Source organism: Talpa occidentalis, unplaced genomic scaffold (assembly GCF_014898055.3).
Source record: "Talpa occidentalis isolate TD23 unplaced genomic scaffold, MPIMG_talOcc4v2.1 talOcc4.12, whole genome shotgun sequence".
Lineage (NCBI taxonomy): Eukaryota > Metazoa > Chordata > Mammalia > Eulipotyphla > Talpidae > Talpa > Talpa occidentalis.
The window spans coordinates 71,042,327-71,099,246 of NW_023601212.1; the positions used below are offsets into that span (position 1 = coordinate 71,042,327).

Sequence of the window (56,920 nt, forward strand, 5' to 3'; positions counted from 1 at the left end):
AAGGAGCATCGCAGCAGAGCCGGCACCTCTCCCCAGGCTTGCCAGACACAACTCTCAGCACTGAGCTGGACTGGTTGCTAGCGCCCCGGCTCCTGCTTCTCTGTCGTGTTCACACTGTTTCTTCACGGAAGCCGCTCCTTTGTCTTGCTGGAAGGTTTTCCTGAATCCCCCAGCTCTGCCCAGCCCCTGTCTGAGAATAGCGGGACTGGGAAACAGCTACAGTGGGAGTGGGGTGCAGTGGAGACTGGCTCTGCTGTCTGCTGAATTAGCATGAGAATGAGCCTGTGCATCCTCCCCTAGGGATGGAGAGCAGAGGAGAGCAATGTCCTGTCCTGCTCCATCGGAGCCTCAGGGGCTGGGAGGAAGGTCCCTGTCTCCCTCCTCCAACCTCTGGGTCCCGGGGACCCCAGGAACAGTGCTGAGGAGCTCGATGGAGCCGGCTGTGGATCTCCACTCCAGATTTTCCAGCCGCCCGTCCCCCACCGCTCGCGGGAGAGCAGGATGCTGAGATGGCTCGGTGATGCAGAAGGTACGTGCTTTTTCAGTTCTGGTGCTGATGCTGTGTGTGTGGTGAGGTCTCTGTGGCGCAATGGACGAGCGCGCTGGACTTCTAATCCAGAGGTTCCGGGTTCGAGTCCCGGCAGAGATGGTCACCAGGCAGGTGCCTCTTTTATTTTGTATGCTGTCATCCTAGGCTCTCCATTATGTCTATCCCTCCCTGGGGAAGTAAGGATGCTCCGTTCCCGAGGAATCCTGCCTCTGCTTTCCTTTCCTTCCCTTCCTCTCTTTCTTCTTCCATTCCTCCCTCGCTGGTTTTCCTTGTCTAGCAGAGATTCAGATGTCTGCTGCTTCTCCTAGCTGCGCTCGACCGCACAGATGATGAGTCCTGTGCTTCATAGGAGACTCTCTGGCACATGGTGACCTGGAGGTCAGGCCACAGGCTCTGGGACTATAGGGGTCCCTCTTTTTACCTGAGAACATAAGGCAGGTTGTCCCAAAGCAGTGGGAATTGTGCACTGTCCTCTAAGGCAGCACCCACCTTAACTAAGGTGATCAGGTGATGGACAGGTCATCGGGGGTAATGCCCGCCCACTCTATCTGGTCAGCTATACTTTTGCAATCCCAAGGCTCTTTGTGCTAAAGCTCATTACTCATTCCCTCATCTGTGAGTTGAGGTGTCATCACTGCTCTCTGTCTCTGGAATGAAGTGCACAGCAGGACACAAATTACCAGCTGTACGTTGGACGCACTTGTGCCCAGGAACTCTTAAGTCTTACACTCACACACTCTTTCCTAAGAGATGTTTGTAGCCTTTCCAGTTTGCAGGGTGAGCTGGGAGGGCTGTCTCTGTGATTTTCATAATTTCTGTTTCCCAACAAGTCACCGTCTCACCACCTCTCTTCTGCCTGCACGTCTGCTCTTGCCCGTCTCATCCGTCGGGCCCCATTCAGTCAGAGTGGACCTTGCGTGGGTTTCTATTTTGGGCTTATGAGGCTCAAGAGCCCTTGCCTGCTTGCTGCAGGAAGCAGCCCTGCCAGGAGCTGACCTTCACCTCAGCTGAACCCAGGACACCTGAGCAGACACCTCTCCTCCCACTGCGGGTGTCAGCCTCTCCCCACGTGGGGCTGGGGATGGGCAGTCAGAGGACAGCCAGCGAGTGCTCTGAGGAAGCTGGGGCGGGTGGGGGGGGGGTGAGCAGACTGGCCAGAAGAGGTGGGACACACCGGGGCTGGAGCCCTGGAGGGGAAGCCGTTTCTAGTGTCTAGGGCTTGTGTGTGTTTGTACAGAGTGAGACTCCTGAAACTCTTCTGAGCAGTGCTTTAAAGGGACTTGCATTCTTGCATTCAGGCCTACACAGCTTTCACTTTCTGAGTTACCTTGGGAGACACCAGTTCCCATAGTACCTCTCTCCCACCAGTCCCCTGGATATGCCCTCTGCCTGACACTGGTTACATGAGAAATTTCTGACAGACCCCTCCTTTTTGCATGTTGTTAGCTCAGCTTATTTTAGATATTTTTGCTTTAACCTCTGATCTGTGTGTGTGTTGGGAAGGCAGAGGAGAAGGCAGGTTAGGAAAGGGCCATGCCCACTTTTCAGCCATAATCCAGAGTTCTCTCCCTTTCTAGGCACCTGTATCATTCAGTTGTGATGAAATTACTCAGAGGAAGTTTTGCCTTTCAACACCTGCAGAGGTTAGGCCAAGGGTATAGGTTGTAACAGCCCCTTTGGGATGTTTGCTCAATTCTAGAAGTTTTCTAGAAATAAAAGCTTCACAAAATTGTGGGGACCAGGAACTGGGGGTAGGAACTGGAGGTGTCATTGTGGGTAGAGGTTTGGTCAAATGTCTGATGAGGTACGAGGAAGCCAGCTCATAACACAGATGAAGATCTGTGTCTGGGAGAATAAAATCCCAAAACTGATCTTAGTCAGTCATTTCCATTTCTAACTTGGAATCAGGAGATCTTGGTTTAAGCTGCAGCTTGACAAAGTGGCAATACTACTTTGAACTTTAATTAGCTCACTTAGAAAAGCGAGGTTACATTATATAGCTTCTAAAAGCAGAAACAGATGAGAAGGCCATCATGAGACTCTGGACAAATTTATAGGCTATTGTGAGTGTCTGAGTTGCTTTCATCTCTCTCTTTAGTATTCGGGAAAGGTGTCTGGCCACAAAGCAGGGAAACAAGAGTCTGAATGGTCAGCCCCGCCTGAGACGTCCAGGTGGCTATGTGCCTAAAGCTGGGCCGCTGCTGACTCCTGCTGCCCCAAGAGAGAGGCCAGATTGGGTTTCTCCAGCTGGTGGAGTCTCCATGGACTTCTTCTCAGCCAGGTAAGTAGAGGTCCCTGATGGCCACTCCACCTCAGGGAAGCTAGAAGCTTCTATTTACTCAAATATCACCCAGCCATCACTCCCTCAGTCTGAAGTGCTGCTGTTTTGGGGACTTGAAGGTGGCCCCCAGGACAGGGCAAGATTTTCCACATTGATAAACATTCCTCTATATGTGATAAAAGCATTCTTCTTAATACACAACAGGTAACTCCTCATTTATGAATATCTCCACTACTGTATCTTAAAGACACGCAGAATAGAAGATAGAAATGGGTGGTTTTTAAAGTTACTTCACCTTAGGACTTAAATGCTGCAGAGGTGCTGAAAGTGATCATTAATTACAAAGTTTGCAGGCTGCTACGTATTATTTATTATTGTCTTCTCAGCACCTGAAACATGGTCTGTGGTTGGCATTTGATGGATATATTTGAAAAGATTAATGGTGACTTAGATTGGCTATAAATTATGTAGATAGGAAAGAGAAAGAGCCATAGCTCCAAGGGATAAGGAATACAGGCAATCTTTTTATGCATTAATTCATTCACCTCACAAATATTTCACTTTCCATGTTGCAGGCCCTGGGATCTAAAATAGCAATGCCCACCTGTCAAGAAGCAGAGACAAAGAGAGATAGCTGAATGTATTCTGCAGAATCTCAGGTAGGGGACCCATGGCGGAACTTGGGGCTGGAGAGAGAGCCCCAGGTGGGAAGCATGGGGGTCCTAGAGACCTCTCCAGGAGAAAGATCAAATAGATCTTGAGGGTGGACAATCCAGATGCAGAAAGAGCAAAGCAAGCACAGGGACCCTGAGGTGGCCGCAAACTTGAAGACTTTGAGGGAAAGCTCCAAGGTCAGTGTGGCCTGCAGGGGCCATATTGGGGACAGTTAGGCACAGAGATTGACATGGGGCATGTCATGGAAGGTGGTGGGCTCAGCCCTACATACCTGCCCCGTGATGCTTTGCTGGTGATATCAGCCCAGTCTTTCTCGCCTTTTTACCATCCTGCTGTGAACTTCACAGGTGATGTAGTCTCCTTAGGCACATGATTAAAATAAATCAATGTAATATCCTAGTTGTGATATGATGGAGAAATAAAAGGAAATAATTTTGCCATGAGTGTGAGTTCCCATGCTGATGACAGACTCTGTCCTATGCCAAGGTGAAGGACCACCTCCATGTCACAACTGCACCTGCAGACCAGGCAGGAGTGTCTCATGGCTGCCTTAATACCACAAGGGACGTTGTCCACTGCAGTGTTGTTTTTTCAGAACTGGTGAAGCACTTCTTGATACATTTATGATCAAACAAATTAAATCTCCTTGCAAAATACATAGTTTTATGCATTCCTGGGCATTTTAGGAAGTTTTAAAACCTACAGAGAATTCTATTAGTAGATAAAAATGAGATAGACTCAAGGCTCAGATACAACAGGTATGCAGTAGGTCCTTCCAAAAACCTCTCTGCCAGGGTGGTTCTTTGTGTGAGGCACACCTACCTGCACTAGGTTGATGCTTCCTTCCTCTCTCCAGCCAGAAGTAGCTTTTAGTCATCATAACAACAAAAACCACTCCAGATCTTCAAACCACTTCCTGGGGGCAAGCCGAGGCCATTGGCAAGCACTGAGGTAAGGATCGTAGGGCAGGCTTTCCTTCCTATTAATGAAAACCATTGATGGGTGTGAGCAGAAGGGGGAAGGAAGACCATTTGCATGTTACAAGGCTCAGTTTTGGCCGTTGGTAGGGAAGAGACTGGACTGGGAGGTGGGGCACAGTGCGATGGGCACGGGCAGTGGACTGAGTAGGCAGTGGCCTGGGAGGGGGCAGGTTTGAGGTGCACTGGACCCAGAGCCTTTTTGAAGCAGCAGAGTGTGGACTGTGGTTCCCGGTGGTGTTGGTCCCAACAGAAGTGGGTTTCATAATAATGTCCCTGTCTGAAAGGGATTTGTCATCTCTGGATACTGACCTGGCATGGGTTCCTTATATTTTATCCAGGGAACTAGTTATTTTTATTTATCATCACTAAAGCTTTGTGTTGCCTACTAGTGAAATGTTAATTTCATGTTGTTTGTGTTTAAAAACTACAGTGAGGGCCTCCCTGGGGGCGCAAGCAGTTAAGCACACCACAGTGAAGCTGTCCGCAGCCACTGTAGCACAAGTTAGATCCCCAGCCAGGGAGCTACCCATAAGGTGCAGCAGACCTCTCCTGACTCACCCGCTGCTCCCCTCAGCAGTGTATTTCAGTCAGTCTGCCTGTTCTGTTCCCCGCTCGGTCTCTGCTGAATCCTCTCACCCCCCGCACCTCTGGCCTTTACCCCAGCTCTTGTATGCATAAATAAATAAATCTTTAAAAAAAAAATAAAAGCCACAGGGAATGGCACTCACTCTCCAAACACCCTTGCATGCCTGTGTCCTTAGCAGTTCCTATAAATTATGGCGGGACAGACAGAGCTCCATTCTCCCTGTGTGCTTCTTGGAAGGTGAATCTATTTGCTTCTGTGCTGGGGTGTTGTCTGTGAAGGCTGCACCAAAAGAAGTGTGCTGAGATGTGGGGCATGGTAAGAAGCTGGAGACAAGAGAGGAGGGTAGGAACACTGCCTCTGGGGCTGGAGTCTTGCTCTCTGTTTATGTGACCTTGACCCTATGGGTCTCATGAGCCTTGAACAGGAGCCAGATAATACTTAGCATTAAATCAAGTCAAAGTGAAGTGTCTGTGTAACTAGCTACTCAGTAGGTGCAAAAGCAAATGCCAGCGCCCTTTTCTGTTTGTGGGTGTCCCTCCTCCCCATTGTTTTCAGGTTGCAGCATCAGACTAGTCCTGGGGATCCTGAGTGAACATTCTGGGGGCATAGCCAAGGACATGTTTGTGTCCCTTGAAATGCTCAGGCAGAGTGGCATCAGGGGGATGTAAGAAATGCATCCTTTCTCTGAGATGGTAGCTGCTCCCCAAGAGTGCTTCCTTCCCTGCGATCACAGTGGAAGCCCCAGGTTTCTCTTTGGGGCTGTGAGCGCAGCAACCCCACAACAAGTCTTGTTCAGCTCTGGGAATAAGGCTTCGCAGGCCCAAGGCTAGGTCCTGGGAGCCTTTCTGCTGGGGACAACGCAGGGCTTTTACTCAGGCAAGGAAGTCCAGCGTGTCTATCCAGGGAAGGCAGATGGGGCTGAAGACCAGCTCCTGGGGAGCTGGAAGGAGGAGGAACCCAAGCCAGTGGCTATGTCCTGCAGGGCCCCAGCTCAGTCCTGCACCTCCCAGCAGCACCTCTGGGAATCACTGGCATCCCCAATAATCTTGTCCTCCATTGGCTATACCTCTATGCCACTTTTGAGGAGAGAAATGGTACCTTGCAAAATAACAGATAATTTAAAGCCAATTGTATTTATTTGGAAGGAATATGAAACTTTTTTTCTTTTCAAATTATGTATAATCGCCTAATAGTATGTTCTCATTTTTGTGGGTGAGTGTCACCCTAGCAGTGGGGAAGAGGATGGGTTACCCCCCGGTGCTGGGAACCGGAATCTAAAGTGGCCTTTGTCAAGTGCAGCATTTCTTTGAAGTCTTATAACTTGTGCTACATGCTAGTCAAATTTGGGGTTCTATTTCATTATACATGCATTTTTCAAAATAATGACCTGACTCCAAATCTTACAGTAAAAGTAATGCCTGGCATACCCTAGTTATACAAGCACAGAATATCAATATTTATTTTTGTTTATTTTATTGAGGTAATATTGTCTTACAATACTAAATATGAGCCAGAGGTATATAGGATGCGACTCCTCTGATGTGGGTACCTAGACACTTCCACCACTAATGTCTGATAGTCCACCATAGTCCACTGTACCCACTCTGCACTTAGCTCCTCACCCTTCTCCATCCATTCTGGTAGCCTTGATTTTCTAGAGTTTGCTACTAGTTTGGTTTTGACTGACCCTTTGTCTTGTTCCTCTATAGTTTACAGAGAACTGAAACCGTATGGTATTTGTCATTCTCCTCCTAACTTATTTCACTTGGCATGATCCCAGCTGTGTTGTTGCAAATGGCAAGAGTTCACCTTATTTATAGCTGAATAGTATTCCATTACATATATATATATATATATATATATATATATATATATAAACATCTTTATCCACTCAATTATCCGTGGGCACTTAGGTTGTTTCTATAACTTAGCTATTGTAAATAGTACTGTAGTGAACACAGGAGTACAAATATCCGTTTGAATTAGCATTTTTGTGTTCTTTGAATAGATGCCTATGAGCAGAATTGCTGGATTGTATGGCAGATCTAGATCTATTTTTAATATCTTGAGAAAACTCTATATTGTTTTCCAGAGAGGCTGGCCGAGTCTACACTCCCACACACAGTGAATGATGAGAGTTCCTTTTTCTCCACATCCTCACTGATATTTGTTTCTGGACTTTTAAATATGGGCCATTCTCACAGGTATGAAGTGGTATCTCATTGTGGTTTGATTTGCAAGGAATATATCAATATTAGTGAGTTTGTGATCCCCTCATATCCAATAGCAATAAAAGGGAGATGTCTTAGAGACCAGTTAAGTAGATGGAAACTGGAGAGAGAATAAGTATTCATTCATTTATTCAGTCACCAAATATTTATTCAGCACCTACTATGTGCTAAGTGTTGTATTAGGTAGTGGGATACAATGGTGAACAAAAAGAGACAGATGTTCTCACAGTACATGTAATACTGGTGTGAACAAAAGAGAAATCTATGGAGGAAAGGTTTGTGGAGGGAGCTGACCTCCTAGGAGACCACATGTGGGCATCTCACTTTAAGCGCATTTGATACAGAGAATCTGTAATTTTGAAAGGAATGGTTCTTGACTTGATAAAATGATTCCCTGTGATGTTTCTTAGAGATTAAGTACTGAAAATAGGATTGGGTTTACAAAGACCTGAAACACATACAAATTTGGGGGGCGGGGGGAGGTGGGGGCAGAATGACTCTCTTTCAAAAAGATATGGATGTCTCTACACAGATTAGTAGAATATAGAACCAGAAGGAATCTGCAGGGCCTGGCTAGGCCCCACTACCCGCCTCAGGCAAGACAACCCAATGAACTCTTACTAACCTCAGAGAGCACACTGCAGCAGGTCCAGGAAGCGTTGCCAGACTTGAGTCTAAAGGATGGGTGGGAAATAACGAGGCAAAGAATGCAAGAAAGAGCCCTCCAGAAAAACAGAGGAATGGGGTCCAGAGTGGAGAAAGGACGGTAATGAAGGCGCTTTGCCTGAAGAGAACAGGACAGAAGGTGGCATGAAATGAGTTTGGGGAGAGAGGCAGGAGGCTGACCCCAAAGGGCCTTGTAGAAAATGCAGGGAGTTTGTTCTTGTCACAAAAACAAGGGGAAACCACCGAAGGGTTTTAAGCCAGAGAATAACCTGATTAGATTTCTATTCTGGATGGATTTCTGCAGCTGCTGTTCAAAAAGAGTGGAGCAGAGCTGTGCAGGTGATGGTCGTGAGGGAGAGGTGTGGGTGGGACAGCGACATGGGCTTGGATTAGGAAGTGACAGAGGTGACGGTAATGGTGGAAAGAAAGTGGGTTTTGGAGATATCTGTAAGCAAAGATGGTCAGGATTGGTGATGGACTGGGCCTGGGACACAGGGGAGGTGGTGAGGAGGCTGGAGGACCTCTGACCTACACCCCACTGACCAAGATGGAAACATGGGAAGAAGATCAGATTCAGGAGAAATGGCCAGTCCAGCATTGAGCTTTAATGTTGAGATATTTCACTATATATTTGAGAATTCCAAGAGGAGGGAGGTCATGTACAGATGAAGTTGAGAGCTGGGTCGGGGTCTGAATGATGATTTGATTTGGGATTCACCTGGGCAGGTGGAATTCAAAGCCAAAAGTATGAATGAGCTCCCTGAGGAGACAGAGAAGATGGGCCTAGGAATGAGCTGGGAAAGCCCTAACGTCTGGGCAAGGGAGAGGCACAGCAGCAACAGAGGCAAGAGGGAAACCGCGAGGTTATCTTTCCTGAAGCCAAGGCCAGAAACGTTCCAGAAGGGACTGTATGAGCAGCACGGGCTACTGAGAAATCAAGAATGATTAGGCTTAAAAATCAGCTGTTAGCAACATGGATGGAGCTAGAAGGAATTATGCTCAGTGAAATAAGCCAGAAGGAAAAAGAAAAATATCGGATGGTTTCACTTATAACAGGAATATAGAGGAACCCAATAAGACATCAGTGTAAAAATAATAACAACAGCACAAAGCACAACAAAGCAAAAACAGACAATTATAAACCAGAGACTACTGCAGGGGAAGAGGCGGGAGAGGGATCAGAGGGAGGGAGGGAGGAGCACTGGGGATTGTGGTGATGGTGCACGGGTGCCTTGGGGAAGGAGATTCTATGGGGACTCAATCTGAGGGGGTGGGGGGAAGCAAATATTGCCTAAAAATGTAAAAAATGATAAATGTTAAAATAAAAAAATCTAAAAAAAAAATCAACTGTTAGATCAGTGGTGAGAGCTGTTTCAGGGTCTAAATGGCACAAGGGCAAGAGCTCTGGAGTGTGGGAGGAAGATGAGACAGGGAGGCGAAGGGTGGAGGAGAGGGCAGGACTTAAGGCAGGAGCTTTTCCTATTTTAAAACTCTATTTTATTTATTTATTTATTTTTTTAAATAGAGGCATGTTTTATTTATTTATTTGTTTGTTTGTTTTTTGTTTATACAAGCACTGGGTACAGTCAGAAGCGCGGGAGGGTGAGAGAATTCACCAGAGCCAGAGCGGGGAGCAGAGCAGGCAGAAGGACCGAAGTACACTGCTGAGGGGAGCAGCGGGCGGCAGGAGAGGTCTGCGCGCCATGCGGGACCCTCCTCCGCGGGGAGCAGCCAGGGATCGAACGGGTGCCGCAGCACCCAGCGCTCAACCACTGCGCCACCAGGGAGGCCCTATTTTAAAACTTTAAATTATGGAGGGTCTCCCCGGTAGCACAGCGGTTGAGCGCTGGGTTGTGAAGCTGCCCGCAGCCTCTGCAGCGCCGGTTCAATCCCCGGCTGCTCCCCGGCCACTGGAGGAGGGTCCCACATGGCGCGCAGACCTCTCCTGCCGCCCGCTGCTCCCCTCAGCAGTGTACTTCGGTCCTTCTGCCTGCTCTGCTCCCCCGCTCTGGCTCTGGTGAATTCTCTCACCCTCCCGCGCTTCTGACTGTACCCAGTGCTTGTGTAAATAAATAAATAAATCTTTCTTTAAATTATGGAAAATCTAAGCATAAACACGACCACAGCAGTATCATGAACCCTCACGACCCAAATCCGTTGAGCAACTGTACTTATTTTTAATAAGAGAGGTGCGAGTTTATTTGAAAACCCTTAGGAATGAAGGTATGGGGAAGGGGAGCTGGGATATGCGTGTGGGGCTGGGCAGAGGAGGCAAGGTTTCCAAGGTGGAGGGAAGTAGGCTACAGAGTCCTGGTGAAGAGATCACATTTATCACCCCCCTCCTCTCTGCACGCCTCCTCCTTTCCTTTCCTCCCTCCTTCCCCCTTTGAAAGTAAGCAGCCATGTCATCTTCAGGGAACAACTGTGGGAAAGAGGATGTTGAATATTTAAAGAGAGCTTTGAAGGTTGGATTAGTTATTGTGAAGAAAGAATGATAGTATAGCAGAGGTAATATAGTGAAATATCTGCTAGGCAGTGTTAAAGACCCACTTGGAAGTGATGAATTGTCTATGAGAAGGATATTCAATTTGCAAACATAAATACATATATATTTATATGACCAGCTCATTAATGCTTGTCTTCATAATATGCTGTTGTTGACTCCGATCCCTAGTGGAGAAATGTGTCTATGTTCACGTGTATGTGTGTTTTATAGAGTACATGGATTCCACAATCTCTTTAGTGTGTAAATATATATTTCACAGAGGCAATTTTAATTCTTAAAATACAGGTGAGCCTGCCCTCCAGAGTTCTCATTTATTGGTGCAGGGCGCCACCTGCTGGACCATGTGTCCAACATCACCAGTTTATTTTTTTTTTAAAGGCTATTTATTTTATTTTTATTTTATATATTTTTTACATCATTTTTCATTTTTGCACCATGTATGCATTTTCATCTTGGTTATAGTCCCCATACAATTCCCACCCCCCTTATTTTGATCGTAATCCCTCCTTCCCCACCCCCACCCCCCGTAGTGTGTCTCTGGTTTATAGTTGCTTGTTGATTTTGATTTTTACTTTCCTATGCAAAATCTAAAATCTTTATTCTCTAGAAAGCCAGTGATCTTGTATGAAGTGTTTCATTTTTCAGATAATATTTTACTTTGTTCTTCAAATCAGGAGACAACGTGTTCTTTTCTGATTTGATTTTGGTTAATTACTGCATTTTCCCATTTCAATGTATTGTCTGTGAACTTCATCCATGATCAGTATATGAAATAAGAGAAATAAAATGACATGCAATGACATGAATAGGAGATAGATTATTAGCTATAGTGCAGAAAGTATAGATTACATAGAGACCAAAACTGTTCACATGAAGAGAAGTCTGATTTAACAATCCCTTACATTTGTCTATTGTCTCTTTACCCCAACTTCTTCTCTTGTAGCTTATTTCATTAAAGTATGTGTTTCTTCATACTTTCCAAGCTGACTCCTCAGAAGTCTTGTCTGCTACACATGAACTTTTTAATAGTCTACTTTCACCTGATTTATAGTTTGTGTGTTTTCAGCTGTGATCAGCAACCCTGTTCAAATGTGGAAAAAGCTGACAACTGAGTAATTGGGGAGGGTTGTGGACTTGAAGAAAAGATGAGGTTCAGGCCAGGGCTGGTGTTTTGGGGTGAGAAACATGGAGGCTCAGGGTGGAGACCAGAGCAGTGAAGCTGCATGAGCAAGGAATGAAGTCAGGAGGGGCTAGTAGATGAATCAAGAAGCTGTCCAAACAAGGTTATTGATGAACTTGCTGCAGTGGCACAAGGCTGTTGGCAGAGCGTGAAGTGTTTGTATTGTTTCACATGGAGAAAAGAAAGTGGTTGCAGTGGAGGCAACCAAGTTAATGGAGGTGGAAGGTTAATGGAGGTCAAGAAAAGAGAAACAGGATTCTAGACAGGCCCCGTCTCCTCTCCCAGGGTGGGTGCAGTCATGTAGGAACATGGCAGAGCAGAATGGGGGGCTGCTCAGTGTCTGACCTGCACCCCTGTACTCTTAGCAGTTGGAGGAAGTGGGGGTGAGGGTTCCCTGGGGATATCATTAGTTACGGTTCTCCAGAGAGATAGAAGTTGTAATGTGTGTGTATGTGCATGTGCATGTGTGTGCTTGTGTATGTATTTGTGTGTGCTTCTTCAGGGAGAGAGAATAAGGAATCAGCTCATGTGATTTTGTAGGCTGAAAAGTGCAGACCCAGGAGAGCTACCAGAAGGGGTCCAGTCCAAGTCTGAAGGCCTGAGAACCAGGAGAGCACCAGGAAAGCGAGATAGATCCAGACTTGGGAGCAGGGTAGGTGGTCAGTAGACACACAGGAAGCAAGGCAGACAGGGAGAATTCACCCTTACTCAGTCTTGTATCTCATGGTGCACGAGTTTTCTCATCACATACAGTAAATCTTCTCTTAACATTGTCAAGGACACCCTTGGAAACTGACTTTAAGGCAAGCGATGGAGGAGAGCTGTTCCTCTGATAAGGTGGCTTCATTCTAGCTGGATTGTGTTTTTCTAATCAACCTCATAATGAGACCTTGTTATTTGAGGGCTTGTACTTGGGAATAAGATTGCTGATCTACCCTAGTTGACTTCACCAGGCTGTATCTTATTGCTTTCCAAAGCGATTCTCCCAATTTTAGATTGTGTTTCCCCTTGGATAACACCAGAGACTGTGCCAACCTCCAGGCAGAATACTTGCCCCCCTGTAGAGACGACCTCACTGCAGGCCCAGCAAGATATCTTTATACTTAAGATCTTGGTGGTTAATAAAGAACATTCTGCAAGTTCCTGTGGGCTGAGACTAACTTCCATGGAGAGAGCTATAAAAACCCCCACACTGTGTGCCCCCACAAAGTCCTGGGCTCTGGCAGGTCAATGCAGGCTCAGCAACCTAGTGAACGCACCATGGGGTGATGTGATGTGTCCCCCAACAGAGTCATCTTCACCATAGGAGACAAGGTGTCCACTGTCTTCTATGGTGAGTTGCTAAGAATAAATGGAATGTTTTGGGGTCTGGGGGCTCTAGTGGGAGACCACACACCATTGACACATCGTTGTCCTTTGTCTAATTTTCTCAACACCAACTTTTCCTGAAACTTGGCCACAGTGTCAACTTTAACTTTTTTCTGGAAATTTTTCTTGCCTGGAGCTTTGCTGTCCCAGGGGGCACACCTGGGGCAGGTGGCCCTAACCTAGGCATTACTCATTCACTCACCCCTGGATTTTACAGGAGACCCCACCGTGTAGTCTGAGGGTCCTCCACTGCTGCCAGTGGGAGGTGCCCGTGCTGCTGCCCTTCTCGAAGCCACCATCACAACCCTGTCTTCTTGGCAAAAGAATCTCTTGGCTTTCAATTTCCCTATACTGAAAATATCTTTGAGATCTCACCGCAGAGGAGAATTGTTCGGATCTGTATGAAGAAGGAAACAGAAAGCAAAAAACTGTTATTGGGGTGGAGCCAAAAAAACCCGTGGTAATTGTGCTTCTCTTCTGCACAGCAGGGCAGCAGAAGCCAGGCAGCAGAAGCCAGCCAGCAGCACTTCTTCTGGTTACCTGTCAGGCTCCTTCCTATCATGGCTCTCTGTCAGTAAGCAGGAGCCTTTCCTGTCCTTTCTTCTCTCCATTCCGTGAAGCCTATCTCAGACCTAGTCTGCTGTGGAGGGAAATCCTATGAGGTAAGTAAGACTTGTGGAAAGTTCTCCAGTGGGCCTCCCCTGGTTGAGCGGTTGAGCGCTGGGCTGCGGGGCTGCCTGCAGCTTCTGCAGCGCCGGTTCCATCCCTGGCCTCTGACGAGGGTCCCACATGGCACGACAGACCTCTCCTGCCGCGCCCGCTGCTCCCCTCAGCAGTGTATTTCTTTGTCAGTCTGCCCGTTCTATTCCCCGCTCTGGCTCTGGTGAGTTCTCTCACCCTCCCGCGCTTCTGACTGTACCCAGTGCTTGTATAAATAAATAAATAAGTCTTTAAAAAAAAGAAAGAAAGTTCTCCAGTAACAGCCCAGGGAAACCAGCTGCTAATGAGAAAATAAGGAGGAAGTTATGGATTTTCACAGTGGGTAAAGCCCTGTGATGACTTTCAAGAGGGGAAGTCTCCGGAAATCCAGGGATAGAAGTTGCCTCTGATTTTACCACAAGCGACACCTTAGCCAAAGGAAATGCCTTTAGCTGCGCAGGAATAGAAAACAGTATGTAGGGTGTGGCGCAGGCTGAGTGTGCAAGAAATTCTGGTTTTCTGGGTGTGTTGATCTGCTAGTGTCTCACTGACATGTGTTTATGTTTAGAGGTTTTTGATGTCTGGCTGAAGGAGGAGAAACTCAAGGGCTGGGCAGCACTTCAATGCCAAAAAAAATTTACTGTAAAAAAAATGACAAAACAAAACTCCAGAGTACGAAACTACAGTAGACATTATTCTTGCAATTCAAAAAATGCTTAGCAGATAAACTCACTGTGCAAACTCAGAGAGGAGAGATGGAGGCTTTAAAAAATTTTTTCTCTTATATATTTTCATTTTTGCTTCTTATTGGCCATTGCATGGCAGAAAGTTTCTTTAAGACTGGACCATACTTTTCCATAATCACAGCTAAATTACTGGAGTTTGGGGAACCAATTAGATCCATGTGCCAACTTTCCCTTAAGTCAACACATCTTTTGTAGTCCTATTGAGTATATTATAAATATTTCCCCATGTCTATCAAATGAAAGTTTTAACTGTGATATCCTACTCTTTTATATTTTGCTGAATTAGCTACTTGAACTTATGGATCGGTGTGCTTTCACCCCAGCTCCATGGTCAGTTTAGTCCTGCGGGACTATCAATCTGTGTGTCTATTTAATAATGTCGATTATGAGAATGGTTGAGAATGGTTCTATTGTTTTGGTGACTTCCACCTTTCATCATGTGCGGAGACTGTCTTGAATGATGCTCTTTGTCTTAAAGACCCTCTGCTATAAATACAGCTTCAGTGGCATTCTTTGGCTCGTATTTGGCTGAGCTATCTCTCCCTCTTCCCTTCCCAGCCGTTCACGATTTAGGTGTGTTCTCCACTGATAGCACAGGAGTTGAACTGTGTCACTGCAACCTGACATTCTCTTTGAGCTGACACATTTAATCCTATATTGGGACTATTGATAAATTCACATCTGGTGTTATTTATTTTCATATTATACTTTCCCTGTGTTTTGCTTTCTCCCTTTTAAAAATATTTAGGATCAATATTTACATTTTTCCCTTGATTCTGGGCTCATAAGTCCTCTGTTCTGAATTCTGTAGGGACGAGTCATTTTCTTAAAGTCCAAGTAAATTGCTTCCAGATGGAATTTTTGTCTAAATATTTAGCAGCAAGTTCTCTTTCTGTCTTTACTGAGGTGAAATGCACACTACATAAAATTTGCCCTTTTAAGGTGAACAATTTTGCAGCATTTGGTACATTCATAACATCCCACCACCACCTCTCTCCAGTTCCATTCTAACGAGGCTTGCACTATATTCTATAACGTATTTGACTAGGCCCCACGCCATTTGGTTTTGATTTTGCTGAGAAGGGAGAGCTCTCTTCCGAGGAGAGCTGGGTGGGGTCTGGGTACACATCCCTGGGGACCCCATGAGTCCCGTCTAAAGTCCCCGAAGGTGGTTCTAGTACTGCCCAATCAATTGTGCTGTCTGTTAGCTCAGTCACGGATGTGGCTTCACTAATGAAATGAGTCATGTCCGTTAACTTTTGTTTGTTTTTTTTTAAAAATTGAAATGTAATTGACAGATGAAACCCCATGAGTCTTGGGTATTCTGGCTGTTTATGTAGATGCTGAGCCTTAGGTTACAGGACAACCACAATCCCCCATAAGATTGGTCCCTCCTGACTGTACCTGTGCCAAGTGAGTAAGAATAATGGTGTGTAATTATCTGCACCACAAGTGATGTGATATCACCAGGACCCTCACCCCAAAGTCTTCCCTGATGCTTTCTAGACATTGTAATTCTGAATGTTTGTGGTGGGAAGGGGAGTGTGAAGGGGCGAAGTGCTGGCCTCTAAAATATGCATGAGATATGCAATATGCATAAGATAAGGGATCATTTCAGTTTTCTTATTGAGGACAAGACCAGTAGTCTTGCCTCCCCTGGTGGCACAGCGGTTGAGCACTGGGCTGCAAAGCTGCCTGCGGTCTCTGCAGCACCAGTTCAATCCCTGGTCGCCAGTGAGGGTCCCACATGGTGCAACAGACCTCTCCTGCCACTTCCGCTGCTCCCCTCAGCAGTGTATTTTGTCATCTACCTGTTCTACTCCCCACTCTGGCTCTGGTGAATTCTCTCACCTTCCCGCACTTCTGACTGTGCCCAGTGCTTGTATAAATAAATAAATAAATAAAATCTAAAAAAAAAAAAAAAAAAGCAGCTTGAAGAATAGAAGAGGAACATTTAAAAAAAAAAAAAAAGAGAAAAGCTAGTCCTGCCACTGTGACTCTAAAAGTGAAAAAGAATTGCCATTGTCACAGCCCTGTAGCTCTCAGGCCCTCAGCCCCACTGTCTTATTTAAGCCTCACGACAGCACTTTTCATTGTCCCTGTTTCATTTATGAAGACTCGGAGCCCAGAGGGATGAGTGACTTTCTGGAAGATGCATGGCTTGGTGGGTAGCAGGTGGTTCCAGGGCAAAGCGCCTCTAGACTCCTGGCTCAGGGTAGGAATATGTTACTTCAAGCCACTGTTCATTAGCTGTGCCTGGGGGGCCTCGGGGAAGGTGTCCGAGAGACGGTGAAAGTCTGGACTCAAAAAAGTTGAGAGGACGTCATCAGTTTCTGCACCATAGTGATATAACGTGATATTTAATATTGTATGACACAATAACCTGTCCACACGGACAGATTATACAGGCTTTCATAAGGGAGAGAAGACTGTCTGTATGACATTTCACAGTCCTGGCTTCTTTCTGCTCTCGAAACCACGACAACTACCAGCCAACATAATTTAATATAATATAATAATGTAACATTGATATAATTGATACAACATTGATATAACAATAGTATTGTAATATAATAGTATTATATATAATATCATAGTATATAAAATAAAATAGTATAATATAACTATAATAATATGACACAAGCACTAAGCACACTATTATCAACTATTCTAAGTGTCTGACATGGGTTAACTGGGTTAACTAAATGGACTAATTCACCTCTCACATCAACTCTGTGTAGTAGATTTTATTACTAGTCCATTTTCATAAAAAATCCTGGATGAGTCTATTTTTGAGCTGGAAAGTTATAGAAATGGAATTTGAGCCCTTGCTGTCCACTCTCCAGACAAGCACTGTCCAATGGAAACATAACATGAATGGCACATGTGATTTCAAGTTTTCTAGTCATTTCATTAAACAAGTAAGAAGAAGCAAAACTAGTCCATTTTAATGTGTTTGATTTAACCCAATGTATCCACAAAATTAACACTTTAATGTGCAATCACTATAAACATTACAAATACAATATTTTACTTTTTTGGTACTGAATCTACTTAAACATGGTTTGCACTTAACTCTTACAGCTTACCTCAACTTGGATGCTAAATTTTAATTAGAGATATTACCTCTGTATTTAGATTTCATAAAGTTCAGAGTTAAAAAGGTAGATTTATATATTCAAGCCATCCCAGTCATGGTTAAGTCTCCCATCATAAAATTGAGTATGAGTTTTTAAACTTAAATTAAGCACAATGTAAGATCCAGCGCCCATGTGGGACATATCGAGTGTTTCTTCGTCATGTGTGGCGTGGGGCTGCTGTCCTGGGCAGCGTGGTACAGAGCCCAGCCCAGGAACCACTGCGCTCCCATTGCCAGGGAGAAGCCTTCTGCCTCACCCACCCCACTCCACCCCCAAGAGTCTCTTCCTTCTCCTCCCAGCGAACTTTCCTGATCTTCTAACATTGAGCACATAATCTTCATCTCCATATTCAGCATTAACATTTTAACACTCACATGCCCCGAGTTACACAGAGCCTACATCTTACTTAGGGAAAGGTGAATGACTTTATTAAGCAAAAAGAACATGTAGGTTATCCCTGTTAGCTCTGCTTAACATATCAGAAAATTCAGGATGATAGAGTATCTGTTACCATTCCTGGGGAAATTGCTTTCAGAATAGCTTTCATGCCTGTTGCTTCTGAAGTTCCAAAAAAGCCCCTTGTTTTAATTGGATCCCATGGCCCAGCTTCAGTTGGGTGTAGTTGGATTGGGGACAAATGGCAGACATTGACAAGAAAAGCTTCACCTACGATGTCCTCCCAGGTTTCAGATTCGGTCTTCAAGGGGAAGCTCTCCCTTCTCTGCACTCAAGAGTGTGCTAGAGGAAAACAAGAAGAGAGGAAGACCTGTAACCCCAGGGCACGAGGTACACTATGAGCTCCTCCTCATGAGTCCTAGTCAGGCACAGGCCTGACCTGGAGGTGCAGACAGTGGTTAGCCTTCCCCTTTCCTTGTGCTGGGTGCAAACCCCATAGTAATGAGCTGGGGAGGAAAGCATGCTCCATTCACCCCCAAGGGGGTGTGGATATGAGACCACATGGAAGCAGATTCAGTGACAATAATCTCCACTCATGTCAGTGCCCTGTGGGCCTTACAAAGATTCCCACCACCGTGTCTCACTTGATTCCCCCAAAGGCCACACAGCAGACTTCACTGCCTCTGGGGCCATATCGGGGCACAGTGACCTCAGCCCCCTCTCTTGAAGCCCCACCACCTCCTGTAGGTGAAATGTCGAGGGTGGAAGCACCCCATTCACCGTCAGGAGGAACATGCCAGGTTCTCCAGGTCTTGGAGAGACACAAGTGTCAGGAAGGACTAGGGGGTCTTGTGTGCACCCCCTCATCACAGAACACCTGGGATCTCACCAGTCATCTCCAGCCTGACCCTGGGTATCATCTCTTCCTTCCCACCTGTGTCTTTGTTCCCTCCCTCAGACGTTCTATATAATAGGCTTTTACCCCGAGCATCAGGAAAGAAAGACCAACACAATACTATTCTTTGCTTCAAGAAGCACATAGTCTATAAGGAAAACAGGCTAAAAAAAAATGGAAATGCAGTGGCAACAGCAAAATGCCCAGGGGGAAGCATTTTAGGGAGAAGGTGGGGGAAGCTTCATTACAGGGAGTGAGGAGACAGTGGGGTGTGGAGGGTGGGAGGGAGAACCCCCAGGCCTCACGGGAGGACAGCCGGCATACTGTGGTGTTTGCCTGTGGTGATTCACATGGATCTTTGCTAGGTGTTATTATCCAATCCCCTTTTACCTCAGTAGGCACTAAGAGTCTTGGGGAGATGCAGCCGCTGGTGCCTGGCAGAGTACCAGTGGTTTCCACAGCAGAAGCCAACATGAATGGTTCAGCCCGTGAGCCAGAATCACATCCAGCTTTTGTTTTTTAAGCACTAAGGAAGCTTTATTAGGGCCAAGTTCATGTGTGACATTGGGGTTACTTGTGCTGGGACCGGACCTCACCTGAATGGCCTCCCTCACCTTGTTTCTAGGGTCTCTCTTCCCTGCTGCCAGGTTAGCATCCTGCTCCAGCACAAGTCACAGTTGGAGGTCAGGGCTTCCCTGGCTTCTGTGGGAAACATGAGAGGAATCTGAAAGTCTGTCCAAATTTCTGGGGAAGAAACATGAGTATGTGGGTGCTGAGCTGAGCAGATGCCAACCTGGTGTAGGTGTGGGCTCACCTGTCTTCGCTCTGGCAGGTGATTTAAAAAAAACAAAAAAGACAAGTGTTTCCGAGACACAGACACGTGGTCACTCTCACCATGTTGGGAAGGCACAGTAAGGTGGGTCTGTGACACTCCCTGCTTACCTTCCTGCGTCCTGTGCCCAACTGTCCCACGGTGTGAACTTCGTGCCCTTAATAACATTTAAGCGGTTTCTCCTCAGAGCACACACATCGTCCGTCTCTGGCTACCCTTCCGGTTTTGTCACCCTGCTGTCCTGGTCTCCTGTCTCCTCCAGATCTGCAGCCTTGACTTGTTTTTCTTGCTTCCTATTAGCCCTACCTGCCTTCTCTATTGCTATTTTTTTCTATTTAACATGATTCCCCACTCCAGAATGCCAATAACTCATCCCAGCTTCTAAATTCTATTGTTCCACCATCCTTCTGTTGCAAGACCCCGACTGTCTGCCTTTATTGAGCCTCCTCTGGGGTTGCTGAGCAGATGGAAATCACAGGCCTATGAAGCCGGTGTCACTGTGGATTTCAGGTCCCCAGCTCAGCGGGGTCCTGGCTTCTGAGCCAACCTAGCAGCCTCTCCTCGGCACCCCGTGGTTTTTCCTCCACAGCAATTTGTCACAAACAGAATTATCTTGGGTGTGTGTTTGTTTATCCATCAGGAGTGTTCTGTTTACTGGTTTTGTATCCCCAGCACGTGGTACCTGGTGGGTGTTTGTTGAGCAAACCAGTGCTTGGCTGGGATGTCACTGTGTCTGGGAAGTGTTCTGGGATCAGTAGGGGGAGGGAGGTTTCCTTCAGCATCCTGTTTCTCCATCACAGCATTTTCACACCACATTCTCATTGCCTTTCACCTGCCTTTATCTCTTCTCTAGAGCTTCTCACAAGTGCCCCCTGTCCGAGCTGCCCAAGCAGGAGACACGAGCCTTGATCATTGATAAGCATGTGCCATGTGGCTGGTGTGACTTGGAAAATCCATGTTACTTGTACTTGATTTTACTTTACATTTCAGTAGCCACATTTGGTGAGTGGGAACCCTCCTGCCTCAGATTTCAAGCTCTGGGAGGTGACAGTCTGTGTGTGTGTCTAGTTTCTTCGTATTTCTCAGGGCAGAGCGGTGCCTGGTGTGCGAGTGGGTCTGATAAAAAGAGGCTGGTGTGTAATTCGCCTGTGTGTCTCACAGAGGTTGGTCCCTGCTGTGCTGGGATGGAGGCTGAATGTGAGAAAATTGCTTCAAAAGGAGTTGGTATTGCACTGATGAATTTAAGAGGCTAAAATTATTATTACTGTGGTGTGTATAGTCTCCAAATAAGAGCAAGCATCACTGCTGTCCTGAAGAAGCCAGATTAGTGATAGAAAATTCTTTTCCTGCTATTGCTCTGAACTATACCATGGCCATGTCTATAAATGTGTTTCCATAAATTGTCTGAAGACCTTGAAGATAAGAAAATGAGGGTGCTCTCTCCTGGGAAAGAAACACTTCCCTGCATGCAGAAGCCACCTGTTTTGTTTGTCTCATCTGGCTGGTACATGGTCCTAATGCCTGCGGTTCTTGCATTAGAAAATGGATTTCTGATTCAACGACATGAGCTAGTGGCATTCCTGCCATCTAACAAGCACCCAGCTCCTGTCATATGTGTTAATGGATGTGATCCTTGGGTACCACCCTCTTTCCCATTGTACAGACAAGAAAACTGAAACAGGCTGAGTGACTTCCCCAGGTGACTTTACCAAAGGGGCAAGAGGATTGGAACCCTGCATTGGAGCTCACTTGCATTGCCCAGGGTGTAGTAAATCACTCCTACTGTGTCTACATATGTCCCATGTCTAATTGGGTTTGCCATGACTAACAGGTGTGTGTACATGCATGTGTGCGTGGAATGTGGGACTTGTCAAGATGTGGGTCCCTGCTGCAGCCTGGCAGCTGAGGGGGCTGCAGAGAACCAGTGTGTGTGTGTGTGTGTGTGTGTGTGTGTGTGTGTGTGTGTGTGTGTGTGTGTAAGTGTAAAATGGGAGGGTGGAAAAGAATTCCCCTTGGAATGAACAGCCTTTGCTTTCTTTGTATGAAGTTTTGGGAAATATCACTTACCTCAATTTGGTTATTAAAATTACATAAAATGGGCTTGTGAAATGCTTTATCAAGCAGCGAAGACATCATAGGATAGGTGTATCCTTAGAGGGGTAGACGTAAGAATGCTGGGCCTAGTTATCACTGTTAGAAGACTCAGTGATGTGGCTAAGATTGGGGCTTAACGCTTACTCTCCCATACCCTACACTTTAAAGATTCATCCTTAGAAGAGGGAAGTGAGGTGGGAGGCTTTCCCCAAATTCCTGCCTTTCTGTCTCCTAGAGCTGTCTCAATCCCAGGGTAGCCCAGTGTCTAGGGATTTACCCAGATAACAAGCAGGGATGAGATTTAGGGACAAAGAGATATCTTTTTGTTCCCAAAGGCCACTGAAAACCCCTCCAGGAGAGGGAAGCCACACAGGCCTTGGAGTACCCCAGTTCCACGTTGGCCCTCACATACTCACCTAGGGTGTCACCTGTGCTCTTGGCGGCTGCTCAGCCCTGAATGTTCATGAGCGACACCGTCCCCACAGCATGTGGGCCTGAGAGGACACTCATGTGCCAGTGGTCACTCCCCATGGAGCGCTAAGTGGGCCACAGAAGTGATGAGAAGCTGGCAAGGCAGTCACTTAAAATGTTTCTTCACACTGGGAAAGGAGGCTGTGGATAAATAGCATCCAAATCCATTAAAAAGTTTGAAGTAAAAATAAATGGTGATTTATCGATTAAGTCCTTTTTATTATTCTGCCGGAATACATGGCACAACACCATTTATTAAGCTCATTCCCTGAGCCAGCCATTGTGCTGGGCAGTTTTCACACTTAACCTACTTCTTTTCTCAGCTCCCTGCAAGGTAGATGTTACACCTTTATTTTACAGTTAAGAGTCAGGTTTGCAGCAGGTACAAGGTCAAGAGAGGAAGTTCCAGGATGGCAGGTGTAAACACACTCTGTGATGCCCTCTCCATTAAGCCTAAGAGGCTCCCCTGAAGCTCAACTGTGAGGGCTGGGCTGTTAGCAGGGCACTGGGTGCAAGAAAAAGCTCAGGTTGTACCGGGAACCAGTGCCCTCTTTTGACTGCCAAGACCCTTTCCACCAAGAGTAATGGAAAACTGGTTTATGACAGTCAGGGATTTTATATAAAATGGACAGTGTGATGTGATGGCCCACATTTCTTTGCGATTTAATATAGCAGACCCTAGTTCAATTCCCTATTCTGCATTTTCTTCTCCACTGATCCTTCCTATCACCGTCCAGGCCCTGACGTAGGCATCTAGGTAAAAGCATCAATATAAGGGATGAGTAGAGACTGTGACATCTCCTTTTCTATGTTCTTACTTTGTTCCTTGGGAATTTTTGATCATATATAGTGTCACTGCTGGTTAGGTTATTAAAATTTTAAATGCTTGTGGCCATTGCCGACTTCAGGCATTTATTATGATTTTTTAAAAGATTTATTTAATTTATGCATGTGAGAATAAATTTAATAAATTAAATTTATTTAATTTATGCAGGCCAGAGGTATGGGGGTAAGAGGATTCACCAAAGACAGGGTGGGGAGCAGAACAGGAAGACTGACTGAAATACACTGCTGAGGGGAGCAGCGGCGAGTCAGGAGAGGTCTGCCGCACCTGGCTGGCCAGGGATTGAACTCATGCTCAGTGGCTATGGATAGCTTCATAGTGCTGAGGCTTAACCCCTTGCACCACCAGGGAAGCCCCTATTCTGATATTTTAATGTAACATGCTGTCTTTGAGATATCAAGTTACCAACACTTTCCATGTCAGTCAACCAGGTACTTTTCAAGACAAGCTGTACAGAAGAAAGAGGGAGAAGGTGCAGAATTTGGTAGAGAACGTTCTAGAACTCCTAGTTGGGGAAAGAGACAGCAGAGGGTTCTCAAGAAAACAGGGGTCCTGGGGCTGGCTGTCAGGTGTGGCCTTGAGCATTCACCTGCCTTGTCTTTGGAATCCGCCCTCGGCAAGGACAGAATTCACAGCTCAGCTGTGGCGACACAGCATCTCTAAGAGCTCACCCGCCACCACTGATTGGAGTTGACATGCAGAATGAAAACCATTCCCCATCCAGGCTCAACTGGATTGCTTTACAAATCCCTCAGGATGCAGAGGAAAAGAGAGAAGGGCCACATTCTGAGTTTCCAGCACTTTGAATTAGCCTGACAAAATTATGTGAGATTATAAAACATGTATAACAAATTAGCACACTTTTCATAATTATATTAACTTGTATCTAGCAAGGAAAATGATCTGAAAGGATTTTCACAAATGTGACATCCAAATTGTCTCTCTGGATGGTGAGGTTACATGTGTTGGGGTTTTTTTTTCCTATTTCTGTCTGGCTGCATTTTCTGATTTTTTAGTGATGACTAAAATTATTCAGTAATGACTAACACCAGCCAAAAGCAAAAGAACTGAGCTTAACGAAAGAAATCATAATTTTCAATATTCTAGTTATTTTATCTTTTTGCAAGCATAAGCAGCTTAGAATGAGAAAAGCTCACTGAAAATAAGTTAGGCATACAGAACAAGATAGTAGAGAAAGATCCTCAATTTTGGAAACTTGTCTTAAAAATTATAAGCCTTCAATAAGTACTTGTGAAGTTGCTTTATGGTATGCCAGATAACCCATACTTCAAAGAAAAAAAAAAACCTGATATTTGATTTCTTAAAATTGTTGAAAAACTATGTTTGTACACAAAATCATACTTATAAGTACATGTTTAAGATGAGAGGTAAAACAGCACAAAAAATACCCATATACAACCCAATTTATGAGATAGAATATAGTCTATTTCCGAAGCCTACACACCCCTCTGGTCTCATGAACTCCCTCCTCTGAAGTAACTAGTACCCTGAGTTTTGTGAGTTTTTTTTATCCCTCTGCTTTTCTGTTAAGTTCTGTATCAATGAACAGTTTGTAATTTTATACTTTAAGTATATGAAATCATAGAATCTATATTTTTCTGCAACTTGTTAGATTCATTCTTCTTATTGTTGTACTGTTGTTCGTTTTCATGGTTATATAATATTCCACTTGAATTCACTCATGTGTCACTTAATGCTTCTGTCAATGATGGGCTGCATATCCTGCAGTGGTCCGAATACGATAGGCCATCTAGATTTGTGTAATTGCCTGCTATGACTGCTATGATGTTCACACAAGGACAAAGACTCCTAGGGACACATTTCTCAGAACACTAACCCTCTGTTAAGTGACACAATTGTATACCACAATTTGTTTGTTTTCCAGTTAGTCTTTTTTTTCTTTTGGTTAAACAAGCAGTGCTGCTAAAAGTTTCTGTAGGATGGAATGGTATGAGCAGCTTCAAAATTAGTAATAATGCCACATTGTATTCCAAACAGGTCTTTCTCCTTATACTTCTGCCAGTAGGGAATGGCTCTCCCATCTATCCACATCCTCATCCTCACCAGTGTTTGGATTTTTCGTATTTAATGCTTGCTCCTCGGTGGTTGTGAAATGGCATCTCACCTCAGTGTACACATGTCCTTGACACCCAATGAGTTTAGACTTTTCATACATTTGTGCATCTTTTGTGTAAAGTGCTCTTAAGTCTTTCACTCATTTTTCTCTTGGTTTGTGGTCTTTTTCTTGCAGATTTACAGGATTTCTTTGTGTATTCTGGATATTAAATCTGTCTCTCTCAGGTTTTCAGTCCACCTGAAATGGATTTATGTGAATTTTTTAAATTTCATGTGGAAGTGTGAAATTAATATAATTTGGCTCTGTCAAAAAATATGCACTAAGACACTTGAGGATTTTTTTTCCTTTGTTCCATAGCTTAAAGTTATGAAAATCAATCTTACTGATTTTTGGTGCATACTTTTTCTGGTCCTTCTAGGTTATTGAGCTATCTGTAGTGCTAACTCATATGTAACACACACACACACACACACACTTTCTCATCCATCTTTGTGTTTTCAACACATCTGTGTTTTCTATGCCCCTGTGTGAGTGATGAGAGACCTGGTCAGGACAAAATGCAGGACATTCCATGCAGATTTTTCTTCCAACTGTACTCTACTTGCAGATCAAAACTCCAGAGGTGCACCTCTTAATGCAGTGACAAATCCTCTTTTCAATATTTTATGTCTAGTTTTCTAGGTAATCTGTGGCGAATATGAAATCCAGCTTTCCTCCCAGAATCCAATGTGACTAATGTGTCACCCCAATGACCTTCAGGAAATCCAGATGCCTTTTGATGTGCAAATGTGGAGGTAGATCTTATGGTTTTCTATCCATCCCTAGAAAGTCTGCTATTGGTAAATGTCACAGAACTCTGTGTGTGTGTGTGTGTGTGTGTGAATGTTTCCTGGTATTTTATTTCTGCAGAGGAGATTGATATTTTGTTATATTTTAGGTTCTGGAGAAAAATGAACTGGATCAAACTCTTGATTCCTCTACTTCTGGCTTTTTAATCTAGGCAGGTAGTCTCTCCCTATAGCTCAGCTTCTCTCTCTGAACCTGGAAAAATAGCTGCTCTTTCCATGGGGTTGTGTTTTGACCGAAGAAGAGAAGAACTTGAGAACACACCCTCTGCCTCTCAGCTTCCCACATGGGGTGTGTCTCCTCTCATCCATGCTCCTCTCCCTGCAGCCCCCACAAAGGCTCCTCATGCCACTCACACTCACATTCCCATGCACTCCTGTTCATTCACGCACTCACACACTCACATTCACACACTGTGTCTTTGTGCATGGACTCTGCCCCACTTTTTTCAGGTGTCACAAAACCACACAGTTTGAATCTGATTAAAGAAAAGCTTCTCTGTCCTCCTCACTTGTGAGACCAAAAGTGGCTGCATACAGAAAATTTAATCTCACCCCATCATTCATTTTTTCTAGCTGTGTTATTTATGTTACTTTATCTTTCATCATCTTCCTTTCTCCTGACTCCAACCTCTCCCTAGGACCACATGAGACAAGTTCTGAAAGTTCAGCCTTCAGAGCTCCCTCATTTCACCATGATTCCTCTTTCCTGCTCACAGCTGGTGACTTTAACCTTGTGTTTTCTTTTGAAGAAAAAACCAAAAGGAAGAAAGGTCAGCAGGAAGTTACTCAAGAAGAGGGTCACAGGATGAAGATGAGTCTGAGATGGGCTACTTCATGATAATATGGTTAATTAGAGTTTTCTTAGTGAAAGTTTTGAGCATCCTCTTAAAAGAGAATTTTACCTCCAAGAGGGATCAAAAATTACAGTCCCAGTGGTGTCTGGAGCTGAATCGTGCCTTCCACACATCTGATGCTGACACTGATGAGGTCCTGGGGCCCTGATCATTGTCCAAGAACAAACAAGAAAAAAATAGCCTTCAAAAACATTCGTATAGGGAAAATAGTAAGAGCTTTCACTAGGAAAATTTAAGGCAACATTTTGGAATGGATCTAAAGTGGCCAAAGAAAACATCTAACTCAGAGAATTAAAAAACAAAGGACAGGGAATGTAGGTGAGGAGACAGCAGTTATAAAGCTGTGAAATCTGTACCATGTTATGAACCAGGGACACTTCAATAAAATGGAAACACCCCTACTACCCATAACACACCAAAGCCTCTATTTCCTCATCCATAAAATGGGGGTGATGATGGTACTTTGTGGGTTGTTAGGAATATTACTGAAATGACAGTTGTTCATCCAGACCAGGAGCTGTTGTGAAAACCTTGTCCATCTCTTGTCTCATAACCCTTTTCTCCAGAAGAATGCTGAATTTTCTTTGGAATAAGGAACAAAAGAGGGAAGGTAGATGTCATGGGTTTGATGGTAGACTACAATCAAGTCCTGACAATGGAGAAAACTTAAAACCTGGGGCCTCCCTGGTGGTGCAGGCAGTTGAGCGCAGCGTTGTGAAGCTGTCCTGCGGCCTTTGTAGTGCCAGTTCGATCCCCGCCGGCCTCAGAGCAATCCACATGCGAGCAGACCTCTCCTGTCTCATCCCCAGATCCCCTCAGCAGTGTATTTCATCAGTCTGCCTGTTCTGTTCCCCACTCTGTCTCTGGCGAGTCCTCTCACCCTCCTGCACATCTGGCCTGTACCCCAGCTCTTGTATAAATAAAATAAAACCTTTAAAAAAGAAAAGAAAACTTAAAACCAGTGATTTCTAGCCATCAGTACATAATAGCAGATATTTGAACACCACAGTTTCACCGAATTTGGAGCTTGATGGAGGAGCACAATTTACTTCCTTGGAAGCATCTGTTTTGGGACTTTTTTTTGGGAAAACCACAGTTAAACCTCATGACCGTGACAGGTTTGAACCAATGAACATCAGGTCCCAGGGGCACATGAGGCTCCAAGTGCCTGAGCTCCTTTGTCCCATGATTGTAAGGCATTTTCCTGTATTGAAAAACATCTCAGTCACACAGGGTATGGGATCCAGCGTCACACACACACACACACACACAACATTTATTTCTCACACACAGGCATGTCACTCCATTTTTTCAGATTCAATTCAGCCATACCAAGCTTCAGTTAAGACAATATGTAGATAACCTTGTGTGTGGATAACCTTCTAGCCCTCACCCTGCCCATCTCGTGTCCTAATTAGGGCCACTCTGTGGCTTATTACCAGTTGCACTAATTCTTTCTGCTTTTGGTCATTTTTCCTTATCTAGTTTGGTAAATGAGAAATAAGGAGCAAGAGTAAATTGGAAAGCTTCTGATTATGCAGAAAATCTTAAGGACCAAAGGACCGTTTCTGCCAGGCTGTGCTACTTGTCACTATCAAATTAAAATCCAACTCTCAGAATGAAGAAAAAGACCAGGATTGCTTTTCATCATATGCAGATTTCCCCCATAAAGGCACTTCACAATTTTAGGCTAAGCCCGTGTTTGGTGTTTATAATCCTGTGTTTTGTAAACAACACATTGGCCTTGTAGCAGATTACATTTCCTACTGCATGCATCCTTCGGCACCTTTTTTTCCTGAGATCAATGATGCTTCTTTAAGCATTTGTCCAGCTGTTTATATCCTGATCACTCAGTTTCCCTAACTGCCAAGTTATAAAATTCCCCCCAAAATAAATTCAGATGCGTTGTCAGTAACCCCTGTTTCCAAGAGCCCAGGCAGACCAGCATCTCTCCCTCGGCCTGTGTCCTCCTGAACTCTCTGTCCTTTGGCTTCAACTTGCACAAGCTGTTCTCTGACTAGGTTCTGAGACTTCTCTTCACTGCCAAACTTGGCATTCCCTGAAAAGTTTTATTCCTTCCTGACACATATGTAAGGTGATGAGCTGCATGTAGGATACCAGGCTGAAGGCTGTTTTCCTTCCAGGGCTAACAGGATACTCTGTTTTGCTAAGGTGCTGCTTCGCAGCAGCCAACACCATCATCCCTGGATGTCATCTGTTTTTAAGGGTTTAAACCTTCTCTCCTGGGTGTTTTGTAGTTTAAATGGTGTGCCTTTCTCTGTGTCCTCCTCTGCTCCCCTTCCCTCAGACTGGATTTTAGTGCTGATAACTTCCTTCCCCATCATCTGTTCCCCATGGCCTGAGCTGGTTGTCATCCATCCTCAAGGAAACCCTGCTCATCACGTGAGCTGGTGTCATTCCCTGTCCAGGAAGGGAGGCCTTGGAGGTCTTGCTTTCTGTGTGTTCACTCACGTAAGCTGCCTTCTCCAGACTGTGGCCCCCGCTCCATCCTCTGTGCCTGGGGTCCTGTAGCTGGCACTGGCTCTGATACATTTCTTGGGAAAATAAGGCTCCAGGGTGAATGTTCGCAGCGCCCAGGTGGCCGGGGGCTTGGCAGGGGGGCGGTGAGGGTGCCTGTGCCTCACAGACTTTCATGAAACACGCTTATTTCCATCCTCATCTTAACCCACTTTTCATGGAACCCAAAGCCTCCAGTCGCTGAGTCTCTCTGGGATTTATGGATAGAACTAGTTCTTACTGGAAACTCACTCAGCAGAGAGCTTGCGCTTACTAAGATAAGATAGCATGTCAGCATGTCAGGATATATTACTATTACTTATTATTATATTATTATATATATATATATTATTCCTGTGTGAGTATATTATCACTGTGTAATATAAGCAAGGGTGGGGAGCAAGTTGGCCAGAGAAGGTGCTTTTTCAACATCAAGTGGAATGTGAGAAAGAACCCAGCAGCAGAAGATAAAGGAGGCTCTGCCACTTCCCGCTAATTCCCAAGATTGGTTAGTGCCCCTTCTCCTACAGATACTCCCATAGCATCTGGATGTGCTTCAATTACAACATTTACCACCGTGCGATGTGGTGGTTATTAAATTACAAGTCTATTTCCAGACTTGGCAGGGCCACCAGCATCTGGGACCTTGTCTTATTAATTTTTTGTTTTCCTAGAGTCTCATACATCATGTTAGGTATTCAGTAAATGCTTTTTCCCCAGCTATATTGAGATATAATTGACAAATAAAATTGTAATATATTTAAAATGTACAAGATGATTTGATGTTGTGCATTGTGAAGTGATTAACACCATCAGGTCAATTAACACATCTATCACCTTACAAAGTTACCTTTTTTTGTGTGAGAGAATCCTTTAAATAAACTCTTAGAAAATTTCAAATATGCAACATGAAATTATCAGATGTGGTCAAGATGCTGTCCCTCTTCAGTATATAATCATCTTTAACTGATCACCACCTCCCCATTTCCAGATCCCCCAGACCCTGGCCACCATCCTTCTACTCTCTGCTTATAGGAGCTTGATTTTTGAAGTTTTTTAGATTTTACATACAATATTTATCTTTCTCTGTCTGCTTATTTCTGTAAGCATAATATGCTCTAGTTTCACCCATGTTATTTCAAACATCAGAATTTCCTTCTTTATTGTGACTGAGTATTTCTCTCTCTCTCTCTCTGTGTGTGTGTGTGTGTGTGTGTGTGTGTGATTTTCTTCATCCATTTATTGACAAACATGTAGGATGTTTCCCTGTCTGGGCTATTATGAATAATGTTCCATAAAATACTGGGTGTAGATATCTTTTTTGAGATAGCGATTTCATTTCCTTTGGATATAACCCAAAAGTGGGATTGCTAGATCACAAAATAATCCTATTTTCAATTTTTTGATCAATCTTTTTACTCTCCTTAATGGTTGTATCAGTTTGCATTCCCTCTAACAGTATACAAGGATTCAGTTTTCTCCAAATCCTTATTACCTTTATGATTTATTGTCTTTTTGATGCTGGCCATCCTAACAGGTGTGAGTTACATCTGATTGTGGTTTTCATTTGCATTTCCTTGAGATTAGTGATGATTAACATACTTTTATACACCTATTGGCCATTCATTGTCCTCCTTGCAAAAATATCTATTCAGGTCCTTTACTCGATTTTTGAATTGTTATTTGGGTTTGTTTTGTTTTGTTTTTTCTTTGATATTGGGTTGTTAGAATTCCTTATATATTTTGGATATTGACTCTTTGTTAAGTTTTCTCTAGTAAGTTTTATTAAAGTTTAGTTTATATCTCTCACAGTTCACCCACTATGAACTGTCCAACTGAACAATTCAACGGGCTGTAGTTATTCTGGATATTAACTCTATAACGGATATATTATTTGCAAATATTTTCTCCCATTCTGTAGGTTTTCTTTCATTGTTGAGGTGGGTCAGCTCTGTCTTATTGTGCACCCCTAGATCATAAAATAATCCTATTTTCAATTTTTTGATCAATCTTCTTACTCTCATCTTCACAGCATGGCACAGGGGAAGCACGTGGATGAAAGAAGTTTCTGGTTCACCTAAGCTTCTGTTCTCAGACCCCACTGTGATGGACAGACATACTTTCCTGCTTCTCTGCATTATCTCTGCCATTGCCATCACCCATCTGACCCTTTCCTCTAAGCTAGACCATTCTCCATAAAGCTTCTCCAAGGACCTTGCTGGACTGAGAATTCCTTTACTTTGTTCCACTTCAGGAATTCCCCTTTTTTTTTTACTCTCAAGACTCTTCCTGATACTATCTTTCTTTGAAATTGGAGATAAGATTCTTGTTGCAAACACCAAAATTCCCCAGCCTTCATATCTAATTTGGGTGATTCTTACATTAAATTACTAAAAATCTATAATCTATTAAGATTTACTCAGCAATAAGGGAAAAATGAATTCAGACTCAAATTTTTTAGTATTTTTTGCTTGACACATTCATATCTTTAGAAGAGGAAAATGATTTAAAAGTGTTGGAGACATAATGTTTATATGCAGAAATTCCTTTCCATTTATTTTCAGGCTTGGGTTTAGGAATTTTGGGCCCAAGGGAAGAAGCTCCTATGCACCCAAATAATGTTCCTGTATTCTTAAAATACAGGTTAAGATATCACCTCTTGAGTACTATAAGGAATTATCTGGAATCATTGCTGAATTACCATATCTAAAATTTTTTGTAGTGTGATATTTGCAACAAGATAGAAAAATCTATGGAACCGAATAAACATTGCAGAAATTGACCACTTCTACATGGATAATAGCTTTTCAACAAAGATACAAAAGCAAGTCAATGAAGAAAGAAACATCTTTTCATCATTCGATTCTGAGAAAATTCATATCTCTATGCAAAAACACCCAAACCATCTTGCATTATAGCTCATAGCACACACTAAGTAACTCAAAATAGACAACAGACCTAAGGGTAAAATCCCTGAGCTATACTATTTCTGGAGGAAAACATAGGAGAAAATCTTCTGATAGTGAGCTATATAAAGATTTCTTAGTGATGATACCAAATCACAGTCCAGGAATGAGCAAACTGATTAGCTGGACTGCAGAGTTATGGCAGCCTTATCAAATCATGTCCATCGAGCTGCTGTACTTTGCTATCTCATGCTCCTGAGAATCAGTTCAAAAAAATCAAAGTCAATTGTATGCTGTTCTTCAAGAACTCCAGGCCCGCTTACAGCCTGGGGGGTGTCCTTTCATGGCAGAGTAGCCCTCTTGCTCAATGAAGATGTTCTTAAATCCTTTTCAACGAAATCCCCCTTGTCCTGTTTGTTTTCTCTTTGAACAGATACTAACCACTCACTGTATGACTGTTGAATGTAGAACTCACTTTAAAAAAATAATAAAAGACATTATTTTCTTTTGGCATAGGCCAGAGGTGTGGGGGGGTGAGGGGATCCACCAGAGACAGAGTAGGGGGCAGAACAGGTGGGTTTACTGAAATACACTAAGGGGAGCAGCAGGTAAGACAGGAGAGGTCTGCTGTGCCATGTGTGGGTTAGCTCCCTGACTGGGGATTAAACTCAGGCCTTAGCAGTGATAGTGCTGAGAGTTAGCCCCTAGGCCACCAGGGAGGCCCTTGAACTCACTTTTAGCGGTGTAATATTAAATGTCTGGAATTTCTTACAGGCTGATCCCAGCATAGCAAGATGGAGAGTGAATATAAGAGAATACTGTTAGTTGTGGGCCTGGATTACTTGACTGATGAGGAACTGAAGAGACTGAAGTTCTTCCTTCCAGATGAGTTTAAGATCTCCAAAAGCAAACTAGCAAGTGCAAACAGGACGGAGGTAGCTGACTTGATGATTCAAAGTGCTGGGATCACCTCTGCGGTGACAAAGACCATACGTATTTTCAAGAAGTTGAATTACAGATATGTGGCAGAAAATCTTCAGGAGGAGAAGGAGAAAGGTAATGTTCACCCACCTTTCCAGCCCTTTCGTCTGTCTGTCCTGGACCTCCCCCTCTGTGGCTCCATGGTGGAAAGGGCTTGTGCATGTTGTCAGAGTGTCTTTCCAACTTAAGGCATGCCCCTTGACCCCTGTGGACTGAGAGTGAAGTGTTTTCTACAGATTCCACAAATCTAGTATTTTTTTCTTCATCTCTCATCCATTTGCCATCTCCTAATCTTTTCACTATGCTATGGACATGGACAGAGGACTTCAACATTCAATTCTTAAAGTCCTGTTATTATAAGTCTATAATATTCTCAAATTTTACTGGAAGTTTGAAGCTAATGGAAAGAAGTTATAAACTGAAACATTGTAAACGAGGCGGGTGGGAACCAGCTTCTTCACCACATCATCTGTCCATTGCATTCCTCATCCTGACACGTCATGGCCTGAGCTGACCTTTCATCAGCAGTCTTCCAATCACATGTCCTCTGCTTCTTAATCCAGAGATACTTTCCTCTTCTCCATATCTCCTAGCACTGATGACAATATAAATTTCCCATTAAAACACTGCTTGTCATATTATTGAATAAATCACTGACCGTTGCCACTGGAAGTACCTGCATCTGGCTTATATTCCTTAGTTTGTTCCCTAAGAGCCATTGCTGCATCCTGACTTTATATCTGAATGGATGGAAATGGATAGAAAGAGGCAAAAGAGGATCACCTTACCTGTGGACTCCTCCCAAAGGATCTCCCAATGCAACCATTTTGGGATTTTACATACAACTCTAGCAGCAAAAACTGCATCAGCTTTTATATAGTTTGATATATACATGACAGGGATAAATGGCTTCTCACACTTACAATGATTTCTGTCATGGATAAATGACAAGTGTAAGTGAGGATATAAAGTGTAATGTGCAGATGACTGTAGTATCTGCATGTCATTGTCCCATGCTCTGAGGTCAGGTGAGGCAGTACTTAGAGATGGCCTCGTGGTGGCAGCAAGGACACATAACTGACAAAGTAACCCACAGTCTGGGTTTATCTGATTCTGAGCCAGGAATCTGGAAGTGTTGGCAAACTGAAGATTTTTAGCAATGTCTATTATTTTTTCCACTGAAGACATGAATTTTCTTTTCTTGTTCCAGGATAGCACCAAATTTCCCCTCTAATCTTCCTTTTGTTGTAATGATTTTGTTATTCCAACTAGGTAAAAATGATGCAATTTGGAAGAAGCTTGAAAATTTAGGAGTGACTGGTAGTTGTTAAATTGATTTAAGAAATCAATTAAGTCTCTATTTTATGGCTCTAGAATTCCATCCCAGGTCTCTCAGGTAGACTTCGGATCAGCAAATACACTTGTGCCCTGGGCTGCCCTTCACTCTCTTGGTAGGACGCCAGTTTTTTTTTTTTTTTTTTTTGTTTCTCTCTGTAGGTTTTGTCTTTCATCTTTTGTTGAAAGTTTTTTCTCCATTACTGCTGCCCATCTACACAGAGTGCTGCCTCCTCCTCTCTTCGCAACCTCACCTCATAGTGTTTTCAGAACTCTAGAGCAGATTTGGAAAAAATCTTGTTTGGAGAGACAGTTGATAACAAGTAGATGGGACAGACTTTCACAGGAAGAGATGGATTAGAGCACTCAGCCAGGGAAAGGAAGCTGAGGGAGAATGTGGTCGACGTGTGTGAAAGTCCAATCAATTAAAATCAAAGGTGAATGTGATAAATGAAATCATAAAACATCTGCACACCATTATTAAGAATAATGACAGTTACATGGTGGGTAGATGTGGTCTCCCCAGAATCTCCTTGGTGTTACTCTGTGTGAAATGGAAACAGCTACAGTGCTGTGGAGGGTGTGAGGTCACTCCCTGGGCTGCTCTTGGTTGTTCCCTCCTATGCTGTCAGCACAGCAGGGAGACCTCACCTGCATCTCTCTGAAATACTGACTTCATACACTAACTTACCCTAAAAGGGTCAGAGCAGGCATCTCTCTAACTTCCCTGCCAGAGAGCTAGCCACTTTCTGCACTTTAAAAGATTGTGACAGAACCAGCTACCTCTGAGGCAGCTCATTCCACTTTTAAACAGCTCTGATCATGAAGTCATTCTTGCTGGTAAATTGAAAGTGATTCCCTTGTTACCTGAGCTAAGAATGGCTCCAGGCATTTCTCTCCTTTCTTCTACCTGAGAGCCTTAACAAATTGAACATGGCCTTCTTGAGACATGGTCTTTTAAAAATCAGGTCTAGAAGTTGACTTTTCATGACGAAATATGACTGGAGCATAGACCTGGATGTCCAAGCCAGATTGTGCAGTGGCCTTGTGGTGGCCCCAGGAGGAGCAATTAAGGCCCCTGCCCACCCACTCACTGTCCATTCAGTGAGTAGCTAGTGAGTTCCCAATGGGTCATAGAACTTTCTTAGGTTCTGCTAGAAACCAGGGAGTTTGGAAAAATCTCTTTTTTTTTTTTTAAAGATTTATTATTTATTTATACAAGCACTGGGTACAGTCAGAAGCACGGGAGGGTAAGAGAATTCACCAGAGCCAGAGCAGGGAGCAGAGCAGGCAGAAGGACCAAAGCACACTGCTGAGGGGAACAGGGGGCAGCAGGAGAGGTCTGCGCACCATGTGGGACCCTCCTCCGGTGGCCGGGGAGCAGCCGGGGATCGAACCAGCACTGTAGAGGCTGCGGGCAGCTTCGCAACCCAGCGCTCAACTGCTGCGCCACCGGGGAGGCCCTGGAAAAATCTCTTTAGAAGGCTGGTTCATCTATATATTTCCTTTCTTGATGCTCCCCCATTGCTTTTGGAAAATATTCTTCGAGGTATTTTCCATTGTTTGTACTTGTTTTCTGTAGCAGAGTTTGTTCATAATAAGCAAGTCCTTGATCATCAGAACAAAATCTCTTCATTTATCATTGTATTCCTGTACCTATATCTCTGAAAGTGTTTACCTTATATCCACAATAGGTCAGTACAGCAGGTGTATGTGTGTGTGTGTGTGTGTGTGTAAGAGAGAGAGAGAGAGAGAGAGAGAGAGAGACTTTTGACTCAAAATCCTAATTTTACAGAGATTATGAAGAAGATACTTTTGTTTTCTTCCTGAGTTAAAATGATATTTAAATTTTCCTTGCTGCCTTTGTTCATCTCCTTAGGGTTCATGTGTATGTATGTATTTACTTATTTTTAATCAGTTGATGTACGATACAAAGGGGAAAAAAGAAAAACAGTTGGGAAAAAAGGAAGTCAAGCCAAAAAGATCCCTGCTGCCGCTGCACCTCCCAGAAATGACTCTATGGGACCAGGCACTGCTCCTGCTGGCTCCCCCCATATCAAGGTACAGTGGGCGAGCGCAGTGGCTTTTGCCCTTGCAAGAGCATCCTGCATTCCTGACTTTCATGCCTGAGTGATGAGTATTTGAGACCACAGTGGGTGGCGGAACAGGGCATCTTGGGTCCTAATGGAATCAATGGACTCAGAAGGACCGGCCATGTCCCTCTGCCTCAGCTTGTTTCTCTTTTTTTGGTCTCAGCTATGTGGCTGGTTTTCTGAGGTTTGCATTGTATATGGAAGAAGGTTCCCTCAGTAGTACCTTCTTTACTTAACTGATGTCTCCCGTGTGTTGTCTCCAGCCTGAGGAGCAGCAGGCGGTGGCTCAGCAGGAACCTACCAGGGGAGAAGGGCTACAGAAAGACCCTCTGATGGTCATGGTGCTGAAAGTAACGAAGCCATTAGAATTTAAGACCCATGGAGGGATGCAGAAGATGTTTCACGCTACAGTGGCTAATGAGAGGAATTTCTTTCTTGTAAAAGTTTTCAACATGGAGCTCCAAGATAAATTCACCCCAAAGAAAACAATTAAAATATCAAAATATCACTGGCAGAGTCACTTCCTAGAAGTGAACAACAACACGCTTGTGTGTGATGCTGAATCTGATCAACAGATGAGTGTCCCACTGCATATCAAGAGAAAAGCGGGTGAAACCCCAAAGATCAGTAAGCTTCAGACTCAGCCCCTTGGAACAATTGTGAATGGGCTATTTGTTATCCAAAAGGTAAGTGTCTATGTATAATTTTATATTCATTAATGGACCTCCCCGGTGGCGCAGCGGTTGAGCACTGGGTTGCGAAACTGCCCGCAGCCTCTGCAGTGCTGGTTCGATCCCCGGCTGCTCCCCGGCCACCGGAGGAGGGTCCCACATGGCGCGCAGACCTCTCCTGCTGCCCGCTGCTCCCCTCAGCAGTGTACTTCGGTCCTTCTGCCTGTTCTGCTCCCCGCTCTGGCTCTGGTGAATTCGCTCACCCTCCCGCACTGCACTTCTGACTGTACCCAGTGCTTGTATGAATAATAAATAAATAAACAAACAAACAAACAAATAAATAAATAAAATTTTATATTCATTAGTAAGAATTGATCATTCTCTACTATGCACTTGAGAAACTTTAAAAATTGCTCACTTCAAAGTCCTTTTGCTATAGGAAAAAAATCCTGAAACAAATAGACTCTCCCCAAACTATAGAGAAGCAGAATGAATGTGTTAAAACTGAAATACATAAGCAGAGTTTTTATTCTATAGCAGCTGTCCCAGTCCTATTTCAACTTCTATCACTATAGCTTCTGAAAAAGAGATTACTTCATATGCAAATATTTTCCCTCTGAGTCATCTCTGTGCTTTAGATATATATTATCTTTATTTAAAGTGATCATTGTTTTGAATATATTTCCATAACTGAGTAATGAATCAGATTAATTAAACAAGGAGACCAACATATAAGACAGGATTTTGAAGATGTGATTAAAAGAAGAAAACAGAAGAGAGTAAATATGAGAAGATTTGTTCAAAGTGAGAATAATGAAATATTTGACTCTGAGTCTCAGGGGATTACTGTGTGATCACTTCTTCTGATCTGGAACAGAGGGGGCCTGCTGACTCTTCTTGAGGACAGTCTCTGTTGTCTTGGGGTTAGTTGCAAAGGAACTGAGGGGGGAATCTGTCCTTCTGTAGAATTCAAGTAAAGTTCCTTTGGATAAGAAGTCATGTTCTTTACTGTAGTTTTGAGACTTCAGTCTGGTCAACCATCCACAAGTTTAGGTTTATTAGCCCATTAACCTAAACCTGAAAGTACATCAATCTTCTAAGTTCAATAAATTGTTTTTTGTACTTTATTCTGTACCCGTCAAAACTTTTCCATTCTACCCTGCTGGATTCTTTGACAAGACTGATGGAAAAAGTCAAATTAACAGGAGAAAAACAAAAATTTAGTTTTGTATATGCAAGACCTTCATAAAATATTGGACTCGTAGACAGCTAAGCAGTTGATGATTACATGCTATCCTGAGGTAAGGAATACAGATGTTTGCATCCTATGCAGATAAGTCTCTGAGAGGAAACCATTATTCCTAGTCTCTTTCTAACTTATTTTAAGAATTATGAAGTTTTTGGGAAAATACTTTTTCTGAGGAAATTGATTGCCTTCAATTCAAAGCAATCCATGTGCATAGGTGGCACATTTTGGTGACTTACTCTGCTTGCCCTCATTCTAACTCTTAGAATCTTTTCTAAGTGTTATATCATTGCCTTGCCTTCCTGGATTTGTTGCTTTCAGTGACTCTCCTCCACCTTCTGGATTGTTTTTCTGCTTGCTCTGGCATCTGGCTGGAGAAATACATCTTCTCCATCTTCCAGTCATTTGCTCAATGGCAACCCAGCCTCCAGAAGGAAGCATGGGCCTGGAAAGGAAACTCAAGAGGCAACACGCTCTAAGAAAACCATTGTGTCTGCTACTGGAATTTGCTGTCATCTACTCCACATAGAACTGCCACTTTCAAAGCTGGGTTTTTACCTTCCTTTCTTGAGCTGTTGCTGGCACTTCTGATGTCTGAGTGATGGGATTCTTTAATGAGATTGTTAAAGATTTGGGTGTTTACTTTATTTTTCAGAAAACAGAGAAAAAAAATCATGTATCATTTGAGCTTAGTGACAAAACAGGGAGGATGGAAGTATTGGTGTTTGGAGAACAGAAAATGAGCCACTGTGAGGAAGGGGATAAACTTCGACTCACATTCTTCGAGCTGTCAAAATCTGGAGAAAAACTACAGTTGAAATCAGGAGAACACAGTGCCTGTAAGGTGGGGACTCCTGAAGGAAGTCAGCTCTCCAAGGGATGGTACTTTCCATTTGCTTTCACAGACCTGGCAGGTGCTATTGGACAGGATGTGGTGTGGAGACACTGATAGTTTGCTTTCATCTCACAGACTTAGGAACCTCCTTTTCAGGAAATGCACATGTTAGATGGACAGAACATGAGCTTGGAGCAGATACACACTACGGTGCCCACACAATCCACAAAGAGCTGAGTGATGTCGCTGTTAAGTCTACTGAAGATACTCTGCCCCATTGTGTGTAAACTACTCTCATAGATGTATAGACAACTAGACACAAACCATGTATACCTCAAGAACACATTTTTCAGTCTATCCAGCCATCCCTACATCTACCATGATCTAGAAACTGTGTCAAGATAAACTACTCTTCTCTTTTATCTCTCCTGCATGTCCAGCAGGGAAACTAAGTCAGAATAACTTGCTCCTGCCCATCACCTCTCCTGACTCTACACCCAACTGCACTCCTTATCCTCCCCCATGTGTTCACATTACCTGCTGGTTCTGTCTCTTTTGTAAGAATAGGTAGACTGAACACACTGGTGCATGTGTCCTTTTAAAGTTATATTCGCTACATCAGCCAGAAATTAACTTCAGGAGAGTGAAACATGATCAGAAGGGAGGGAAGGAGATGGTCATATGAGAAAGAGAGATGCACTATAGGAGAACGGAGTTGCTGCGGCATAGAAGGGTAACTTATCAGCTACGTCTGCTTTCTTCTCCATCCAGGTTATTAAAGCCAAAAAAAATTAAATGGAAAGGATCAATTCAGATCCACTGTCCTTAACAACATTTCACTGAAGAATACCTGGTCCAGCCTCTTCACCTGACCATGAGCTCCAGAAAGCGGCAGTGCACAGGCCTCTGCCCCAACATAGTAGACAGCATGCAACAATTTCTGGATAACTACTAAACATATTATTACAATAAAATTTTATTTCTCATCATTGCGAAGCTGTCCACAGCCTCTGCAGCACCAGTTCAATTCCCTGCCAGCCAGGGAGAACACCACATGGTGCAACAGACCTGCCTTGCCCGCTGCTCCCCTCAGCAGTGTCTTCACCCCATCTGCCTGTTCTGCTCCCTGCTCTGGCTCTGGTGAGTTCTCTCACCCTCCCGCACTTCTGACATGTACCCCAGTTCTTCTATAAAATAAATAAATAAATCTTTTTAAAAAATTGGGCTTTTCTCTATGTAGATATTCAGGGATATTGTAGTCTAATAAATATCTGTTGAATGCGTATGATGATGAATATGAAATATGTACTCTGTGTAGTTGTAGAAATCAATATGAGCTAAAGTCATAAATAACATAATTCACAGAAGACAACTATGAAAGGCTTATAATGTGAAAACATTGTCAACATTACTAGCATTATCAGACCATTAAAGAATGAATAAGAGTCAGCTTTTCCTTGGAATGCATTCAGTTAGAGTCTTGCTCCCACCCTTTCAACAACAAAATAAAGGCAAAATCATCTGCAAAATTACAGATTTCTGAACACATCAGAGGCTTGGGGCCACAAATGAAACATTGAAGCAAAAATCTGAGCAAACAGATGTACCTCCCAGAAGGGAAAAACACCTCCTCACTCCCAGGCAGTTAGTAGACACTGAATACCTGACAAGATAGAAGAATCAAGAATGACTTCCTCAAGGTGGACCTTGGGCCAGCATGAAAATACCATGCCACTGGGAGCCTCAGTCACCAGGAGGATCTGCACCCAGCTCTGTACTTCTGCCTGGATTCCACTCGAGGATGTGTGTGTGTATGTGTGTGCATGTGTGCACGCATGTGTGATTGTGTATGTGGAGGGGATGGTAATAATTAGTCACTGTGAGACTGGCAGAGGCCCTACTTGGTCCTTCCCTACAAATACAAATCCTCTGGTGGAAGAGAAGCAAGTTTTGCCATCTTTAGGGGGTAGATGAAATACTGAAAAAGGGAAGAACAAGTTATTCTACACCTGGAAAAAGTAGGAATAGATTCTCAGTGCAGAATTTAAGAGTACTCCGATATCTGGGGAGATGAAAGCCTCATCCCTAAGATTCAGGGACAGTGCCCACCAAAGACCGAGGCTGGACCAGAACAGCAGAGGAGTCCCCTCTGCTCTCCCTACAACCTGCACTTACCACCAAGCTAAACAGGACCTCCTCACTACAATTAACCACAGGAGATGGTCAAGAGCATGTAACAAATGTTTTCTTAGTTCAAGTGTAAAGGGAAGACTTGTAAACTGATGGTACAACAACTGAGGAATTTTAAGCCTATAGTTGTGAAATGACATGAAGTCATGGAATAAAAATTTTTAACAGTGAACATCCAAATTGAATCCGGGGTCACTAAGAGATTACAGAGTTCATACACGTCTGCCACGCAGGATTGCTTGGTAACTGGGAATAACTGAACACATCAGCCTCAGTCAAACAAAGAGAGTGGGACACGCTATAAGCAAAACACAAGGAAGATTATTTCTGGCAAAGTCTCTTTCCCTTAGTGGGTGGCCAGGGGTTTTATCATACAGATTTACCTCACTACCTCTGCCTGGGAAAATCCAGATTGATTGGTTTAAAATTCTACTTTGGGGAGAGGATGGAGCTACAATTAGGGTAGGTGTGAAGTGTTGGTAGGGCTCAGATGGATGACTCCATTTAGAGCCTGTCGTTCCTTTTTTTGACAACCAGTTTCTCAGATAAGGAACAATTAAGTTGATTACAGTTTTGCATAATTCCAAATAAAACCTCTAGAAGTATTCACATGCAGATTTTTTGTGTGAACATATGTCATCATTTCAAGTGGTTAAAAAAATGGGGAAAGATTGCTGGATCACTTGGGAAGTGTATTTTAAATTTAATAAAATTGTCAAACTGTTTTCTAAGGTGACTGCACCATTTTTCATTTCCACCTGCAGTGTGTGAGAGCTCCAGTTGCTCTGTGAACTCCTCAGGGCTTAGCATTCTATAGGAGTATGTTTTCTTTAAAAACTGCCAAACTTTCAAAGTGCTTGTAGGACTTGGCATTCCCACCTCCCCTGAAGAACAAGTTAGTTCCTCCTGGGCTTCATCAGCACCTGGTGTGGTCTTTCTTATTCAATTGTCACCTTTTGAATTGGTGCTTCATGGAATCTCACTGTACGTTAAATTTGCATTTCCTAAAAATGAACTAGGTTGTGCATCTCTTCATGTGCTTACTTGCTACCTATGTGTCTTTATTTGTCCATTAAAAGAATGTAATTGTTTTCATGTTGTTGAGTTTTGAGAATTTTCACAAATTATGGGTACAAGGTATCTAGTAGCTATGTGACTAGCAAATGTTAAGCCATTTCTAGTGTTTCCATTTCATTCTTTCTTTGCCTCCCTTTTACTCTGGAAGTTGTCTCTCCAATGGCATGTGCTTTCCAGCCATTTTATATGTCCTACCTAATAGTGCCGACATCAGTCCCTGTCTGACTTTGGTTCTTTTGATTGTCTCCTGGCAGATTTTCTTTTCTTCTACTTTGTGAGCCTCACACTTTCATTGAAAGTCATCTGTGAGGATAAAGACTGAGGCATGTCGTGCGTATGTCTGGAAATGAGCATAGATTGTCATTTACTATGTCTTTTCTATGGGCACTGACTTAATCTGGTGAAGAGCACATCTGGGTCTGAGATCTGTTGTTGCTTTTTACTTTCAGTGTGTGCTATGTAAACTATAATGAAATGAGCCAGCACTTTATCTGCAAGTACAAACAAAGCTTTTGTGGGCAGAGAGGCCTTTAGGGAATGGCAGTCCATGTGCATGTTCCAACATGGGGAAAGAATGCAATTCTTTGTGATTATAAAAATCTTCCATTTATTGCAACTCCCATGCATGCCTTCCACTTGCTAGATGAGATGCTGCCTGATTCATGAATCATTTTGTTGCAGGGGAACCCCAACGTGAAAAGGGTTGACCTGAGTGTGGGTCCTCACCCACGCGCTTAAGAAGGACTTATAATGAGGCTCAACTGCCAGCGCACATAAAAGGTTAATAAAGGGTTTATTTACAAAGAGGGGAAGTGAAGAGAGGAATAACCCAAGGAAAAAGAGAGGAGATAAATGGGGGAATGCATCCTACCAGTTCTGCTGAGCTGGGACCCCAAAAGCATGCTGAAGGCTGGTGAAAAACCAAGCAACCAAGGCCCATGTGTCTCTGGTTATATATCAAGCGTGGCTGCTTAACTCCACCCTCAGTTCCCAGCAATCCTTCCTTCAGTAGTGATGACATTTGGGATTTGCAGTCCTTGGTGCCTGGATATCTTCTGCTTGGACGGGAGTGGAGTCTGTAAAACCTAAGTTTGTGGAGTTTGTTTAGGACATCTTCTCCCCCTAACAATTTAATAAAGTCAATTAGATCTCTAAGTTTATTTGGATGAATTTTGCTTGAAAATTTTTTTAAATTTTATTTTTATATTCCCCATACAATTGCAACCCCCTTATTTTGACCCCCATCCCTCCTTTCTCCGCCCCTCCCCCCATAGTGTGTCTCTGATTCATAGCATTAGGGGGAAAAGGATGTCCCCGTTTTATATCAGGGCTGCCCTGTAACAATAGTTGTTTGTTGATTTTTGGTTTTTTCTTTCTTATAGTTATTCTTTTTCCTGGTCCCTTATTTAGGTTTTCTAGATTCCTGCTATGAGTGAGACCATCCGGTATTTTTCTTTTTCTTTCTGGCTTATTTCGCTGAGCATGATCCCTTCTTTTTAAAGAACTTTGGTGGATGCACACGATTGAATTCTACCCAGCATCACAGGAAATAAACTACTGACACACATAGCAACATTAACTCACGAATGCGATGGAGGACAAGAATAGAAAAACTGGAAAGGAGGTCTCCCAAGACTAAAACCTGACTCACACAAGGAGGTGGGGGGGAGGGGAATAACATGACCATTAACCCAGCCATAGAGGTCGTGACCTTTAGATACCAGTGCCTTATCACAAGGCATGAGACCCAAACACTATAGGGGGTGGAGCACAGGCCTGAGAGAAAAGATATGGAGATTGGGCTCACCCTGGAATCTCTGGTCCCTTTCTAGTTTTGCCTGTTACCCAACATTGGCAACAAGCAGGCCACTCCACGGAGGAGTGACCCCTCCCAAAGAGAAAAGGACTATATCAGTGCAGTCTCCGCACGGGCTCTGGGCAGCACTCCCACTGCCCACCTGTGACTATGCAGGTGCCTCTTTTCACCCACTCTATCCCTCTGCAGGGCAGCAGCTTCCTGCCTGCCCGTGACCTGCCAAGACTGCCTGCCTGCAACCATGCAGGCCTCTCTTAGCAAAACATGTCCCTTTTCCTTTCCCTAATAAACCCGCTCTTTATATATAACTAATGTCTGTCTCGTGGGAGAAACGCACCTGGGGAACTTGCCGCGTGCCGCTAAAATGGGAGCTCTGGTGAAACCTTTCCCAGAGTGAATCCTCGGACCCCGCACTCTGCAAAACTGCATCAAATGCACTAAACTAAGTGAAAGAAGTTAGACTCAAAATTCTACATTCATTTTTAATGCCATGTTGTGAAACTCTGAAAAAGCAAAAGTGTAATTGGAGACACTATCCTTGGTTGGCAGGAGCTTGGAATTGGGGGAAGAGTTGACAATAATGTAACGTGAAGGACACTTTCGTTATGATGTAACTGTTCTATAACTTCATTTTTGTGGTGCTTACACAAGTGCATAACTCATAGAACTTGCACTAGTAAATGTTAGCAAATGCACATGACACCTTACCCAAACAATGGGAAATGTGCCCAACTTGAAAGGTAGAGCCATCGGAGTCCAGGTGTGGTGAAGGACCCCGAGATTCCTGACTTCTCTGGTGGAAAGAATTCATGCAGGAGTCAGTATAGATAGTTAAAAATGAAGCTTCATTGTAGGTGAGAGGACACACTCATGAGGGAGTGAGGGCAAGTTCAGGCCGTATTGCTTCTTGAGTCTTCAAGCTGCTGGTATACTTAGTTTGAGGGGCGGGGGTTGCAGATGGAATATTGAATGAGTTTAGTTTAACAAAAGGGGTGGGAATTTACAGACTGGGATAATTTTGTTTATCAAAATTTTGTTTATCAAAAGCACCTTACCCCTAACCTTTTGTTAGATAAGACAGGAGAAGTTTTATAACTAGTGGCACCTGATATGAGATAAACTAATAGGGTTTGAATCAAATTAATAGGGTTTAAGACCCTTTGTTCTGAAACATGCACAGCTCTTTTCAGAAATACTGCTTGGGGGAGAAGAGGGCTGTAACCATTGTGCTAAATTCCTGTTCTACCTCAGAACTGTGGATATTTTTGATCGAGTTTTGTGGGTTTTGATTTTTCTGCAACAAGCACCTATTGCTTTCATAATAAATACAATGATACTTTAAAAAAAATCCACAAAAACTAGACCACGGATTTTAAAACAATGAGTATTTCTTATTCATTAGATGAATAAACATCCAGTGTTTGTGAATATGACAACGATGTGATTGTTATATAAGGCAGCATCAGTTTGGCAAAATTATTAACCAATTTGTTCATTTCTTTGATACAGAAATCCCAACTGTAGGAGAACAAAATCTGCTACCACCAAAATATTTCTCTTGGGACTAAGGGTTATTTCAAGGGAGTGTCTCTGAAAGTGGGTGGAAGTTGTCCTTTTCTAAGTGATATTTAAATGTATAAAGAAAACTCTCCCTTTCTAAGGGCTTCATCCTTGCTGTACCCAGAATGTTATAGGGCAGCCCCGATACAAAACGGGGTGCCTGACTGTGGGTCCTCACCCGCGCGCTTAAAAGGACTATCAATACTCTACTGCAGGCACACAGGAAAGGTTAATAAAAGGTTTATTTACAAGGGAAGGGCAAATGAGGAAATGTCCAACTCAGAGAGAGAAGTGGAAGACAAAGTTTTAAATGCGTCCTACCTGATCTGCTGATCTGGAATCCCAAATGGCACTCTGAGAGCTGGCCGCAAGCCGGGAGCCGTGAAGCCAGGAGTTGAGCGAGAGATCGAGCCCCCGGAAGGCCCACGTATTTGGTTTTTTATACCAACCCAGGCTGCTTAACTCCACCCTCAGGTCCCTGCCACCTTCCCTTTGGTGGTGACAGGATTTGTCTTTCCCAGTGTCCTGATGGCTTTGGTCTGGAGTGGGGGTGAGTCCACAAAGCCTGTATGGGATGAGCTCAGAACATCCTTTTCCCCTAACAACTAGACTAATCTAACTCTTGACTGGAAGATTAAATCTCATTAATTTACCAGTGGAGAAAGTAGGTGTCCTCTCCCCCAACATCCTTTGTCTCTAACTGTAGTTATTTAAGGACTTAAATCTTTTTTGTGAGTCACTCAGTTTTACCCAATCCCACCCATTTATACAAGAGGTGTATATGTCAATAAATAATTTCCTTGCTTGTTCTTTTCTCTTCTCCACCTGTCTGATGTTCATTTTATTGTTTGCCAACCTAGTAAAACCTAGAGAAGAAGGAGGAATCAAGCACCCTCATCTCTCCCATAGGTTTAACCTTTTTACCATAAAAATATGTTCACTCATGATGTTACTCAAATCTTCCTTTAAATTAGGAATATTTCAAAACAACTGATATGCTCCAAAGTAAAATGATAGCTAAGTCATGATAAATTTGTTCCTGAATGTGACACCCAGTTTAAATAGTATGCTAGATTTTTAAGTTTTGATGCTGAAAGATGTCTAACACATACCATTAAGTAAGAAATGCAAACTACAAACAGTAATTATGTTGCTGGAAAATACCAGATTCTTTTCTGCCTGCCACAATTGTCAAAACCAAAATACAAAGGACAGGGATGAATCTTTAATATGTGCTTTAATTAGATCAGCAAGCTAATCTGAGAACAGTCTCCAAGCATCATGCTCCAAAGAAAACCATTCTAACACCTCATCTCTAACAGGCTACTTGATAGTGAGTTAAACAGAGACAGTTTAATTATCAGAGAATGACCTTCACTCCAGGCGATTAACAGCTTCTGGGCGTTTTATGGTTCCCCAGGATTTACAGCACTTTACTCTTTCTGGGCGGCTCAGTCTCTGACAGAAATGGCATCCAGCTCTCTTCCAGGTGCCTCTTGGACTGGAAAGTTAACTTAGAACAAACAGGTCGCAGGTCAAATAATGTGTCTGGGTGCAAAGTCCAATACCATGCACGGCGCCCTGCTCATCCCCCTCCCGAGCCACTATTATTTTCAATAACTTTTTCCCCCCACTGTTTTTCACATGTTAGCTAATTGCTAAGTGTTTTATATAGATTATCCTGCTCGATTGCCACCACAGTTATAGCTTTTATGTTTTTATTATTTTTAACTCTATTTTTTCAAATGAGAAATGGAGGCATTCAGTTGGATGTGCCGCCTCTTATCAGAATCACCCAGTGACACTCTAGGAAATGTGTCTCTGACTCCTGTATGCTTTCCAACTGTTAGGGGGAAAGGATGTCCTGAGCTAATTCCATGCAGGCTTTGTGGACTCCACCCCCACTCCAGACCAAAGCCATCAGGACATTGGGCGAGACAAATCCCATCACCACCAAAGGGAAGGTTGCTGGAAACTGCAGGGTTAAGCAGCCAGGTTTGGTATAAAACCACACACGTGGGCTTTGGCGGGGGTTCCCTTTTTGGATCTCCGCCAGCTCACAGTGTGCCATTGGGATTCCAGGTTAGCAGAACGGGTAGGACGGATTTAAGACTTTATCTCCCTCTTTTCTCCCTAAGTTGTACATTTCCTCATTTCCCCTACCCTTGTAAATAAACCTTTTATTAACCTTTTGCGTGTGCCTGCAGTTGAGTATTAATAAGTCCCCTTAAGTGTGCAGGTGAGGACCCACAGCCAAGCAACCCATTTATATTGGGATTGCCCTGTAACACAATTACTTGGTACAAACTCCATCTCTAAGGTTCTATGGCAGCAGATAAGTGTCTCTGCACAGATAAGTGTCTCTGTGCGACTTTCTCACCAACTTATTCCCCAAAAGGAGCTTGAGTATTGCCAAGATGCAAAATTATTGTATAGAAGGAGGTCATGGCATTAGAGGATCAAACTAAAGTGAAAACACCAAATTTTGGGTGAGCGGTCATTTCTTGCTTTTCTCATTTAGAAACACAATGTCCTTGTGTTGTAGAGCAGCCCCAATACAAAATGGGTTGCCTGACTGTGGGTCCTCACCCGCGCGCTTAAGAGGACTTATCAATGCTCTACTGCAGGCACACGCGAAAAGTTAATAAAAGGTTTATTTACAAGGGAAGGGGAAATGAGGAAATGTACAGCTCAGGGAGAAAAGTGGGAGACAAAGTTTTAAATGAGTCCTACCCGATCCGCTGATCAGGAATCCCAAAATGGCACTCTGAGAGCTGGCCGCCAGCCAGGAGCCGTGAAGCCAGGAGGCGAGCGATAGCGAGCCATCCCAAGGCCCACGTGTTTGGTTTTTATATCCAACCTGGCTGCCCAACTCCACCGTCAGGTCCCAGCCACCCTCCCTTTGGTGACGGGATTTGTCTTTCCCAATGTCTTGATGGCTTTGGTCTGGAGTGGGGGTGGGGTCCACAAAGCCTGTATGGGATTAGCTCAGGACATCATTTCCCCCTAACAATTGGAATTTCAAAGAGTCATCAGCATGTCATTAAGGGAAACAGGTACTGAAGTTATAACAGGGTGGTGCCCAGGAAAAAGAGGAGGTTTGCCCCACCCAAAGAAGGGTAGATCTGAGCAAGAAGGAGAAGAAGCTGGAAAGAAAACTGGAGAAGGAAGGAAGCAGGATGGAGAGCAAGGAGACCTGGAGGAGGCACATGGAGCAGACAGACATGTGAAGAAGCTGCGCTTGCCTTTTGGTCCTGGACTGGTTGAAACAGATGTGGGTGAGAGACCCGCGGGGTGGTTAATGATAGCAGCTTTTATCTTAATTTTGATTTTGCTCTTTTCCTCCCAGACTTGTCTGGCTGTTTCTGACTCTTTTCTATGGGTCCCCACCTGAAGGTTCTTTAAGACTTGTGGCAGGCTTTTGGGCCTTGCTCTGGGCCAATCCCATTTGGGTGGACTTTAACCCACGAGGGGATGGGTAATTTTGGGGTGCTAGATTTGGAAACTATATTCTTTGTCTTTTCTGTATTGTTCACTAATTGTATTAAAGTTCCTTTCCATTAAAGGTCTTACATGTTTTTTCTTGATGTGGTGGATGGCAGAACCTATTTAGAGTAGGCAGAATTGGGGGTTCTGGGGTGCTCCTCTCCCTGCCCTATAATAAAATGACTCATTCTCCAACTTTTAATTACCATCATCTATGTAAGACAAGCCTAAAATAGGAATTTCACACAAAGTCATAAGAATAGGATAACTCCTATTCTTACATAAGTCAAATTTCATTTGGAAAAAGATTTAGCAGGTCATGAGAGCAGGAGAAAATCTCTCCCCTAATTTCTCAGTGCAGAGAAACAAGCTGGATACTACAATTTCTAAAATTTTCAAAATCTAGTTTCACAAAATGACCAAAATTACCTTGAATATATATGAATGATATTAGAATGGAATTTGTATATTTTACTCTTGGCATATGTCATAAATAAAGGTACAAATCAGAAAAAAAAAAAAAAAAAAAAAACAGTGCAAGGAACACAGCTCTTCTTGAATCTTTGGTCCCGAAAGCCCAACATATAGTACTGTAACAGGGTGGTCCCCAGGAAAGGAGAAAGTTCCAGGTCCCTGCCCCACCCAAAAGGAGGGTGGAGCTGAGCAGGGAGAGAAGCTGGAGAGGAGACTGAGGAAGGAAGGAAGCAGGATGGAGAGCCAGAAGGAGACCTGAAGGAAGCACATGGAGCCAAGAGACATGTGAAGAAACTACACTTGCCTTTTGGTGGTGGAGTGGGTGACACAGATGTGAGTGAGAGACCCATGGGGAGGTGACAATGGTGGTTTTTGTCTTGATTTTGATTTTGCTCTTTTTCCTCCCGACTTGTCTGGTTGTTTCTGATCCTTTTCTGTGGGTTCCCTCTGGAAGATGCTTTAGACTTGTGGCAGGCTTTGGGGCCTTGTTCTGGGCCGATCTCATTTGGATGGACTTTTACCCATGAGGGCACGGATAACTTTGGGTGCTTGATTTAGAAACTATTCTTTGCTTTTCCTGTATTGTTTCCTAATTGTATTTAAGTTCTTTCCCATTAGTCTCATATGTTTTGTGTTGATATGGCAGATGGCAGAACTTATTTAGAGCAGGCAGGTTTGTGGGGTCTGGGGTGCCCCTCTCCCTGCCCTGTAACAGTATCTGTTTTCTTTAGATTGTACGTGATGTTGTTTTGATGAGATGTTGGGTTCAGTGAGTAGGGTTCTTGGGTTCCCTCTGAAAAAAAAAAATTCTTCAGACTTCCCCTTTCAGCAGTGCAGGGTGAGTTTACCCAGGAAAGGAAGACTCCCAGACACAGGCTGGTGAAGGTTATAGTTTGAAAGGACAGGTTTATTAGAAAGAAAAAGCGGAGCCTGCGTAGTCACAAGGGAGCAGGAGAGCTACCTTTTTCCAGGGCAGAAACTACACTGAGATAATGTCTTCTTTGGAGGACAGGTTCATTCCTTTGTGGAATTGTTATCTATTGTTAGATTAATCCCTTCTAGGGTGTGACTAGGTTGACTTAAGGACGGACAGTCTTTGAAAGGGCCCCCATCTCCAAGTCCCACCTCTGGTCTGTGCCTCGTAATACTTTCTGTAGCAGTCTCTGCCTAAGGAGTTCTCATTTCTATAGCTGGCTTAACAACTATGTTAATCATCTCTACCCTCACCTCCAGTTTCTGGTCTTGTGATGCCTCCATCCTAAATTTTCTATCCTTAGCTTCCATCTGACATGCACATAAATACCTTAATATCATCCTCAGATCATCACAGTGGGAGCACCCTATTTTATCCTTACAAGTCAAACCCACTCTTATGCTGCTCCCTTAACATACTTGCCCCAAAGGGAACAGCCTGGATTCTAAATCAAAAACTGATTTGTCATCTAAGCATCATTAGGAAAGTGGTTTTGCCTTTCTTTTCCTTATTTTTCTCATTAGGAGTATAAAAAAGATAACACTATTAACTGTACAGAGCTACTATGAAAACTAAGTGACCCAAAATATTGTGAAACAAAAGATACCAAATATATGACTAATGAATATATGCAAATTTCAGTTTCTGATCTCTACTTTCTGCCATTGTGTTCTAAAGGAAATTTAAAAATCCTCAGTCTTTATCTCAGCCATGCCTTTGCCTGGAGGAATTTTTCAATGGAATCCACAATGTGGAATGTGAGGACCAGAAATATGGCTGGAGATCTACTGATTTAGCTACTTAGAAATTGCATGAAACCAGTTATTTCACATCAGGAGGGCTAGAATTGCTTCTGACAAATATTAGTGTCTTCTTGCAAAATGCTAAAAGTTGGCAGACAAATGCCCAATATGTTCCTTTTGTTATAGAGCAACCCCGATATTAAACGGGTTCCTGGCTGTGGGTCCTCACCCGCGCGCTTTAAAGGGACTTATGAATACTCTACTACAGACACACGCAAAAGGGTTAATAAAAGGTTTATTTACAAGAGAAAAAGAAATAAGGAAAATGTACAACTCAGGGAGAAAATAGGGAAATAAAGTCTTTAATGCGTCCTACCCGATCCGACGACCTGGAAACCCCAAAGTCACTCTCAGAGCTAGACGGACGCCGCAAGCTGGCCGAGGGCCCCAAAATGGAGAGAGCCCCCAAAGCCCACGTGTCTGCCTTTTGTATCCACCTGGCTGCTTAACCCCACCCTCAGGTCCCAGCCACCTTCCCTTTGGTGGTGATGGGATTTGGAGTTCCCAGTGTCTTTGGCTTTGACCTGGGGTGGGGGTGGAGTCCACAAAGCCTGTATGGAATTTGCTTTGGGACTGCCTTTTCCCCCTAACAATTCCCCCCTTTCACTTTTTTGCCACCATTTCCATGGTGATGAAGATCAAATATATGGAGGTTGGGATGCAGTCTCAGATGAACGTTTTGTCAGGTTCCAGTGTGAAAGAAAACCAGTCTCTCCAGGTATTTGTCCATTGTGGAAAGCAAAAGTCCTCCACTCCAGGAAAAAATAGTTCATCAGTTTAAGCCAAAAAAAAAATCTGGAGGCGTTAGCCAAAACAAGTCAGCAGATATGTAAAAATTTCAGGAAAAGAAAAAAAAAAAATCTTAAAATGGTTCAACTGATGTAAAAACACAAATTTTCTCAACCTTGATCCCAAACTTTTAACAGCAAAGCAAAAGTTTGCAAACTAGATCTACTTTTAAACCATTTTTCTATTTTTGCATAAAATCACAGAGTAGAAATAACTAACAGCAATTTTAGCTGGCTTTGTTGAAATATTCCATACAGGATCAGAGCGAACCGTTGGCATCTGGTCGATGCAGGCTTCAGGTATAAAGTTGGTCTCATCAGACTCCACCTGGGCTTTCCTCTTCTCGAGGGTACCAGGGCATTTTCGTTGGCCGGGTTGTCCAGTCCTGCCAATGGAGGCAAGCTTCCTCACCTTCTTTGGAGGTCTCTGGAACCCTACAAACAAGGCAAACAGGTTCTCCTCTTCTTGGTTCAGCTCTTTTTCAACTTTCTGGAAGAACTCCACACAAAGCCACACAATCAAACTCACGTCCAATTTTCGTTAAAACAGACAAAATCCCTATGGAAGTTATGCAAAAACAGACTCTGAAATAAGTAGCAAAAATTACTACCACTATTTGTATGCTGTGTTGGTATCAAGGGGAGAGAAAATGTGACAAGTTAGCTTTGCTGGAAAAAAATTACAACCTTTCTGCAGATCCTGGTTAGTCAAAACAAAACAAAACAAAACAAAAATTTCGTGGATTCAGGACAGAATGCATAAAAAAAAAAGTTCCAGTATTATGTCAAAGAAACCTTAGTAAATGTCAGGTGTATTTCCAGGTCTATTGAGTCCTTTGTAAGAAAGTTTTACTCTCAACAGTTCCATCAATAGGAATCTGTTGAGACCTTTTCTCCCTATATTTCCAGAAACAATTTCTGTAGATGTGAAACAATTGAATTATACAATATTACAAGGTGACAATCACCACTGACAATTTACATACATACCCGATACTACTGTTAACATATTGGACATACCAAAGTTTTTTACCATTTTCCCAAGTGACAATGCTTCCCTTCCAGTTTTACTTCATTAGGTAAAAGCCAAATAGAACAAATTTATGTAATGCTTTCCCAGGAGGAAAAGGAGAAACTTCGTGGAGTGTCTCAGGAGCTCTACTGAGGTTCCACAAAATTTCCTTGCATCAGTCAAATGACAGGCCACCAAATTTGTACTTGAATTTAGATTTCTGGGAAGCTTTGCCATAAATATCAGAAAAGTAACAGAAACAACAATATTCAATCTCTATGAAGGCACCGGCTTAGTTCAGTAGCACAATGTTGACAATCAAACCATAACTTTTTGTTTTTCTCATAACTGGAGACTCTTTTTTTCAACTTATACGGGCACCATGTATACCAATTTGTCGATCACTGGAGGTCAAGACGGTTAGACACAAGGACATACAGACAGACAACATACAGACACAAAGAGCTCTTTAGTTACCATTCATCACGCGTGGGATATCCCGTGCAACTGCAGTTTGTCTGATAGGTCAAAGTAATAATAAAAAAACAAGCAGGGTTAACAAAAAAACTTCAAAGAAAAAAAAACAAAAGTTGATAGGAAATAACAAAATCAAGATTAAAAACCTTTGTATGAAAGAAAAAAAATACTGTCAGCATATGCATGATCCTAGATGTCATTTCACATCTCCTAAACTTTGCAAGGAAAGAGATTGGTTAGAGCATGGTAGTTTTTTTCTTCTCAGGGTTTCTTCAGAAAAAAAAAAACGAGTTCTTGGGTATCCTGCAACAATAACTGGAAAAAGAAGTCAGTAACATTCAAGTTTCTTTCTGTTTCTTAAATAAATATCTCAAGTCTTCAATGGGTTCACAAGACCAATGGGACTTCGTCTCTGGGTCCGTTCCTTCTGGCGCTTTCTTAACTCTGGAATGATGTACCCAGGGTTTTATTCCTGCAAGTTTCAGAGAAGTATGTGTGCTTAGCAAAACATCATATGGACCAGTCCATTTTTCTGACAACTGGTTTTGGGCATCCCCACTCTGCCAGGTCTTCAGTAAGACCTGATCTCCAGGTTTGAAGGGATGCAATGGTTGATCAGGAGGCATAGATATTCTCGAGGTTGCAAAGTTATGAATTACTGTCAGAACCTCCTGGATGTGTTTCACATATTGTGTGATCCGGCAATCTTGAGCTATTTCCGGACTGGCTTTCAGAACTGAGGCCTGGAAGGGTCTTCCAAACACAATTTCAAAGGGGCTTAATTGTAGCCCACTTCTAGGTGCCACTCTTATGCGGAGGAGGGCAAGGGATAGTACCTGGTCCCAACGAAGCTGTGTTTCTTGGCACAGTTTCGCCAAGGTTTTCTTCAAGGTGTGGTTCATCTTTTCTGTTTGCCCAGAAGACTGCGGTCTCCATGCAGCATGCAATTTCCAGTTGATCTGTAACGCACTGCTTACTGCATGAGTAACATCAGAGACAAATGCTGGCCCATTATCACTCTGGATAGAATCCGGCAACCCAAAGCGAGGAATTATCTCCTTTAGCAGCTGTTTTGCAACCTCAGAAGCTTTTTCCGTCTTTGTGGGAAATGCTTCCACCCATCCCGAGAACGTATCCACAAAAACCAACAGGTATTTGAAGTTGCCTGTTGTTCTAGGCATTTGTGTAAAGTCCACCTGCCAGTCCTCAAAAGGGCACTTGCCTCGATATTGAACCCCAACGGCTTTGGGGTGGGAGTCAGTCTTGGGGTTATTCCTGGCACATAGTTGACAACCTCGGGTGATCCGTTGTGCTATTCTATGCAAATATGGTCCCTTCAAATATGGGCGTACAGTTTCTAATAAGGCATCTCTCCCATAGTGGGATCCTTCGTGAAGATGTTTTAGCACCGGATATACCAGGGCCTCCGGGAGGAGTATCATCCCATGGGAGTTTACTCTCCAAGTAGAGCTGGGGTCAAACTCAGTAAATCCCCATGCACGAGCTCTCTCCTCATCCTGCTCGGTGTATTCAGGAGCATACTGAGTCAGGTCCACAAGAGGGATGAGTGCACCCTGGAGGGCAGAACGGGCAGCGGCCTTAGCTGCCCGATCAGCTGCCCTGTTGCCCTTTGCCAAGTCAGACCCACCCTTTTGGTGGCCGGGACAGTGCATCACAGCGACAGCTGATGGTAAAGCTACTGCCTTTAACAAGGCCAGGATTTCTAATGGGTGTTTGACATCCTTGTTGCTAGCCGTAAGAAGTCCCCGCTCCCTCCAAATGGCCCCATGCATGTGGAGAATCATAAAAGAGTATTTTGAGTCGGTAAATATATTGACTCTTTTACCTTTTGAGAGTTCCAAGGCACGGGTCAGGGCTATTAATTCGGCTTTCTGTGCTGATGTACCTGTCGGAAGGGCCTTGGCTTCCACGGTGTTCTGGAGCGTCACCACTGCATATCCAGCACATCGACGGCCTTGATCCATAAAGCTGCTGCCATCTGTAAATAGCTCCCACTCTGGATCCGGCAGAGGCTGGTCCGTTAGATCTGGTCGGCTGGCATACACTGTGTCTATGGTTTCTAAACAGTTATGGATTAAAGTGTCATCCTCAAGTCCGTCTGCATTGCTTGGAAGCAGTGTGGCAGGATTCAGGGAATTAGAAACCTGCAGTTTCACATTAGGATTGTCCAACAGAGCTGCTTGATACTTTCCCATTCGCCCAGCGGTTAACCAAAGTCCACCCTTCTGCTCCAGCAATGTCAAGACCTGATGTGGCACACACACAGTGATGGGCTGACCCAATGTAAACTTCTCTGCCTCGTGTAGGAGGTCACAAGTGGCAGCCACAGCACGCAAGCATGAAGGCCATCCCTTAGTGGTGTGGTCCAACTGTTTGGACAGATATGCAACGGGCTGCATTTCTGGTCCCAACAATTGGATCAGCACTCCTAGGGCAACCCCCTGTCTCTCATGTACATAAAGTCTGAATGGCTTCCTAAGATCCGGAAGTCCTAATGCTGGTGCTGAAATCAACTTTACTTTTATTTCATCAAAAGCCTTTTGACATTCCGGAGTCCAAGACAAAGGTTCAGAGTCCAGGCCTTTGAGAGCATCATATAAAGGTTTTGCTATTAGTCCAAAATTAGGAATCCAAATCCTACAAAACCCAGCCATACCCAAAAATCCGCGCAACTGTCGCCGGTTACTGGGGATTCTAAGGGCTGAAATTACCTGTTTTC

General features: G+C 43.6%; 1 protein-coding gene and 1 non-coding gene across 2 annotated transcripts; both read left to right on the forward strand.

Annotated features, from left to right (window-relative positions):
• Positions 1 to 575: 575 nt before the first annotated feature.
• TRNAR-UCU (transfer RNA arginine (anticodon UCU)) lies at positions 576 to 649 on the forward strand. The gene has a single exon. It is a non-coding gene; the product is annotated as a tRNA-Arg (tRNA).
• A 12,872-nt stretch (positions 650 to 13,521) lies between these two features.
• On the forward strand, positions 13,522 to 40,427 carry AIM2 (absent in melanoma 2). The gene is made up of 6 exons (XM_054693944.1): positions 13,522 to 13,685; positions 33,138 to 33,419; positions 36,598 to 36,740; positions 37,036 to 37,458; positions 39,345 to 39,533; positions 40,296 to 40,427. Exons 2-6 carry the CDS (start codon positions 33,158 to 33,160, stop codon positions 40,317 to 40,319), a joined length of 1,041 nt encoding a protein of 346 aa, XP_054549919.1. The 5' UTR covers positions 13,522 to 13,685; positions 33,138 to 33,157; the 3' UTR covers positions 40,320 to 40,427.
• Positions 40,428 to 56,920: the final 16,493 nt, after the last annotated feature.

What these genes read in the sequence shown, in the direction of transcription:
- AIM2 (XM_054693944.1), top strand. Translation starts at nt 33,158, where the DNA reads ATGGAGAGTGAATATAAGAGAATACTGTTAGTTGTGGGCCTGGATTAC. An exon ending in TCAGGAGGAGAAGGAGAAAG is followed by an intron (nt 33,420 to 36,597) that starts GTAATGTTCACC and finishes ATTTTTAATCAG; the next exon opens with TTGATGTACGATACAAAGGG. An exon ending in CTGGCTCCCCCCATATCAAG is followed by an intron (nt 36,741 to 37,035) that starts GTACAGTGGGCG and finishes TGTTGTCTCCAG; the next exon opens with CCTGAGGAGCAGCAGGCGGT.